Below are 72,089 nucleotides of genomic sequence, written 5' to 3' on the forward strand. Positions count from 1 at the left end.
TCGGAAATAAAGCAGGCAATTGAGGAGAACAATGACACCTTTGCCAATTTGGCATCCATCAGCCTACCAACAGTAGCCTGCCTTTTGAAGAGGCACCAGGTATCAATGAAACACATTTACCTGATGCCTTTTGAGAGAAACAATGACCGGGTGAAACAACTGAGGGCTTAGTATGCTCAGGTACAGCACTGTATACTGTATTACTGTTACTATTTGATGCATTGTCTACTTTACATGTATATTGGAACTACACTGTAAAACAAACTAACTGAAGTATATTTTTTAGAGGGTGATTGTGCTTGATGCTGATTTGAACCATCAGAAGTACTTTTTTGTTGATAAAGCGGGCTTTAACCTGGCCAAAACTCATCGCGATGGACGGTACATCATCGCCCAATGGGCCACTGTCCAAGTGCCTGAACAACGTGGAGGAAACATCTCCATGTGCACAGCTATCTCTGAAGATGGTGTGGTAGGATGTAGGCCATTACATGGCTCCTACAGCGCTGCACATCTCATTGAGTTTCTCAATGAAATTGAGCCGGCCTGTGAAGGAGAAGTGGTCACCTATGTAATTGTATGGGACAATGTCAGGTTCCACCATGCAGAGGTGGTTCAAGCTTGGTTTCAGGCCCATCCCCAATTCATGACACTCTCTACCGACCCCTACACTCTCCTTTCCTCAACCCTATTGAAGAATTGTTTTCAGCATGGAGGTGGAAGGTCTATGATTGCCAACCCCTTGAGCGTGCCACCCTCCTTCAGGCCATGGATGAGGCATGTATTGACATCAGTGTAGACCAAGGTCGAGCATGGATTCATCATGCCAAAAGATTTTTCCCAAGGTGCATGAACAATGATGAAATTCATTTTGATGTGGATGAGAAACTATGGCCAAATGCTTAAGACAGGCTTGATCCAAATTAAGTTGATGTGTGCTATATGTTATGTTTTGTTTATGTTTAGTTAATTTATTTTATTTAAATGTGTGCATTTGATTACAGAATGTATACCTATGATACAATTTATCTGAAAAACACAATTTGCCCAAATGACTGTAGAGGATGTCTTCGTGATAACAACTTGATTACACATAGGATAGATATTATGGAAATGAGAGATTCTGTAAATGTTGGGTAATGTAAATGTATTGCCTAATGTGAAAACTGTGTATTCTGTCTTTTGCAGTACTGTAACATATTACTTTCAGCACTTCTAAGGACGATTTGAAACTTGTATCTTGCATTGTTTGTTATTGTCTGCACTGGTAGTTAAAACAACTAAACTGAAAAGATATCATTATGTTGTGTTTTGGTGATTAAACCATATGTTCTCATGACACTTCACAAGAAACAAAAATTTTGAATCAATGGTTATGTGGTGAGAGATGTTTTCAATCCAAATGAATGCACAATGGCAAGTTTTGAATGAAAGACTGGTTGCATTACAAGTGTGATGAGTTTGGTGTTATGTACTAATCAATCAAATCAAATCAAATCAAATCACTTTATTGTCACACTACCATGTACACAAGTGCAACAGTAGGTGAAATTCTTGTGTGCAGTTCCGAGCAACATAGCAGTCATGACAGTGACGAGACATATACCAATTACAATAAACAACATACTTACACAAAACAATTTACATATCAAATGTACACATACTTACACAAAACAATTTACAAATCAGATGTACACATACTTACACAACACAATAATTATATACAATGCAGAATATAGAACAGAATATACAATACAATACAATAAGTGGGAGTATATGAAATATATATGAGTATATATATATATAGCAGTGGTAATGAGGAGAATATGTTGACAGTCCAGTGTGAGATTATAGCTGAATAAAGTGCAGTGCTAATTATTGATCCTGATAGATCAAGAGTTCAACAGTCTGATTGCTTGGGGGAAAAAGCTATCATGTAGTCGGCTGGTGCGGGTCCTGATGCTGCGATACCGCCTGCCTGATGGTAGCAGTGAGAACAGCCCATGACTTGGGTGACTGGAGTCTCTGATGATCCTCCGAGCTTTTTCACACACCGCCTGGTGTATATGTCCTGGAGGGAGGGAAGCTCACCTCCGATGATGTTCCTGGCAGTTCGCACCACCCTTTGCAGGGCTTTGCAGTTGTGCGCGGTGCTATTGCCGTACCAGGCGGTGATGCAGCCAGTCAGGATGCTCTCTACAGTGCTGGTGTAGAACCGTGTGAGGATGTGGTGGTTCATTCCAAACTTCCTCAGCCGTCTCAGGAAGAAGAGGCGCTGGTGAGCCTTCTTCACAACGGCCTCAGTGTGGACGGACCATGTGAGTTCCTCAGTAATGTGGACACCGAGGAACTTGAAGCTGCTGACTCTCTCCACCGGTGCTCCATTGATGGTGATGGGGCTGTGTTCTCCGTCTTTCTTCCTGAAGTCCACAACAAGCTCCTTGGTTTTACTGACGTTGAGGGAGAGGTTGTGCTCCTGACACCAGCGTGTCAGAGTGTGCACCTCCTCTCTGTAGGCTCTTTCATCATTGTCAGTGATCAGACCTACCACCGTCGTATCGTCAGCAAACTTAATGATGGCATTGGAGCTATGTGTTGCCACACAGTCATGTGTGTACAGGGAATACAGGAGTGGGCTGAGAACACAGCCCTGCGGGGCTCCAGTGTTGAGGGTCAGTGATGAGGAGGTGTTGCTGCCCATTCTAACCACCTGACGTCTGCCTGACAGGAAATCCAGGATCCAGCTGCACAGCGAGCTGTTTAAGCCCAGAGCCCGGAGTTTCTCATCAAGCTTGGAGGGCACTATGGTGTTGAATGCTGAGCTGTAGTCTACAAACAGCATTCTCACATATGTGTTCCTTTTTTCCAGGTGGGAGAGAGCAGTGTGTATTGTAGATGTAATGGCATCATCAGTGGAGCGGTTGTTGCGGTAGGCAAACTGCAATGGGTCCAAAGAGGGGGCAGAACAGAGCAGATGTGATCTCTGATTAACCTCTCGAAGCATTTGCTGATGATGGGGGTCAGAGCAACAGGACGCCAGTCATTTAAGCATGTGATTATAGCTTGCTTCGGTACAGGCACAATGGTTGATGTTTTGAAGCATGTGGGGACTACAGACAGGGAGAGGGACAGATTGAAAATGTCCGTAAAAACACCAGCCAGTTGATTCGCGCACGCTCTGATGACGCGGCCCGGAATGCCGTCTGGACCCGCGGCTTTACGGATGTTCACCCGTCGGAATGATCGGGTTACATCCACAACAGAGACGGAGAGTGAATCAACCTCTGTAGCGTCAGTCGCGAGTGCACTCTCCGCGAGGGCGGTGTTACTGTCCTCAAAACGAGCATAAAATGTATTAAGTTCGTCCGGGAGAGATGCAGCGGTGTTCATGGCGGAGACTTTATTCCGCTTGTAGTCCGTGATTGTGTTAATTCCCTGCCACATACTTCTGGAGTCAGTGGTGTTGAACTGACTTTCAAGTTTGTGCCTGTACTGGCGTTTAGCTGCACTGATAGTGTTACGGAGGGCATAACTGGCTTGTTTACGCTCCTCCGTGTTAGGAGAATTAAAGCGGAGGTCCGCGCAGTGAGTGCCGCGCGAACATCGCCGTTAACCCATGGTTTCTGGTTGGGGTATATCCGTATAGTTTTGGTCGGAACAACGTCCTCTACGCACTTCCTGATGAAACACGTTACGCTGTCAGCGTAAACCTCGATGTCGTCATCAGAGGCGGACCGGAACATCTCCCAGTCCGCGTGATCAAAACAGTCTTGTAGCGCAGAGTCTGATTGGTCCGACCAGCACTGGATCGTTCTGAGGGTGGGTGCTTCCTGTTTCAGTTTCTGCCTGTAAGCGGGCAGAAGCAGAACGGAAGAATGGTCCGATTTGCCAAATGGGGGGCGGGGGAGGGATTTGTAGCCTTCCCGGAAGGGAGAGTAACAATGATCCAAAACCCGGTCCCCTCGTGTGTTGAACTTTATGTGTTGGTGGTATTTTGGGGCGATTGCTTTGAAGTTGGCTTTGTTAAAGTCCCCGGCAACAATGAACGCAGCCTCAGGGTGCGCGGTTTCCTGCTCACTTATACACCCATACAGTTCCCTGAGTGCCCGGTCTGTGTCGGCTTGCGGGGGATGTACACAGCTGTGATGATAACCGCTGTGAATTCCCTCGGCAGCCAGAATGGTCGACACAGAAGCATGAGATATTCCAGATCAGGAGAGCAAAAGACTTGATGAAATGTACGTTCCTCTGATCACACCATGATTTGTTGATCATAAAACATACACCACCACCTCTGCTTTTACCAGAGAGGTCTTTCGCTCTGTCCGCTCGGTGCACGGAAAAGCCCGTGATTTCGATGGCCGAGTCTGGAATCTCCGTGAGACAGCCAGGTTTCTGTAAGGCACATAACGCAGCAGTCCCTCGTCTCTCGTTGGAAAGAGATCCGCGCTCTCAGCTCGCAGAGTTTGTTGTCCAGAGACTGAACATTTGCCAGTAGTATACTGGGTAGCGGGGTCGATTTGCACGACGTCTTACTCTGATGAGAACGCCGGCTCGTTTTCCTCTTTTCCTTCTGCGTTTCCGCGGCCGAGCAGCACAGACAAAGGGCTCCGCCGGCGTGTTTGTAAACAGCGGGTCGGCATTAAGGAATTTGAAGTCCGGTTTTCGATGTGTGATTGTAGAACTAATGTCCAAAAGCGTTTGTCTGTCGTAAACAATAAGGCAGACAACATCCAAGACAAAAAAACAAAGAACTGTAAACAAAACAAACAATAAACCGCAGTGTTGTAACGGAGCTCGCAACGCAGCAGCCATACTCGGCGCCATCTTGAGTCCAGGTACTATGGAGTAAGTAGCCATCTTGGTACTATGTATGAGTTGTGAGGTTTTATAACATACTTGCGATAATAGTACAAAAGAAATCAACAAAAACTGTGAGTAAATTGTCAAGACACCTTTTTTTTATTGAAACAACTCAACTCAACAAAATAAAGTTCACTTGTTACATGCATTTTTGATTAATATGAACAAGGGAGGATTCAGTAAAACTGACAAAAGTGAAAGTAAATTTTGTTGAGTGCATTAAAGGAAAAACATATCAGTACAAATCAACAAATGTAAAATATTGTGCACCGTACTGGCTGGGGTGCAATAGAGCAATAACTTTTTAAAATATATTTTCAAGAACCTTTAAACTCTCAGATGGGTCAAGCTGACCTGCTGTATTAATGGAGTATTTAATGCACATTCAGTAGTATGAGAAAATGTTCTTTATTCTCAGCCAGGTCTCAGTAGAGATGATGTTTTCAGCCAACTATAACATTCACCCCGATGCAGGCTCCAGGACTTGTAAATTAGAGTGTCCCCCATGCTTCTTTGATGAATGGGCCTTGCCAGATAATGGCAAACTCAAACCAGGCAGGCATCTGCACAGGCAGTCGCACTGCCAAGACTGTCCATAAATTTTGTCTCTCATTTTGGTGAAACCAAGGTCATGTCGTTTCTGTCTGTCCAAGCTCCATGTGAACTAAAGGAAAATAACTTATATGCTACTGTATCTGCAAAATGGGGAAGATGCGCTAATATGGTAAAGTAATCCCTGAATCATAGAAAGCAATAATGGCTAATATATATATAGCCATCTACAGTATCTCTCTCTCTCTCTCTCTCTCTCTCTCTCTCTATATATATATATACTATGTTACTGAAAGAACACTAGAGAGAAGGGACAGTGAAACATGGCATAAGGGTGAATGAGACTGAATTACAAAATATTTTTTCAGTAGGCTTACTTTAACTCAACTGGTATTGGTTTGTTTAAAAATACATAATAATAATTTTTTTCTCTTAAATCTGTCAGTTACAACTAGTAAATCTTTGGTAATAGAATCATTTTTTCAGTGTAAGCTTCCAATGAAATAATATACACTCACCTAAAGGATTATTAGGAACACCTGTTCAATTTCTCATTAATGCAATTATCTAATCAACCAATCACATGGCAGTTGCTTCAATGCATTTAGGGGTGTGGTCCTGGTCAAGACAATCTCCTGAACTCCAAACTGAATGTCAGAATGGGAAAGAAAGGTGATTTAAGCAATTTTGTGCGTGGCATGGTTGTTGGTGCCAGATGGGCCGGACTGAGTATTTCACAATTTGCTCAGTTACTGGGATTTTCACGCACAACCATTTCTAGGGTTTACAAAGAATGGTGTGAAAAGGGAAAAACATCCAGTATGCGGCAGTCCTGTGGGCGAAAATGCCTTGTTGATGCTAGAGGTCAGAGGAGAATGGGCCGACTGATTCAAGCTGATAGAAGAGCAACTTTGCCTGAAATAACCACTCGTTACAACCGAGGTATGCAGCAAAGCATTTGTGAAGCCACAACACGCACAACCTTGAGGCGGATGGGCTACAACAGCAGAAGACCCCACCGGGTACCACTCATCTCCACTACAAATAGGAAAAAGTGGCTACAATTTGCAAGAGCTCACCAAAATTGGACAGTTGAAGACTGGAAAAATGTTGCCTGGTCTGATGAGTCTCGATTTCTGTTGAGACATTCAGATGGTAGAGTCAAAATTTGGCGTATACAGAATGAGAACATGGATCCATCATGCCTTGTTACCACTGTGCAGGCTGGTGGTGGTGGTGTAATGGTGTGGGGGATGTTTTCTTGGCACACTTTAGGCCCCTTAGTGCCAATTGGGCATCGTTTAAATGTCACGGCCTACCTGAGCATTGTTTCTGACCATGTCCATCCCTTTATGGCCACCATGTACCCATCCTCTGATGGCTACTTCCAGCAGGATAATGCACCATGTCACAAAGCTCGAATCATTTCAAATTGGTTTCTTGAACATGACAATGAGTTCACTGTACTAAAATGGCCCCCACAGTCACCAGATCTCAACCCAATAGAGCATCTTTGGGATGTGGTGGAACAGGAGCTTCGTGCCCTGGATGTGCATCCCACAAATCTCCACCATCTGCAAGATGCTATCCTATCAATATGGGCCAACATTTCTAAAGAATGCTTTCAGCACCTTGTTGAATCAATGCCACGTAGAATTAAGGCAGTTCTGAAGGCGAAAGGGGGTCAAACACAGTATTAGTTTGGTGTTCCTAATAATCCTTTAGGTGAGTGTACATATTCACCACTGAAATATGACAAAATAAATCACGTCTTCCACCTTATTACAAAGGTCATAATCTTTTGTGTTGAGTGAAATAAGCTTTTACCAGTACATCACCAACCGCCTAAGGAAGCCATGTGGAACACAGTATGTTCTCTGGTCTGAATTAGTCTTGTCTGTATTTTCCTGTGACTGGTCTTTATTCAGAATGCTTACTAATATTTGTACCAGCAATTGCCTCAGTAGACTTTGGTCAACCGCATGTGTTTTGAACAAATTTTCTGATTTATTTCTGTTTTTCATCAAGCTTATCTACAAATCTCCAAGAAATTGTAGAGAAAACATATGACGTCAACAAAGTGGTCTGCCCACAATAAAACAACATCTTCATTACATGTTTCTTTATTCACAGTCCAAGTTGCTCAAAGCCTTTCTTCCTTTTTACTTCTCAATGTCCATTCAGAAGAAAGCAAAACAAGAATCAATGCATAGAATCAATCACCCACTGACAGAGACTCTGTCCTCAAGACTTTAAATTCAACTGAAAGGTGTGCCGGTTTAACCACCAGCTGATCAATGCAGCGATGAAAATCCTCTCCTAGTCTTTTTCTCTTTTAGTAAAATTCTTCATTAAAATGAGAAAAACAGCCCACTAAGAAAATATCATAAAATTAAGAAACATATTTTCAAGATTTTAGTGACAACACTATCTTGTTTTTCAAGGTTAAAAGGGTGAAAATGTATTCACCCATTAGATTTGGAGGCTTTTGACTAGGCTTACCATAGCCACATTATACATATATTTCTAGACTGTTTTTGAGACACCTTTGGAACAGTGACATAATAATATCAGTAATCGAAGTACTCATTGGCATAGAATTGGGGGATGGAGGCATCTGTCCTTGTTTATATATATATTTTTATCAGCACTGAAAATAATTTAGTATGAGATACCTTGCAGTTGTTTGTCTTAATCAGACAAAAAAATGGAAGTCTCCCCTCCGTTGCAAGAGTTGGTTTCGCCCAACTAGTGTTGCGCAATCCGGTGGTGTCATGTAATATCAGTTACTTTTCACAGTTGTTTAATATTACTAGATGAGGATTTTTTTTTAAAATGCATGTATAGATAAAGCTAAGGTGGATTTCCATTCCATCAGATTTAAAATATATATATATATATACTGTGTAAAATGGGTATAAAGCGCTCTGAGATTTAAATGCGTATGCAGTGAGGATTCTGATTTCAGGGCATCCATCGCCCCCTGCAGGAATAAAACTCTGCTTTACATGACACAGTCAGTGGCTGACAACATGTGTAATTTCAGTCTGTAGGACTGTTACCCACACAAAACTTTTGTATGAATTTAGAAAGCATGAAATATATCACATGAGTCATATGTGGAGTCAGTGAAGATTTTAAAGGTGTCCATAGAAATTATCAGTTGTTTCTTTCAGGGTGAGGAAAGCAGATGGGCATTTCAGATGAGCAGGTTAATGTTTTTCTATATATTAACCCTTTCAGAAAATTAAAATTCTTACCTGCTCATCTGAAATGCCCATCTGCTTTCCTCATCCTGAAAAAAAAAAACCAACTGATCATTTCTATGAGTCATGTTTAGATGTGTTTTTGTTCATGTTTTGATTTCATGTCTTCTGTTTTGATAAGTTTAGTTCCTGTTTCATGTCACGTGGTTCCCTTGTCATGTGATTTCATGTTTCCCTCCATGTTCATCTGTCTTGTTTTCATTGGTTTATTGTTTCATTAGTTTGTTAGTGTTCTGTTTGATCATTAGTTTATATTTCCCATGTCATGTGTTTAAGCCCTTGTGTTTACCATTGTCCTTTGTCTAGTATTAATGTCAAATTCATGTCATGTTTAAGCCTTGCCAACCAAGTTCATGTTTATGTTTATGTTTCAAGTTTATGTTATGTTTTATAAATTTTTATAGTTAGGGTTTTTAGTTTTCACATTGATTATTAAACTGCACTTGGGTTCTTCATTTCATCATCATCATCATGTCATTGCCATTGCCAGCTACAACACGTTACACTATGGACACCTTGAATCTGGAATCTTCACTGACTCAAAATGAAAATGACAAACATGCTTTTTCCCTGAATGTTGGAAATGATACACAGTGTATAAATAGTATGCAATGAATATCATTTTCTATTTATTTGTGTATTCATTTGATCTGTTATTATGCACTGTGTATTGTGTTGTAAAGTGGTTTAAAATGAGATAAAAAAGTTAGGGAGAATGTTATTCACCATTCATTTTCACTGCAATTTGTTTTCCATACACTGAAAGTGAATGGGGACTGAGACTAACATTCTGATAGAAAGTCATAAAGGTTTGGAACATTGGGCCTCATTCATGAAAATTTCGTAAATATATGAAAGAATTGGGAGTAATTTCCGCATAAAACGGAGCTTCCCAATAACTTTCCGCCAGATTCATGGATGCTTTGTATTCCACAGATTTGTTCGTACAACTTGTGTATGTTAGTGAATTGCTCTTCATTCACAATTATCATAATCCATGGCCATGAAAATGCCATATAAGGAAAGCTTCAGACTCACTAGTAAATGAGAATAGGAAGCTTTTAACATATATACTGAACTGTAATAAATATATATATATATATATATATATATATATATATATATATATATATATATATATATATATATATATATATTTTTTTTTTTAATGAAGTGCATTCACATTGTAAAATATTGATTTAGCAAACACTCACATCTAAAAAGAAATTGAGGAACTTACTGTTATCTTTGCTGTCATCAGAGGTTCTTTCGTTAAATTAAACCAAGAGGTCAATGGTTTGATATGAAGCTTTAGTGTAAAACATGTTCAGGTCATGCCGACAGCAGGATGTTCACCACCATTAACCTTCTCTGGTTCAGTTGAGCGCATCACCAGCATCATTGGAGATACTTCTCGAGTAAATCAAAGACTGTACACTTCCCTTGCAACAAGAACAATCTTCACAGAAATTGATAGAATGCCTGAAGAAGGTCTTTGAGTGATACGCTACAAGATATTGCAGATTCCCCCCTGTATTGTTTATCCACCTGCCCACGATGTGTTCTTTTATGGTTTTACCACTGACCATTCGTTAACTGAATGCGATTTATCGATGCCTATACTAAATTATGAAATAATAGAGCTTATATTCAATAATAATAATAATACAAATAATAATAATAATAAAAAACAGTCCAGCCAATCATGTTAGAGGCCATTATTATTATTATTATTATTTCTCTCAAGAAAATAAAATGCAAACCCATGCCAAGAACTTAAACTGGAAATAAGCAGAGTTGGGCAAAAAAATTTAAAAAACTATACTTTGAAAAAATTAATTCAAAATAAATGTTTCTAAATATTTTTTAAGGTTAATTTTATTAATTCAATTATAATTAATTGAATAATATAATGAATATATATTTTTTAATTGCTTATTTACTTTAACTTCTATCAAAATGTAGTCATGGCAGTTTGTCTGAATGCACAATTTACATCGTTTATTTCCTCTTTTGCTCACAAACCAGCCTGGTGCAATTGCAAAAGCCCATTGAACACTTCACCCATTTGAGAGCATGTCTTGTTTCTAGTTCTCTCTTATAGATGAGGGGGATTTTGAGGCCCTTCCATGTCTCTTGAGGTGGAGTTGAAGAAAATAAGAGGTGTCTGGTGCCATAACTTCATGAAGCTGTTTTTCAGAAACATCACGTACAACGTTTTGACGTCTACAGTATGTAGGTGGGAGCACAGAGCCTGTTTGGCACAGCAATATTATGACAAATCATTGAATAAGGAGTTTTTATCATTTGAAATATGAGAGCTATAAAAAGAGTGCATGGAAATACTGTGCATTCCACATACACGCGGTGTGTGATCAGAACATAAGTGTGCAATTTGCTGCCACCTCACTTAGCCTCTGGATCACACATCTGGAATGGATCAGGTGAGTAAGTTGAAGAAAAATTAAGAAGCACTTTAAACACAGCTGAACATTTAAGTTGAGCGGGATGTGTGAACTATTCACACTCCGGTTGCAGGAATGTAAGATGTCCGAGCATATAGTGCATATACTTAATTTCAAGCTGATATAATTCTAGAGAGATGCACAAAGAAATCCCATGCTCACATGCCGTCATTCAATCTTATTATCATTAAGCTCTTTGGCCAAGAAGCCTTTTCATCATATAAAGTGTCTGTCATTGCAGTGTTTTCAATTTGTGAAAGTCAATTTGCTTATTTAGACACACTATCAGCCTGCAGCACATAAGGCATGTATGTGTCCAAAAGCACAAGGGATTTGGTGTATTTTTAGGAGAACAAAACCAGCTACAGCCATCGCTTAGTTTATAGGTTCAAACGAGAAGTGTCTTTGATGTATTAATGAGACAGCAGGGCCATATGGGTGCCTGCAAACTTTACCTTGTCACCAACCTAACTGATCACTTCAGGCTACACAAGACTTCATTAAAAAAATTGTTCAGCAATGTTGGGGATTTGAGCCTAAATCTGCTGTCATTATACTCCAAATAACCAAATGCACAAAATCTGTATTGTAATCCCAAATTAATACTGAGCTGAGCTTGTGTTGTGCCATGTATGTCTCATCTCTTGGGAACTCAGCATTTCTTTATACTGGTATATTTGGAATAGAATACATTTTGTGCTTCACGTCTGCCCTCGTGCTGATTAAAACACAAATTAATACACACACACACACACACACACACACACACACACACACACACACACACACACACACACACACACACACACACACACACACACACACACACACACACACACACACACGTTGTGTTTCCATGTTTTATGGGGACTTTCCATAGACATAATGGTTTTTATACTGTACAAACTTTATATTCTATCCCCTAAACCTAACCCTACCCCTAAACCTAACCCTCACAGAAAACTTTCTGCATTTTTACATTTTCAAAAAACATAATTTAGTATGATTTATATGCTGTTTTCCTCATGGGGACCGACAAAATGTCCCCACAAGGTCAAAAATTTCGGATTTTACTATCCTTATGGGGACATTTGGTCCCCACAAAGTGATAAATACACGCTCACATACATACACACATTTATCGGTACACAAAGGGGAGACATTTTGAAAAACAAATTTTGCCAGTGATGTCATACAATGGCATTTCTTCAAGTTTCAAAAGGACACAATGGTATAATTCAGAAGTAGGGTTTCTTTCCATTTAAGATTGTTGTAACAATTAATACTTTGCATCAAATATAATCAGTGATGGGAGGGTTACCTATAAAATGTATGACAATCCTATAATCCTATAAAATGTATTACACAGAATACATGCTGAAAATGTTAATGTGTAATGTATTGTTAGATTACTCAAATTCAGTAACGTAATCGAAATACTTTGGATTACTTCTTCAGCACTGGCAGATTTGTTTTACTAGTTTTGACTATAAATAAGTTAATAACATAAAAAATAAGCATATAATAAACAACAGTAAGACATTAAAAATACATTGAGGATGCTTCCGCAACATTATCAATCGCAACACAGCACATTTGAATTGAAAAATATGTAGCATATATAAATGACTGACATTTAAACAAATCATCAGAAGTAAATATGATATGAATAGACGATCTACACTGTAAATGTGCAGATTCAAGCTTGAGGAGCTATTTCTACCTGATCTGACCCTGAAATTATGTTCAATGGTGTAATAGTAATTGGTATAATAATGTTTTTTACTTGAATAAAACCAGTTAATTTAGATGTTACAACATGAAGTACATTTTATATTACCTGCCCCAAAATTGTTTAGTAGGCCTACTGGATATAAGATATACAAGACAATCCATTTATTAAGAAGCTTTGGTTCCCCTTCTGTCACTCACTCGACCATGTGTCGATGTAATGACACTAGTGGTCGCTCTTGAGAGCCCCGAACACCTCCCATTCTTTGAGAAAAGGCCAATGAGATTTGGCGAGTGGAATTTGCATGCCACTCATATGGGTATAAAAGGAGCTGGAATGCCCACTCAATTCAGATTTATTCTTCAGAGCCGAGCGGTTGTACTATCAGCAAGCTGAATACTACTGCTGTTCCATTCACCTCTTAAGAAGCATATGCTGTTGGATCTTTGAAACATTTCCAGTGGCTTTCTCTCCTTCTGCAGGACGAGTGCAGATTTCGCCCTTGGGCGCTTCGACAGCGCTAAAAGAGTGCATATTCCTGCTAAAGAGTATATTTTCTCTATTAGAGCACACACATTGATGTTGAACGACTTTTTAAAGACGCGTCTTTATAAAGATGCCTTTCCATCTTTGTGTGATTCCTGGATGCGGTCGTTATCTCTCTGCTTCTGACGAAAACAGGCGCTGCCTCATGTGTCTGGGCAGCGATCACACTGAGGCAGCGTTTGTGGATGGTTCGTGTTCTCATTGCGAGAACATGACCATGACCAACGTTGCGGTCGTGTCTTTCCTTCTTCCGGGGGAAAGCCACTCTAGCCGCCCCCCGTGCTATGCCTTTTTTCCACAGGTATGAGGCCGGCCCGGCTGGCGCTGCAGGCGATTTGGGGAGTTCAATTGGCGCGGTCTCGTGGACCTTCCATTTCCCTGCACACTTGTGTGCTCCCATCCGGTTCCGAAATGAGACCAGCCCGCCTCACGGCCAGCATGACATCTCTTACTGGACCTGCAAGCAGGATGAGTCTTAGATCGCTGCATCGGAGCATGCACTGGCAATGTCGGACGCCGATGACTTGACTGGGCTGCCACCTTCGGGTCTGTCCGCCCAGTCTGATGCTGATGCAGAGCTGACCGCCATGCTTGCTCGGGCTCGTCATGGAGTTAGACTCGGTCTCAATGATAGCACGCCTCACAAGCAAGCGCGCGCAGTCAGTGTTGAACTGCTTGATATCATTCAGGCGGAGGACAGCGGTTCCACTGAAACACTTTCAGAGGCTCCTGGGGCATATGGCTTCCTCAGCGGCAGTCACGCTGCTTGGGTTGATGCATATGAGACCGCTTCAGCCATGGGTTCAGACTCAAGCCTCGAGATGTTCATGGCACTGCGGCACACATCGCGTAGCTATCACGTCGCTCTGCCACCACTTATTCAGCCCTTGGACAGACCTTGCATTTCTACGGGCAGGAGTTCCCCTACAGAAAGTATCCAGATGTGTCGTGGTCACCACAGATGCCTCCAAACTGGGCTGGGGCACCATGTGCAATGGGCACGCAGCCACCGAATCCTGGTCAGGACCGCGACTGAGTTGGCATGTCAACTGCCTAGAGTTGCTGGCTGTACTTCTCGCCCGCAGAGGCTATTGCCGTTGATCCAGGGCAACCATGTGTTGGTCTTTTGGGGTGTTGGTTACTTGCAGACTGATGCTCCTGCTATTATGCATGCAGCAACCTGCATCAGCAGTTCATGTAACAAGGTCCAGTTGTTGTGGCGTTTTTCTATAGGGACCCCTAATGTCACTACATTGACACAACGTCGAGTGAGTGACAGAAGGACCAAGTGTTTACTGTCGTAACCTCCATTCCCTGATGGAGGGAATGAGACATTTTGTCCCTCTTGCCACAACACTGTACTAGCCGCTGAAATGACCGGACCTTGTCTCGGTTTCTCAGCACAAAACCTGACCTACCCCCAGTCGAGTTCACGAAGTTGTGGACCCTGGATGTCCATCCTCCCTAGCCCTTTGGTTCGCGAACTCACCAGAGGAGATTATACGGGGTCTAACATGCCCTGTACTGGGATAGGTGCTCCACAGGTGCCGATTACTCCGGTAACCCCTGTGATGCATATTCCGCGGTATGTTCTCCCTGTCGTCGGACCCGCATCTCCCTTGGGTAGAGCTCTCTCTGCCCCGGTCGCTGTGTTTGTAGAGTTGCCCCCTCTTTTGTGGCGGGACCTACCACTTTTCTCAAAGAATGGGAGGTTATTTGGAGCTCTCAAGAGTGACCCCTAGTGTCACTACATCGATACAACGTCTCGTTCCCTCCATCAGGGAACGGAGGTTATGAAAGTAACCATGACATTTCTGGATTAATGCCACCAATAAAGGCCATTGAGACAATATTCCATTGCCAACAATAAAGGCCATTGAGACAATATTCCAATTCAATCAGTCAAGAGAATGACATTTGTGGGAACAGACAATTCCAATTAACTAATCAGAGATGAATGCAGTGTTTGGACAGAATAGATGAGAGACAAGCTCATCCAATACTCCAAGAGATGACTCTGTTGTGAATAAAAGTAAAAAGTGAAATTGTGAAAATGAGAATTAGAAGCAAACAATTATCAATGCTAATATATCTCTGTTGTTGAAATAATTCAAGATTAATGTATTATAAGAAGCATGCATGTACTAAATCTGGAGTCTTTTTCTATTTTACCATTACAAGAGACTATAATGTACTAGTCTTATTTAAAAGAAATTCAATGTTTGATTCATAGTGTTTACTACAACGTGACTTTATTACTTTACAGGCATATTCACGTTTCAAGTACATGGGCCATGCGTTTAAGATCACAGATGTGCACAGTTCACAGCTCTGGTTTTGATTAAGGTAATCCACAATTATGCCATTAGCAGGTTTAAAGGATTTGCTCAAAGTAAGGACATGCATTTTAAAGACCCATACACAAAGAAAAAAAAGAGCTTTTTCCATTCATAATGAGCTGATAAGAATAGAAACTCGATTGGCCCAAATAAACTGATGAATAAACTGTGGATACTTGCATCTCTGTCAGATTTAATGGATGTAAGGCTAACCAGAAGGTGGCACAATAAATACACCTTTCAAAAGAGATCTTCACACTCTTACACATAGTCAGAAAGAGTAATAAACTTAATCAATAAACCAGAATTAACCAGTCACTCTTAACTTTTAAAATTAGCTCTTCTAGTCATAACTGAATGTGTAACTGAAAAGAATATTTACAAGAAAAAAGCTAAGCTGTGTTTCATATGTGCACTAAGCACTTGGCCATCTAGTGAATAATTTTTTAAAGGTTATAGTATCATCTAAAATGGAACACTAATATTAATCTACTACATGGAAGCATTCACCGTTTTCACTTGAAGGAAGTAACATTTTAAACGCATGTGATGTGTTGCTGCTAGCTTTAGCATGTTAGTCAACCTCAGTCAAATACTTACATCTCAAGTAAAGTACATATTCACACAGTGAGGTATGATAGCAAAGCATTCAACTCATATTTGTAAGGTGTTGTCACAGAAGTTTCGGTTGTCACATTTGCCATTTTTGCAGCCAGGCAACCCCACCCCTTCCGCTATGTACTGTAGGTATATGCAAGGTCACTCTGATTGCAATATTCGGTAATCCACAAGGGTTCACAAACAGGGGTTCACAAAACAGATCAATATCTAATTCCTCTTTTACAACAAATCTTCACGTTCTCTTTCAGAATGTGAAAGTGGAGATTTATAGTAAAAAAGGACTTAAATATTTATCTATTTCTTCCCACGTATATGGCTTCTGAAGATATAGATTTAACCACTGGAGTCATTATGAATTATTTGTATGTCCTTTATGTGAATTTTGGAGCTTTGCAACTTGCATTGTAAGGACCAACAGAGCTGAGATATTTAAAAAAAAAATCTTTGTTTGTGTTCTGCAGAAGAAAGAAAAACATTCACATCTGGAATGGCATTAGGGTGAGTAAATGATGAAAGAATTTTCATTTTTGGGTGAACTATCCCTTTAACAGCTTAACCTGATATGTGCTCTGCCCAGGCATGTTCACATTTCTGTGAGGCAGTGAACGCTTTATTGTCATGTGCGTGAAGTAACACGATTTATTAGCCTCTTTGGGATGCTTTGATTTATAAATGGTTTACCATTGAACTTCTGGAATTGTCTGCACACCAGAGCAAAAAAAATTGGCTTAACATTTAACAAGTGCTGAAACTTAAAAAACAACAATCTGAATGTACGAAAAGTCACATTAAGTCCTCTTTGCAACCTGAACACCTTCAGAATGTATAGTCTTTGTGACACCTGCGCTAAAAAAGCTAGATGAGCACAAAGTATAGTGAAACAGAAAGCATGTGACACAAGATGCGTTTTTAAATATTGAAGTTCTTTTTAACATGACACGGTGTCTAAAAAATTTAAGTGTATCTGTCTGCATCCTGCAAGACATCAAGGAACACCCAATACATGATACGCCAACTCCAAGTAACGCTCCCCTTTGATCATGAAGGAATTCTATTGGCTAAAAAACTATTAAAATCCTATGCAATCGCTGTATGATTCATGTTGTCTTAGCTGTGTAAATATAACAAAGAATAATCATATTATTAAACAGAATATACAAATGGGAATATTTCCCTGTTCTGTCTTCTCCAGTTAGCTCACAAGCTAACCAGTTAGCTTATTAGCTTAGCATACCGCTAGCTTCTTTTACGTTTAATTTTAATGGCATTTTTCCTCACTGTTGACACCTTTTGATATGGCGGTATGACTGTATTCAATAGAACTTTAACTTGTGGTATATAAATTTTACAAACTTTATTTTTTTAAATCTTTGTGGTTGATGTTAGGTTTAGGGGTAGGTATAGGTATTTGTGTAGGGTTGCTGAGGGAATCCAAATAAACACAACAAAAACAGTGTATGAATGAGACAACCAACTGTTGCAAGACTTCAGCATTTAGTGGATATTTGAAGGGGGCGTAACTTGTAGTGGCCGTGTCTTGTAGTAGTCTTGCAGGACGCAGACAGACCCTTCTCAAAGAAATGCAGCGGTCCTGTGTGAGATACTGAATGGTCAAAGACGTTTGTCCATCATGGTTTACATTAAAAAACAACTATTAATGAGCACAGATGGACAAAAAACAAACAAACAAAAAACATGTGAACTGCCCCTAACTCGTCATATACATGATAACTGAATCCGAATCTGGCCCATATCAGAATCTGGCCCAAACCCTGACAGTGTTTTGGTACCGTTGGCCTCAGTTCAGGCATAAAAAACCTTTATTGCACATGTAGAATAACCAAATAGTGATTTTAATATGAACTGTGTAATTTCGCACCACCGAGGCCACCAAACTCTGAAAAAAAATATATATATTATTATTTCTCAACAGTTTTTCTGAACACTCTTGCCACTCTTAGTCCCCTATTGTTTGCAAAAACTAGTAAATTTACAGCTAAACAGCATATTACAGGTACTCCCGCCCCAAAGTCACATAAGTTGTTGAGCCAGAAGATGACATGCCACTCAAACTAAGGGAACAAAGTTTTGAATGCGCTACAGAGCCAGTGTTTACATTCTTCTGCGGAAATCTGGGGAAATGGCTTACTTACTGTAGGCTATAATTGTCTCCGCAATTAGAGACATTTTTTTTTTACATTGGAAAAAAATCACATGAGGATGTTGGTTCACAATATGAAAATATGTATTTATATGCATTACAGGTCTGAATTGGCTCATACTCTTAGTGCTTAGTATTGAATTCACCCTTAAACTAGAGAGAGTTTGTTTTCGGAGATCAGTGGACATCAGTGATTTGTAACAGACTGAACTGTACGATGACAGTGGAAACAGATCATGATTATCCCCTGCACTTTTTAGGTTTCAAAGACTAATTTGAGGGCTTGCTTTCAAGAAGACGTTTTTAAGTGGTTTGATAATAGTGGTGAGTGTCATTTAATTTTATATAGATCTCTGCTTGACTGTTTTATTAGTTTTAACATGATTGCATTGTAAATGTATCTATCCTCACTGTTTTTTTTTTGTGTATGTATTCCACAGTCTAAATGATTTCTGTCCATGTTACATTCATACAAACGGCCATTCAAGGGCTGATTTATTTACTATTTGTTCTTTACTAGACAAGTTACGACATATATGTCATTGACGAGTCTTCTGTGATCAAATACAGTATGTTGGTAGTTTGACTCTTTGGGTCATGAGGGAATGTTTAGGGGCGTGGCTCATGAATACTAATTAGTTTATTATTACGTTGGTTAACCTGTGCATTATTATTATTCATGAACTAGCCCAGGTCCCCAGGGAGGCTTAACCCAGACCTGGCCACAGATCACTGGGGGCATAAAGACATTTCATATTTTTTGAAAGCGTAATCTACAACCTCATTTTTTATAAACCTGCACAATGCTGACTTTAAAACATTACAGACATTACAGCTTAATTTTCTGTTACAGCATAATTTTCTGAAAAGCTGCTTTGAAACAATGTGTTTTATAGGCTACAAATACAAATTACTTGACTTAAACGGATGTCAACTATCCGTGTACATCTATAGTTGGTAGAGCGTTTGAGTGCATAAAATGTCCAACATTTCACACTCTGTTTTTGGTTGAAGAATACATCATCCAGGTACTCATAGCACTCTTTGCACTCACACTTACACTTTGCAATACTTGCATTATCGTTTGTTCTAAAAAAATGCTAAACCTTCTTTTGACACTCACTCAGTCAGTCTATTTTGAGTTTGATGTGGAGCTCCAAGCCAAAACTGCAATTAGCATTTGAACTTAACAGTTCACTTCCAGATGCTACGCAGCAGGAATGAATGTTGATCTGGAGAGTTAATGAGACAAGGACATCCCTACTTTATTGTTATGGCTCATTTAGTCCTTAGCTGCTTTAGAAATACAAAGTGCGAAATAGCCAATTTACAATAGCATGTTCCCCAAAACTGCAAAAATATGACTTAACTCAATGTAAAAGCCTTTCTTAAAGTAATTTTTAAATACTAATAAGACCCAGAGGCAGGAGCGGATTATGACTAGCAAGAGACCTGGAGACAATCTTTATTTTAGAAATGTTATAATGAGCTACAAGTCTTTTGGAATGTTCGTAATTTTGAACTTTAGATGTCAAAATGTACACACAAGCCCTTTAATCTCTCCTTTCTTTCTTTCTTATAGTTAAACCTGTAAAATCCAACTTAAAGCATTAAGACTATTTTAAACTTTCAGACTAGGTTTTGTCCGACCAACATTATAGTGTGTCTCAATAAACTTTACATATCTTGATTAATCCATGCTTTTGAACCACACATCATAAAATATCAATATTTTATTTTTCCCAACCACCTAAGCCAGGTTATTTTTTTGTAATGGATGGCAAACATGCAGTAATAGGAATGAATAGTATAATAAAATTTTTTTGTTCAATAGCCCTTTTATACAAAGAATAAAGCTTAACCATATAACATATGAAATATTAGTCAGAAAATTATATATTTTTAAAACTATTTTTCTGGAAAATAATATGAAAATGATATTTTAAGCATTTGTTGCTTGAACTAAATGAAGACAAATTTTAAAATATTAGTAATAAGATAAATGTTATTTTTAATTATACTTTATCAAAAGTAAAAATATTTCACATAAAAAAGATGAGTGCATCAAAATATGAAGGTAGCTATTTTGGAAATTATTTTACAAGGTCTTCTACTTCCAGAAGAGCATGGAAACTTTCACCAGGCTGCATTATAAGATTAAAGAGTGACTCAAAAATTGTTATTAGCAACACGAAGGCAAAAGGGTCTTATAAGAGTGCTGGGGGCCCTCAGGGATATGTTGAGGGGCCCTTGTATAAGCTGTGGGGCCCACATATTTAAGCATATACAAACATTTGCTTTCAAAATGTATGGGCCATGAGACCTTGTAGCACAGTGCCCCTGGGTACTGGCCCCATTGGACCGGTCCGTAATTCACCTTTGCAGAGGGAAAACACTGAGTGGAAGTCTAGTGAAAAATAGCAGTGGCCCATATAGCACGCCGCATACAATGTTCTGAGATCTCTTTTTATTGATTTTGTTTGTGAACAACAGATTAGGGCTGGGCGATATATTTTTTTTTTTGATAATCGCCTTAAAAAATATTGTGATATCAGATTACATTGTCAACCCCCTGCTGAGGGTCGGTGAATTGATTTTGCTTTAAAAATGTTATTAATTTATTGAAACACGAAAAACATTAACAAAAGACATGTCTAAATTCAAATTGCACTTTAAACGGAAAAGGTAATAAAATAATGATGTGATAAAAAAAAACGTATTTAACCACCTCCCCAAATCCAAACATTTACCATCTCCAACGGCTCCCTTTGCCATCACGCAAGCATCCGTCAATGACACCAGGTGGAAAATTACTAATAGCCTACAGATTAAGCACTAAAGACAATTATAAATGTAAAGATAACAATAATCAAAATAAATAAGACTAATAAATTCCCCGGACTGGCGACCTGTCCAGGGTGTCCCCCGCCTTTCGCCCAATGTTAGCTGGGATAGGCTCCAGCCCCCCGCGACCCTGTACACAGGATAAGCGTTTGACGATGGATGGATGGATGGATGAATAAATTCCCCTTGTGTTTCCAAAATAATGCTGCCAAATGTGTGTTCTTATCGAATTTGTGTTTGTATTGCGTTTTGTAATAAAGTTAATGCTGCTTTAAGAATAGAAAACAAAACTGAACGTGTCTTGCATTATTTTATGATTTAAGCACTTTCGTCTTTGTTTCATTAATACAAAGATATATATGCAGAGTTGTGTTCACAATGCATGCCAACCAAGTGGAAATAAAGCAAACTAAACTCACAGCTAATTTGCAAACAGAAAAAAAGAGTGAAAACTCTTTATATGCACTTGTTCCACATAGGCTTATGCTGCACGTCTCCGAACAAACAGCGAATCAGACACAAGCATTGACTACTTTTCTTTTGTCTGTTCTTAAAAATATAATAGTATGTTCCCCTTCTGTCGCTCTCTCCACGTTGTGTCGGAGAAGCGACACTAGGGGTCTCTCTTGAGCGCCGATATTCACCTCTGATCTATGAAAAAAGGCCAATGAGAGTTGGCAGCCAGTATTTGCATGTCCGCCCCGGACATACGGGTATTTAAGCGGCGCAAATACGGGAGTTCATTCAGAAAATTTCTTCGAGCCGATGGTCTGTCTGCAGTTTGCTGCGAGTTACACGCCACTTAAACATTCCTGTTTTCCTCTGACGATCTGCATGCTGTTGGATCTTGGCGGCGCACAACAGCGGCTTTCTCCTTCTCAGTGCACGGTGTGCATTGTTGCCCCTGAGCGCTCGACAAGCGCGAGACACGCATACACACACACTGTGTATTAAAAGAGTTTTTACTAAAGAGTAATTTTCTCTAAAAGAGCAAACACAGCGCGTTGAGCGTCCTTTTAAGGACGCGTCTTTTTCAAGATGCCTTTCCGCCCCTGTGTCGTTCCTGGATCGCGGTAGAGTGCTCTCTGCTTCAGGCGGCCACAGGCGCTGTCTCATGTGTTTGGGCCGCGATCACACCGAGCGGCGTTTGTGGATGGTTCATGTTCTCACTGCGAGAACATGACCATGACTACGTTGCGGTCGCGGCTCGCTTTCAACAGAAAGCAAGCCACCCCAGCTGCACCCTGCATTGCTCCTTCTTCCCACGGGATTAAGGGCGGTGCGGTTGGCGCTGGAGGCGATTTGAGGCGGCAGCGGGTGCAGTTTCGCCGGGTAGCCCCCGCGAACCTCCCGTTCCCGACACGCTCGCTGGTCTCCGTCCACGCTTCGCGGCGATAGCGGCTTCGCCTCATGGCCCGGCTGTCTATCCTCCGAGTCTGAAGCAGATGAGCTCGCCGCTGCATCGGAGAGTCGCGGTGTCTGATGCCGAGGACTCCCTGGACTGCCGCCCGGGCCAGCAGGCCCAGGCTGAGCCGGCAGCTCAGATGTCCGACATGCTTACCGGGCCACCTTGGCGTGGGGTTGGACTGGAACCCTCCATCCTCCCCACATCCTTCTCGGTTGGATGATTGGTTCCTGGGGGCAGCGCGCGTTCGCGGCCTCGCATCCCCGGTCCCTTTCTTCCGGAGGTGCATGATGAGCTGGCGTCTACGTGGAGAGCCCGGCTCTCCGCTCATCTAGGTGCCACCCGCTCCACTCTCTCCACCCTCGGGCGGAGGCGCCGCGAGTGCGGCAGCGATTCCCCAGGTTGATAGGGCAGTTGCGCAACATCTATGCCCGGTAGCCCTACCTCCTGGCGGGGTCGCCCGTACTCCCATCCAAGCCCTGTAGGACAACATCCTCGCTAACGCGAAGGCCTACACTCACGGCTGGGCGCGCTGCCTCCGCCCTGCATGCGATGGCCCTCCTGCAAGTCCACCAGGCCAAAGCTCTCAGAAACATGCACGGGGTGGACCTGATCCTGATGTGCTGCAGGAACTGCGCTCAGCGACCGACCTCGCCCTGAGAGCGATGAAGGCCACAGCGCAGGCACTCGGACAGGCGATGGCCACCCTAGTGGTCCAGGAACGCCATCTTTGGCTCAACCTGGTCGAGATGCGTGAGGCTGACAAAAACCGCTTCCTGGGCGCACCTGTCTCCCAGATTGGCCTTTTCGGTGACACCGTCGAGGACTTCGCCCAACAGTTCTCCGCGGTGAAGAAGCAGGCGGAGGCCATTTCAGCACATCATGCCCGCCGCAGACCTGCCGCTCACGGGCCCTGCCCTGTCTGCCCGCCGAGGCGTCCCCTCGCGAGGAAACCAGCTCCTGCTCCGCCTCAACCCGGGCCCAGCTCTCAGCCCCAGCGTCGAGCACTCCGCAGGCGGCGCATGCCCCTGTCTCCACGAACCCCCTCCAGGACCGGAAGGCTCCCAAGCGTTCCTGAGACAGCCGACCCAGAGCCGAAGGCGTTAGCTCCAGAGGTGGTAAGACCGCTCCGTCCCCGGTGGAGGGCGGGAGGAGAATCCTTTGTTTTTCATTTGCCACACCCCTGATGGGGGCTGTGGTACCCACATTCTCAATAAAGAGCTATTTCCTTTGCCTCTGGGTCACCTGGCCAGCAAATGCCGTTTTCCGCGGCAATGTGCTTTCAGATCACAACAGTCCGGTACACGGACGCGGCGATCCGCCTTCCGCCTGCCCACGACTGTCCCCGGCCGGCCGGTTCAGGCGAGTCCAGAGGGCGCCAACATCAGACCTCCTCCTCAGTCAAGAACCCGCCCCCTGCGGTGCGCGGAGCAAGGTAAGTGCTTTGAGTCTATTCTCAGCACCTCAGCCTCAGGCCGCAGCGAAGCCGCCCGATGCTGCATTACCTGTTCCGCCCGCTCGCGAGGCCCGCCGGGTACGTCCAAAATACTCGTCCCTTTGGTGCCCCTAAGCGCCAGAGCTGGGAAGCATGGCTTTCGCTTCCCAACGCATCACGCTGGCTGCACGGACCATTCGACTTCGATTCACGCAATTCAGTTTGCCCGGCTCCGCCCCCTTCAGGAAGCGTCCGCTTTCCGCAGTACACGGCGAGCACGCCAGTTCCTGTGCCGCGAAATCGCGACCCTCTTAGCCAAGAGCGCGGTAGAGCCCGTCCCTCCAACCGAAATGAGGAAGGGTTTCTACAGCCCTTACTTCATTGTACCCAAGAAAGGCGGCTTACGACCAATCCTGGACTTGCGAGTTTTCAATCGGGCCTTGTTAAAACTCCCGTTCAAAATGCTTACGCAGAGAAATATTCTGGCTGGCGTTCAGCATCTAGATTGGTTCACAGCGGTGGACCTGAAGGGCGCGTACTTCCACGTCTCAATTCTGCCCGCGACACCGACCCTTCCTACGGTTGGCGTTCGAAGGCCAGGCGTTTCAGTACAAAGTCCTCCCCTTCGGCCTGTCTCTGTCCCTTGCGTCTTCCACGAAAGTCGCAGAAGCGGCCCTTGCCTCGCTACGGTAGCCGGCATCCGCATTCTCAACTACCTCGGCGACTGGCTCATCCTAGCACACTCTCGAGAGTTACTATGCACACACAGAGACCAGGTGCTCCGGCACCTCAGCCGCTGGGGCTTCAGGTCAACTGGGAAAAGAGCAAGCTCACTCCGGTTCAGAGCATATCTTTTCTCGGGTTGGAGTTAGACTCAGTCTCAATGACAGCACGTCTCCGCGGCGAGCATGCTCAGTCGGTGCTGGACTGCCTCGCTTCCTTCAAGCCAGGCACAGTGGTCCCTCTAAAACTTTTCCAGAGGCTCCTGGGGCATATGGCGTCCTCCGCGCGGTCGCGCCGCTGGGGTTGATGCATATGAGACCACTCCAGCACTGGCTCCAGACTTCGAGTCCCGAGACAGGCATGGCACCGCGGCACGCATCGGGTAAGGATCACCCCGCCTGCCTCAAAACACTCCGACCCTGGACAGACCTCAGCTTTTTACGGGCAGGAGTGCCCCTGCAGCAGGTGTCCTGACGCGTCCTGGTCACAACCGGCGCCTCCGGTCGGGTGGGGTGCCGTGTGCAGCGGAGCACGCAGCAGCGGGCCGTTGGAAAGAGGCCCCGCTGCATTGGCACATCAATTGCCTGGAGTTGCTGACCGTCCTTCTTGCTCTCAGGAAGTTCCTCCCGTTAGTTCGGGACAAACATGTCCTCGTGAGATCGGACAGCACCACGGTGGTGGCGTACATAAATCGCCAAGGCGGCATACGCTCCGCCACATGTCACAACTTCGCCCGCCGTCTCCTCCTATGGAGCCAGCAGCGACTCAAGTCTGCGTGCCACTCACATCCCGGCAAGCTCAACGTCGTGGCGGACGCGCTATCACGACAACACCTGCCCGGCGGGAGTGGAGGCTTCACCCCAGTCGGTCCAGCTGATTTGGGAGCGGCTTTGGCAAGGCCCAGGTAGACCTGTTCAGCGCCCAGGAAACCTCCCACTGCCCTAACTCTGGTATGCCCTAACAGAGGCTCCCCTCGGGACAGGCAGCTGGCACACAGCTGGCCCTCGGGGCTGCGCAAGTACGCATTTCCCCAGTGAGCCTTCTTGCACGGTGCTGTGCAAGGTCAGGGAGGACGAGGAGCAAGTCACGTTGGTGGCCCCCTACTGGCCCACTTCGGACTTGGTTCTCGGAACTCAGGCTCCTCGCGACAGCTCCTCCTTGGCGAATTCTCCTGAGAAAGGACCTCCTCTCTCAGGGGCCGGGGCACGCTCTGGCACCCTCGCCCAGACCTCTGGAACCTCCACGTCTGGTCCCTGGATGGGGCAGCGGAAGAGCTAGCCGGCTTACCGGCGACCGTTGTGAATACCATCAACCAAGCCAGAGCTCCCTCTACCAGGCACCTTTACGCCCTAAAGTGGCGCTTGTTAGATTGGTGTTCTTCGAGGCGAAGACCCACAGAGATGTGCGATTAGGTCAGTGCTTCTGTTCCTACAGGAGAGGCTGGACAGGAGGCTGTCCCGTCCACCCTCAAGGTGTATGTTGCCGCTATCGCCGCCCACCACGATCCTGTAGGCGGCAAGTCTTTGGGTAAGCACGACCTGATCCTCAGGTTCCTGAGAGCGCCCAGAGGTTGAATCCCTCCCGGCCAGGCCTAGTTCCCTCCTGGGATCTCTCGGTAGTCTTGGCAGGACTCCAGAGACCTCCCTTCGAGGCTTCGAATCAGTTGGACTCAGGGCCCTCTCTCTTAAGGCGGCCCTGCTGATCGCGCTTCGCCTCCATTAAGAGGGTCGGGGACCTGCAAGCGTTCTCTGTCAGCGACACTTGCCTGGAGTTCGGTCCGGCAGATACGTCTGTGATCCTAAGACCGTGACCGGGCTATGTGCCCAAGGTTCCTACCACACCATTCGAGATCAGGTAGTGAACCTGCAAGCGCTTCCCGGGAGGAGGCAGACCCAGCCCTTTCGTTGCTGTGTCCAGTCGCGCCCTGCGCATTTACCTGGACCGCACACAGAGCACCAGGCGCTCTGAGCAGCTCTTTGTCTGCTTTGGAGTGCGGCAGAAAGGGAATGCCGTCTCCAAACAGAGGCTCGCCCACTGGGTTGTCGATGCCATCACACTGGCTTATCACACCCAGGCCGTGCCCCTACCCGTGCGGGTCGAGCTCACTCAACAAGGGGTGTTGCGTCCTCGTGGGCACTGGCCAAGGGCACCTCCCTAGCAGACATCTGTAGAGCCGCGGGTTGGGCAACACCCAACACCTTCGTGAGGTTTTACAACCTCCGCGTTGAGTCGGTTACGTCTCGTGTTTTCTCAGGTCGAGCCCGTGGGAACTTCGGTAACACGTGAACCGACCGGCGGGTGGATCAGCTTGCGCCCAGCGCCCTTTCCTGATGTCAAGGTAAAGTAGTGCGCCTTCTTCCCAGAGCGCCCCACTCCGAGTCGGGCCCCTGGTTGATTCCTACCCAGCCCTCCGGGTCCAGCGGTTCAGCGGAGGAACTCGCCGACCCAAGCCACTGCGGGTACCCTGATGGCTACCCTGTACTGGTATAGGTGCTCCACAGGTAAAGTAGAAGGCCTCCTGTCGCGGGCGCCCCTGTGTGTATTTCCACGGTTCTGTCCCCTTACGAGCGGACCACCGTGTCTCCTTTAGGCAGTTACAGCTGCCCGGTCACCGTGCTGTAGCAACTCCCCCTTCGAGGCTGGGATCTACCACCGCACCATACTTTCCACACGAGCCCTAAGGCGGCCGTGTGACGTGTCTACCACTTTTCCTCCCCAAGAAAAAGGGCAGGTGTGGTCTCCGCGAGGGTCTGGGTAAGACCCCTTCCCTATATGCGTGTAAGGGCCCCGGCCGTGATTGCTCTATCGCGAGAAACATAGAGAGAAAAGAGGCCCAGCCAGGCTGGCCCGTTCCCATGTTGGCAAACATCGCCTTGTTCCCCTCCCAGGGTAACTAGAAGGATCCCGATGTTCAGTATGGGGCATTGGGGAAGTGTACGTGCAGCCGGGTACAGGCGATGCGTGGCACTGGATGAATCCCTGCCCGCCTCTGTATCGGCAGTTCACGTACACGGTTCAGCACATGGCAAGATTGGAATGGGTCCCCTAGTGTCGCTTCTCTGACACAACGTGGAGAGAGCGACAGAAGGGAACGTTTGGTTACGTATGTAACCTCCGTTCCCCAAGGGAGGGAACGACACGTTGTGTCTTTCCTCCGCCATGTCACTGAACCGAGCCACTGTTGTGGCCGGACCATTTCCGGCTCCTCAGAAAAATCCTGAATGAACTCCCGTATTTGCGCCGCTTAAATACCCGTATGTCCGGGGGCGGGACATGCAAATACTGGCTGCCAACTCTCATTGGCCTTTTTTCATAGATCAGAGGTGAATATCGGCGCTCAAGAGAGACCCCTAGTGTCGCTTCTCCGACACAACGTGTCGTTCCCTCCCTCGGGGAACGGAGGTTACATACGTAACCAAACGTTTCTTCAAGCATGTGACTTTGTGTGAAACAGCATTTCTTGTCATGTGTCACTCCGAGACATCTTTAGGTTGCCAGCCTGTTGTGGGTAGATGAGCAAAATTACCCGTGCATGAATGAGGAGCTTGCAGACTTGATTCAGCCTCATCGCTTTTTTGGGTCAACCCAGGCCATTGTTTAATATATTTGCCGACTTCCCAGATCCATGGTTTTGCCGTTTCCTGATATTGTCGATCATCGTCTGTTCGCAATCGGCATCGGGAGCTTTGTAAGTCATTGTCGATATACGATTACATCGGCCTGCCCTACAACAGATATTAATTTAACACATGCAATTTTTCAAAACATTCTCTTGGAGAAACAAACAGAATACACAGAAAACAAACAAGACTTTAGTACAAGCCTGTGTCAGGTGCTGCTCTTACTCACCATAGCATCTGCCAAAGTGAAAGTTTGAAACCATAAGACAAGGCTAGAAAACCTGTTGCTTCTTACACGTCTTATTGATTTAAAAAACAAACAACAAAAAAAAAAAACATTTTATATCACACTAAATCTGTTGAAAGGTATATTTATGGAGCAAGATTGTACAGGTTGTTTCAGATGGTTTCAATTCATCAGCTGGATCATACATCTGTTCCTACTTCAGACCATGAAAAAATAAATAATTAAAAAAATATGTTTATTTTGGATTACTTTTTCAACAGCCTCTACAGTTCTAACAAGTTGTCAAATATGTCCAATGACCAGCTGTGTTTGTGTATTTTGCACATGGTGAAATCCTAAGGGCAAGCAAAGGGATTCATCGACTATTGACTGATACTAATCAAACATATTGGTCAGACAGACTTTGCCAGTGTCTCACATTATGACATAGGCAAAAGCCTTCTTTTCATTATAATTTTTAAACATCATCACAATGAGGAATAAGGAAATATCCAATGTGATCACCACACACATTTAAATTGCCAAATCAGATAAACAATGAAATAATAGTTCAACATACTCATTCACCAAGAGATATTCATAATCAGTTCAGCAGCTATGTAGATGCTAAAACTTTCTACTGATTTCCATTTAAAAGCTAAATTATAATCTTGTTACTCAATGAACAAACCCAAGATAACACACTTCATGACAAGATAATGCATTATGACCAATCTACACATACATTTCAATCAGTATTTGTTCAGCATTGTTGACAAACAAATTCGTTTTTTTGTATTTATATTTTTTTCTCTGATCTTTGAGAAAAAGCCAATGAAAATTGTTGAGTGGAATTTCAATGCAACTCCCCTGGACATACAGGTATATAAGGAGCTGGAAAACAACCACTCATTCAGACTTCTTCAGAGCCGAGCGGTTGTATTCACTAAGCTGAATTACTCTGCCGAGTCATTCATCTCTGAGTCCAGTGAAGCTGTTGGATTTACGGTGCATCACTGTGGCTTCTCCCCCTCTTGCACCAGTGGAGTGTAGAGAACGTCCCTGGGTGCTTCAGCAGCCTAAAAGAGTATATTCTTCCTCTAAAAGAGTATATTTCCCTTCTAAAAGAGTGGCACTAAAGTAGAGTGTTTTTTTAAAGATGCTTTTTCCGTTTGTGTATATTTCCTGGTTGCGATCATTACCTCTCCGCTTCCCATTGCCACTCTCACTGCCTTACTTGTTGGACGCTGCCCACACGGGGACAGCGTTCGTGGACGGGTCATTTCCTCACTGCGAGAGCATGATTATGGCAATATTGCGGTCATGGCTTTCCCCAGGCAACGCCCCCAGTGGCTCCCCGCCATGGTCCTTCTACCTACGGGTTTGAGGCTGTGTCGGTTAGCACTGGGAGTGATTTGGGGATTTCAATGGGAACCGTTATGCCGGGAAACCCCCCTCGGACCTCCCATTCCCCAGCACGCTCCTTTTCCAAATCAAGTCAAGTATTTGTATAGCGCCTTTCACAATACATATCGTTTCAAAGCAGCTTTACAGAAGATCAGGCATTAACAGACAATAAAACTGTAATGTCTATAATGTCAATGAATCATCATTGTGTAATTAGATAAAATACGATTGTTAATCGTGTTTAAAAATAAGTAATTAAATAATAACTGTATTAATAACCCCAGTGAGCAAGCTGAACGCGACTGTGGCAAGGAACACAAAACTCCATATTATGTTCATTAATGGAGAAAAATAACCTTGGGAGAAACCAGACTCACTGTGGCGGCCAGTTCCCTTCTGGCTAACATCATGAATATAATGTAAATATTACTTATGCATAGTTAGTCATGGTTTAAAATGATTAAACTAAGTAAGTGTTAAGGGTCAGTGTTTAAACATCGATTTAGTTTGAACTGTAAGATTAATGACTGATGTCTTTGAAGTCCATCCTGGATTTCCACAGCGAGTTCTGCGATGGGACCGCCGGCTCGTCTCGGAACGAGTCCGCGATCTCGTTTGCGGCTCGCGAAGTGGATGAGCTTTTTATTACAGCATCGGAGAGTAGGCTGGTTCAGTCTGATGCCATGCGCAGCTGACGTCCATGCTTGCCTGGGCAGCTGCGAGCATTGGGTTGGAGTGGAATACTCCGCTTCCCCCTGAACCCTCACAGCTTGATGATTGGTCCCGGGGCCACGAGCGCCGCTCACAGCCACGCCCCACCCCCTACCTTTCTTCCCAGAAGTGCATGATGAGCTCACGTGATCGCGGTGAGTACCTTTTACTGCCCGGACCCGATACGTGGGCTCATCCACTCTCAATACCCTCGACGGTGGGGCGGCCAGGGGATGCTTGGTGACTCCTCAGGTGGTTAAGGCGAACAAGGGTAGTTATGTCCCGAGATTGATGCGGGAGCTGCGCTCGGTGACCGATCTCGCCCACCGAGTGACAAAGGTCACGCCGTGGTCTCTTTGGCAGGCGATGTCCACTCTGGTGGTCCAGGTGCACCACCTTTAGCACAACCTGTTCGAGTCAAGGGTGTGATTTCTTGACACCCCTGTCTCCAGGTTGGCCTATTTGGCGACAACATAGAGGATTTTGCCTAGCAATCCTCAGTGGTCAAAAAGTCTACTCATCACCAAGGGCATCCCCTTGCAGCAGCAACACTGGCTCCGCCACAGTCCGCCCCAGTAGGCTGGCCTAGGCGTGGAGCCACCTGCAGAAAGCAGATGCCACCCATCTCACAGCTGGTCACCAAGAACCTAAGAAAGGCTTCAAAGCACCCCAGTCCAGGAAGTTGGAGACCTGCTGCACAGGAGCTGGTAAGAGCACCACTCCTTCCCCCGGTGGAGGGCCGGCATTGAGGCACCATTTCTCTCTGGCAGGTTCGGTGCCCCAGAGGTGGGTTCCCGCCCCCGCATGCCCAGCTGTGCTACAAATCCATCCCCGATGTGATGACCTCCACAGGTCACGAGGACAGACATCTTCCTCTCCCATCCCAGGGTGCTCCGGGAGTGGTCATAAGGAGCCAGGTAAGTGCTTTGATGCACCTGCCGGTACGTCCGACACGATTGTTCCCTTGGTCCCCCTCGCGCAGAGCTTGGGGGCATGGCTCGTGCTCCCTAACCCATCGTTGTGGCCGATATAGCCGCCTCCTGGGCTCTGACCAACGGCGCCTCTCTAGCAGACATTTGTAGAGCAGCGGGCTGGGCTAACACCTTTGCGAAGTTCTACAACCACCGGGTTGAGCCGGTATCATCCCGTGTGTTGTCAGGTTCAAACAGGTAAGTCTTGGGACAGCTTGCTGGGTGTACCGCTTGTGTATAGTGCCTTTCCCCTCCCTTGAGGTGAAGATGTGTGCTCTTTCTCCCAGTCGCATTCACAGAAGTGTGGACCCTGGATGTCCATCCTCCTTAGCCCTGTGGCTGGTGAATTTTCAGAGAAACTCGCCGCTGGCCCAGTACGTGTGTCAATTAGGCCCTGTACTGGGGTATGTGCTCCACATGCGTTGGTTATCCCGTTGATAACCCCGTTTGATGTATTTTCCGCAAAAGGCCTCTCTGTCCCCGGTCACCGTGTTTGTAGTAACTCCTCCCCCTTTGGGTAGGATCTACCATGGGGCCCTTTCACATGACGTGCTTCCGACTGGACTTGGTAAGACCATGTGACGTATTCCCACTCTAAAGCCACCCCTCTCCATGTGGGGTGAGCGACCCCTAGTGTCACTACATCGAACAACATCTAGTGAGTGACAGATAGGGAACTCAGCTTTTCTTTTAGACATTAACTTAGCATTTTTAATGATCCAAACACTTATTAAACTTTTAAAAGGTTCTTGTGTGCTTAAGAAGGGAGATTTGTATTGTTTAATAGTTTAACTACACTTTTGGAAGCATTAAATGGGATTGCAGTACAGTCCATTCTAAGCAAAACACATTTAGGAAATATTACCCCAATGTTCCTTGTTCCATTGATTTTGTCCAAAGCAGTGAAACATGATATTCATTGCTAAGAAGAAAAATAGTGGGAGCATTAGAGAAGTGCTTTATTTGGCAGTAAAATCAAGAAAGATGAACCTACAGATAATAATGATATAACAAGCATTACAAGGCATATCCTAACTTAAATGAATTATTAGCCAATTTACATTTATATGAATTAATTTAGCTTTTATCCAAAGTGATCAGTTCTAAGTAAAGACCTGAAGTTAGAAATAAATTAAAATGTTTTTTGTTTCTATCTAATGGTCCCCACACAGATCAATGAATTCTGTAATTAATCTTTTAAAAACACACTGAATAGGTTTGGATAACATTTGTCTTGATTCTGGTAAGGGCAGACGCTTTATACATATTCCGTATAATCAAATTCAACCCCCTTAGAGATGTTGGCATTGATTAAATAATTACAGTGAATATTTTTAGTTGAGATTAAGTTTTAAGATTTTAGAATGTGCATATAATTTTGAAATATTCTTGCTCAAACTCCACAGCTGATTTTGCAAGTTAACAGTGCTGAATTTTTAACTTAAAAGCAAAACGTCCATTAAAATTACAATTGAGTTGTAAAACTAGACAAATGCATGCAAACAAATGCTAAGAGGTGCAATGGAGAGGTAAGCGGAATGAATAAGAACCAGTTTCTCACAATCACTTTCATTCTACACCGATGAACTCATTAGCCTCATAATGTAAAAAGCACAGCATTTGATACTGGCAAGGATGAGAGGAGAAGGAGTGAAAAAGAGGACATTTCAATTGATCAATACCTTTAACAGACCCAGAACATCTGTGGAGTGGAATTAAATAAAATTAATACTAATAAATTAATAATAATAGTCAAATATGATGAGTCAGACTTTTATTACATGATATGAGCTTGGAGATTGTGCGCATGGACAAGAAAACTTGATGACATATCAAATATTTAACGCCGCAGTTTTAATATGAATTTGTGCAACATTTAAATTTTATGTTTGAAATTTAAAATGTAATGTTTCTCCTTGGGCCAATAAAAAGAGCAGGTCTACATGATGTTCTGTGAAGTAAAAAAGAGTGCAATCTTCATCAGTGTATAAAAATCAAGTCAAAAGAGTTGTGAGTTTTAACACTGAATCTTTTGAGAAATAATTAATTTGGGCTATATTGATATATTGGCTATATTAATGCCAAAAAAACATGTAAGACTGCATTGACAGTGGGTAAGAACTAATGCTGCATGCTATCCTAACATAAAAGTAACTACAAAAATGTTTAACATAATAATAAAAAAATATATATATATAGTCTTCATTTGCTATCACAGAAAAGCTGTCTATGCTCCAACAAAGTGCTTGCAAAGTACATGAGTTGTCTATCAGGACATTTGAGTATGTATCCAACAAGATATTATGCTCAAATAACTTAGCCTTTTCTTTTACTAGTTCATTTTAAATGATCCAAACCCTTTTTACACTTTTCTAAGTTTCTTGTGGGCTTAAAAAGGGAGATTTTTATTGTTTAAATAACTACACATTTGGAAGCATTAAATGTGATTGCAGAACAGTCCATTCTAAGCAAAACACATTTAGGAAATATTACCCAAAAATTCCTTGTTCCTTTGATTTTGTCCAAAGCAGTGAAACATGATATACATTGCTAAGAAGAAAATTTGTGGAAGCATTAGAGAAGTGCTTTATTTGGCAAAGTCTTTGATAATTCCAATATTTCACTACAATAAAATTAAAAGAAGATGAACCTACAGATAATATTGACATAACAAGCATTACAATGCATATCCTAGCTTTCCTAAATGAATTAATTGACAATTTACATTTATATTTATATTTATTCATTTAGCTTTTATCCAACGTGATCAGTTCTCATTAAAGACCTGAAGTTAGAAATAAATTAAAATGTTTTTGATACTCGCTGATACTGTGTCCTATACCTGATTTCTATCAGCAGTTTATTTAAATGTTATCATAAAAATTATGTTTCAATAAATAAATGAATTAAAACTTTAATCAAATGAAAGTATAATAATTAATTTTCAACATGAAATTCTATAATTTTTTTCAAATGAAGTGATTTTATACAGAACCTCACAACATATTCCTAAATACAACGTTGGAGTTGTGAGATATTGCTTAAATATAATACAATTACTATTGATTTATTATTATTATTATTAGTAGTATAACAGTGAATTGTACATAACTATATAGTAGTGATCTATTTCTGTCAAACATTTTTCATTTAACTTGAGCTTTTATTTTGGCAGAGCTTTTACGTTAAAGTGTTTCTGTGTCGTTAGACGAAGGAGCTATAATGTATAATGAAAAGCAGGTCGCTACGTGAATCACAGTAATTATTAAACCCCAAAAGGCTACTATCTAAACAAATAAATATTTAGCCTGTATATGACTAGTGCTAAAAAGTTAATTTGCACTTTGCCTGCTGTCATCTGCTACAAACAGAGTATGCAATGCTCATAAATGTGTTCCATTTATGAACCAAGGATCTCTTAAAGGTATGAACAGCTTGTGTCTCTATGCCTGCACAACACCGGCTCCACATATTCACAAGCTCTCACATTTAAAATGCTACACATGCAAACAATCTGTTTATTTAATTAAAGTGCAGTTTTAGCTGTTAAATAATCTCACTAGGACATGACGTGATTTTAATCTGTGCATTGAATGTTTGCGTAATGACATTTGTAATTCAGATGGCATCGGTTTTTGGCATCGGAACATTTTTACGAGTATCGGTACATGACTGCGGTATTGTAACCGATTCCAATACCAGTATCGGTATCGGTGCATCCCTAGATTGGATAACATTTGGATTGATTCTTGTATGGCCAGACACTTTATACATATTCTGTATGATCAATTTCAACCCCCTTAGAGATTTAGGCATTGATTAAATCATTACAGTGAATATTTTTTTGTTGAGATTAGGTTTCAAGATTTTACAATGTGCAGATAATTTAGAAATATTCTTGCGCAAACTCTACAGCAAATTATTACAAACAACTTGAGTGATTGTGGCTCAGTTGGTACCAAAGCCATGCCAGTGAAGCATGTCTTAAATCTGTCTGGTACAAGTAATAACACATTTGAAGCCACAGCATTTCGCCTACATCAGCTCAGCTGGCCATTAATGTGTGGGAGATCGAGAGCCAAGAACACTGTGGTCTGGCCATAAATCATCTCGTTATAATTGCTCTGAAATACTCTTGACTGTCAATTCCAGAGGCAAACGGTCATTTTAAAAGCACACGATCTCAGGGAAAGTGTATATTTAAAATGAGCTATTTTCAGACTGAATGTGGGATTGCATTCAAGAAAATGATTTGAAAGTGCATGCACCTTTTCTTTTGACTTTCTGGCATTGCGTCTTTCATGCTGTTTTTACTTTGCTCTATAAATATCAATCCCAAACTGTCTTCCGGCACACCTGACAAGCGTAAAGATTCTCTGCCTGAACCCCAAGAAAAAAAAAAACCAGTGTGATCTGGATGTTTAAATGGGCCATCCTTTGCATTTGGTCATAATGTGCTTGATGATTCTAAACGTTGCGAGATTAACTGTTAGCAGTCGGGTTCATCTGTTCATCAGTTTACCAATGACTCTTTATATGTAGTGCTGTCCACATTAGATTTATCTTGGATGAACACATTTTACATATCATTTAAGCTTGCTGTACATTCAAGGTTTGCATTCCATTAGCCCCTAGATATTCCTTGGAAATTAAACCTTGACCATGGCAGTGCTAGCACCATGATTTATCAATTGAGCTGAACATGTTTTTCAGGCTTTAGAATGTTCTTACTGGGAATTATATTATAAAATAATTTGTTATTATCCAAAAAAAAACATTTTGGAGGCTTCTACAAATAGACAGGAAGTACACCAGTTCAGTATTGAAATGCAGGCATTATACTTAGTTGAAATGCACATTTTAAACATTTTATAACTATTGAATTATTATTTTGGAATTATGTCATGGTTGACCCTGTGGTAAAATAAATAAACTCATAAAACATAGTCCTGGAAAACGTTTGGTTACGTATGTAACCTTCGTTCCCCGAGGGAGGGAACGACACGTTGTGTCGGAGAAGCGACACTAGGGGTCTCTCTTGAGCGCCGATATTCACCTCTGATCTATTGAAAAGGGCCAATTGGAGTTGGCAGTCAGTATTTGCATACCCCGCCCCCGGACATACGGGTATTTAAGCGGGGCAAATACGGGAGTTCATTCAGGATTTTTCTGAGGAGCCAGAAATGGTCCGGCCACAACAGTGACTCGGTTCAGCGACATGGCGGAGGAAAGACACAACGTGTCGTTCCCTCCCTCGGGGAACGGAGGTTACATACGTAACCAGACGTTCCCCTTCTGTCGCTCTCTCCACGTTGTGTCGGAGAAGCGACACTAGGGGACCCATTCCAATCTTGCCATGTGCTGAACCGTGTACGTGAACTGCCGATACAGAGACGGGCAGGGATTCATCCAGTGCCACGCATCGTCTGTACCCGGCTGCACGTACCCTTCCCCAATGCCCCATACGAACATCAGGATCCTTCTAGTTACCCTGGGAGGGGAACAATGCGATGTTTGCCAACATGGGAACAGGCCAGCCTGGCTGGGCCTCTTTTCTCTCTATGTTTCTCGCATAGAGCAATCACGGCCGGGGCCCTTACACGCATATAGGGAAGGGGGTCTTACCCAGACCCTGCGGAGACCACACCTGCCCTTTTTCTTGGGGAGGAAAAGTGGTAGACACGTCACACGGCCGTCTTAGGGCTCGTGTGGAAAGTATGGTGCGGTGGTAGATCCCAGCCTCAAAGGGGGGAGTTGCTACAGCACGGCGACCGGGGCAGCTGTAACTGCCTAAGGGAGACACGGGGATCCGCTCGTAAGGGGACAGAACCGTGGAAATACACACAGGGGGCGTCCGCACAGGAGGCCTTCTATTTTACCTGTGGAGCACCTATACCAGTACAGGGTAGCCATCAGGATACCGCAGTGGCTTGGGTCGGCGAGTTCCTCCACTGAACCGCGGACCCGGAGGGCTGGGGAGGAACCGACCAGGGTCCCGACTCGGAGTGGGGCGCCCTGGGAAAAAGGCGCACTACTTAACCTTGACGTCAGGAAAAGGGGCGCTGGGCGCAAAGCGATCCACCCGGCTGGTCGGTCTATGTGTTACCGAGTTCTACGGGCTCGGACCTGAGAAAACACGAGACGCAACCGACTCAACGCGGAGGTTGTAAAACCTCGCGAAGGTGTTGGGTGTTGCCCAACCCGCGGCTCTACAGATGTCTGCTAGGGAGGCGCCCTTGGCCAGTGCCCACGAGGACACAACACCTCTTGTTGAGTGAGCTCGGACCTGCAAGGGTAGGGGCACGGCCTGGGTGTGATAAGCCAGTGTGATGGCGTCGACAACCCAGTGGGCGAGCCTCTGTTTGGAGACGGCATTCCCTTTCTGCCGTCCCCCAAAGCAGACAAAGAGCTGCTCAGAGCGTCTGATGCTCCGTGTGCGGTCCAGGTAAATGCGCAGGGCGCGCACTGGACACAGCAACGAAAGGGCTGGGTCTGCCTCCTCCCGGGGCAGCGCTTGCAGGTTCACTACCTGATCTCAGAATGGTGTGGTAGGAACCTTGGGCACATAGCCCGGTCGCGGTCTTAGGATCACAGACGTATCTGCCGGACCGAACACCAGGCAAGTGTCGCTGACAGAGAACGCTTGCAGGTCCCCGACCCTCTTGATAGAGGCGAGCGCGATCAGCAGGGCCGTCTTAAGAGAGAGGGCCCTGAGTCCAATTGATTCAAGCGGCTCGAAGGGGGGTCTCTGGAGTCCTGCCAAGACTACCGAGAGACCCCAGGAGGAAACTAGGCCTGGCCGGGAGAGATTTAACCTCCGGGCGCCTTTCAGGAACCTGAGGATCAGGTCGTGCTTGCCCAAAGACTTGCCGTCTACAAGATCGTGGTGGGCGGCAATGGCGGCAACATACACCTTGAGGGTGGACAGGGACAGCCTCCTGTCCAGCCTCTCCTGTAGGAATAGGAGCACAGACTTGATAGCGCACCTCTGCGGGTCTTCAGTTCAGGAAGAACACCAATCTGCGAACAAGCGCCACTTTAGGGCGTAAGGGTGCCTGGTAGAAGGGGCTCTAGCTTGGTTGATTGTATTCACAACGGTCGGCGGTAAGCTGGCTAGCTCTTCCGCGTCCCGTCCAGGGACCAGACGTGGAGGTTCCAGAGGTCTGGGCGCGGGTGCCAGAGCGTGCCCCGTCCCTGAGAGAGGAGGTCCTTTCTCAGGGGAATTCGCCAGGGAGGAGCTGTCGCGAGGAGCCTGAGTTCCGAGAACCAAGTCCGAGTGGGCCAGTAGGGGGCCACTCGCGTGACTTGCTCCTCGTCCTCCCTGACCTTGCACAACACCGGTGCAAGAAGGCTCACTGGGGGAAATGCGTACTTGCGCAGCCCCGAGGGCCAGCTGTGTGCCAGCGCGTCTGTCCCGAGGGGAGCCTCTGTTTAGGGCGTACCAGAGCGGGCAGTGGGAGGTTTCCTGGGAGGCGAACAGGTCTACCTGGGCCTTGCCAAACCGTTCCCAAATCAGCTGGACCGACTGGGGGTGAAGCCTCCACTCCCCGCCGGGCAGGCGTTGTCGTGATAGCGCGTCCGCTATGACGTTGAGCTTGCCAGGGATGTGAGTGGCACGCAGCAACTTGAGTCAGCGGGCGAGTTGTGACATGTGGCGGGAGCGTACACCGCCTTGACGATTTATGTACGCCACCACCGTGGTGCTGTCCGATCTCACGAGGACATGTTTGTCCCGAACTAACGGGAGGAACTTCCTGAGAGCAAGAAGGACGGTCAGCAACTCCAGCCTTTCCAACGGCCCGCTGCTGCGTGCCCGCTGCACACGGCACCCCACCCGGACCGGGAGGCGTCGGTTGTGACCAGGACGCGTCGGGACACCTGCTGCCTGTAAAAAGCAGAGGTCTGTCCAGGGTCGGAGTGTTTTGAGGCAGGCGGGGGTGATCCTTACCTGATGCATGCCGCGGTGCCATGCTTGTCTCGGGACTCGAGTCTGAAGCCAGTGCTGGAGTGGTCTCATATGCATCAACCCCAGCGGCGCGACCGCCACGGAGGACGCCATATGCCCCAGGAGCCTCTGGAAAAGTTTTAGAGGGACCGCTGTGCCTGGCTTGAAGGAAGCGAGGCAGTCCAGCACCGACTGAGCACGCTCGCTCGTGAGACGTGCTGTCATTGAGACTGCGTCTAACTCCAACCCGAGAAAAGAGATGCTCTGAACCGAGTGAGCTTGCTCTTTTCCCAGTTGACCTGACGCCCTAAGCGGCTGAGGTGCCGGAGCACCTGGTCTCTGCGGATGCCGGCTACTCGTAGCGGGGCAAGGGCCGCCTCTGCGATCTTCGTGAAGATCGCGAGGGACAGAGACAGGCGAAGGGGAGGACTTTGTACTGAAACGCCTGGCCGTCGAGCGCAAACCGTAAGAAGGGTCGGTGTCGTGGCAGAATTGAGGCGTGGAAGTACGCGTCCTTCAGGTCTACCGCTGCGAACCAATCTAGATGCTGAATGCCAGCCAGAATATTTCTCTGCGTGAGCATCTTGAACAGGAGTTTTAACAAGGCCCGATTGAAAACTTCGCAAGTCCAGGATTGGTCAGTAAGCCGCCGCCTTTCTTGGGTACAACGAGTAAGGGCTGTAGAAACCCTTCCTCATTTCGGTTGGAGGGACGGGCTCTACCGCGCCCTTGGCTAAGAGGGTCGTGATTTCCGCGGACGCCCCTGAAGGGGGGCGGGAGCCGGGCAAACTGAATTGCGTAACCGAGTCGAATGGTCTGGTGCAGCCAGCGTGATGCGTTGGGAAGCGAAAGCCACGCTTCCCAGCTCTACGCTAGGGGCACCAAAGGGACGAGTATTTTGGGCGTACCGGCGGGGCCTCGCAGCGAGGCGGAACAGGTAATGCAGCGTCGGGCGGCTCGTTGCGGCCTGAGGCTGAGGTGCTGAGAATAGACTCAAAGCACTTACCTTGCTCCACGCACCCGGCAGGGGCGGGTTCGTGACTGAGGAGGAAGTCTGATGCTGGCGTCCTCTGGACTCGTCTGAACCGGCCGGCCGAGGGACAGTCGTGGGCAGGCGGAAGGCGGGATCGCTAGCGTCCGGTGTACGGGACTGTCGTAATCTGAAAGCAGATTGCCATGAGAGCGGCATTTGCGGGCCAGGTGACCCAGAGGCAAAGGAAATAGCTCTATTATTGAGAATGTGGAAAATGTAAAAACAAAGGATTCTCCTCCTGGCCCTCCACCGGGAGCGGAGAGGTCTTACCACCTCGGAGCTAACGTCTCTGGGTTGGTCGTCTCAGGAGCGCCTGGGAGCCTTCCGGGTCCTCGAGGGGGTCCGTGAGGCGAGGCGTCCTCTTTCTGCGGGGAGCTCAGCGGGGCTGAGAGCTAGGCCCGCTCTCGTTCAGTTGAGGCGGAGCACCACTTCCTTTCTTCCTTGAAAGCCACAGGAGGACACCCTCGGCGAGCAGACAGGGCATGGCCCCTGGCGGCAGGTTCTGCGGTGGGGCAGGGCGTGTGACCTGGCCTCCGTCTGTTTCTTCACCACTGAGGACTGCTGGGTGGAGTCGGTCAGGTGGTGTCACCGAATGGAGCTGGGAGACTGGAGAGTTTTGAGAAAGCGTGCTTTGTCTACCTCCTGTACTACTGACCAGATCCAGTCCATTTGTTATGTTTCTGGACCACGAGGGTGGACATCAGCCTGTCGAGTGCAGTTCCTGCAGCACGTCAAGAACAGGAGTACCCAAGTGCAAATCTTGAAGTGCCTTGGCCCGGTGGACTTGCAGGGAGGGGCCATGGCATGCAGGGGAGTGGTCTGGGACCGTTCTACGCCGAGGGTAGTGAGAGCGGAGGAGGGAGGGAGCTTGGCTCGCTCAGCTCGTCGTGCACGTCCGGGAAGGAACGGGGAGCGGCTGTGGGCGGCGCACCAGCCCGTGAATCATCAAGCCGGGGAAGCATAAGCGGATCTCCGTGCGTCAGGCTCAGACTGGGCAAGCAGACCCGTGAGGTGGCGGCCCAGGCGAGTTATCCGCATCCGATGCCGCTGTGGCGCTCTCCGATGCAGCGGTGATGTCGTCATCCAATGTCCGGGAGCTCCAGGGACCGGGCGGCCGGCCGTTAGGCGGACCGCGCTTATCCGAGCTTCGTGAGGGAGCAAGCAAGCGTGCGGGCGGGGGGTTTCGGCGGTTTTACCCGGCGAACGCAACCCGCCATTATCCGGGATCATCTTCATCGCTCGCGGCACCTGCGTCAATCCCGTAGGAAGGAGGCGAGGCGGAGGCGGCTGAAGTGGCTTTCTTCCTCACAAGAAAGCAGAGATCGCAACGCTGCTGCAGCTATGTTCTCAGGCTGAAAACATAACCCATTGGAGAGCATGCTCATCCCGAGCCCGGACGGAAAACAGCAAGCGTGCCGGGAGGCGGGGGGTTTCAAGGGGTTCACCCGGCGAAACGCAGCCCGTCATTGACCCCAGATCGTTTTCATCGCCGCGGCGCCTGCCTCAATCCCGTGGGAAGGAGGCGAGGCTGAGGCGGCTGAAGCGTCTCTCTCACTACAAGAGAAAGCCTACGACCGCAATGCTGTCATGGCTATGTTTTCATACTGAAAACATAGACCATTCATAAAAACGCTGCCTGCGTGTTTACGCAACCCAGGTACGCCAGGCGGTTTTATGACCGTCAGAGGTGGGGAGAAATCACCGCCTCCAAAAACTACACAGAGGCGGAAAGGCATCTTCAGAAAGACGCGTCCTGAAAAGGACGTTCAACGCCGCTGTGTTTGCTCTTTAGAGAAATTTACTCTTTTAAGGAAAATAACTCTTTTAATATACACAGTGTGTATGTGTGTCTGCGCTGTCGAGCGCTCAGGGACAACAATGCACGCCGTGCAAAGTGAAGGAGAAAGCCGCTGTTGTGCGCCGTCAAGATCCAACAGCATGCAGATCGTCAGAGGAAACAGGAACGTTTTATAGTGGTGTGTAAACTCGCAGCAACTGCAGACAGACCATCGGCTCGAAGAAATTTTCTGAATGAACTCCCGTATTTGCCCGGCTTAAATACCCGTATGTCCGGGCAGGGTATGCAAATACTGACTGCCAACTCCCATTGGCCCTTTTCAATAGATCAGAGGTGAATATCGGCGCTCAAGAGAGACCCCTAGTGTCGCTTCTCCGACACAACGTGGAGAGAGCGACAGAAGGGGAACTGCCTTTTTCTCCTTCTTCAGGTAGGTCAAAAAAATATTTTTTTGTTGAGAAAGAAAGAATCTTTAAAATCTTTAGTTCACCACCCCTTTGCATGTCTCTGTTTATGATCAATGGAGCCTCACTGATACTTGATTGTTGTCTACGCCTACATTAGGTTGGCACACAATCATGTTAGCTGTTGTTTTATGCTCCACCAGCTAGAATAGATCATCCTTTTGCACAAAAGCCAGGCAGTTCCTCAGCTTTATGGCACTGATTTTCAGGGACTCCAAATTGCCATGCTTGTTAGTGCTCTATAAAAAATTTCTGTGGATCTGATTGAAGACCTGAGAAGAACTGCCAAGAGAGAGAGAGAGAGAGCAAAGGTACATAATGATTGAACGGCCACCATTGTCTGAGAAACTGTTTTTTTTTTTCAAAGCTTCTAGCACAAGTATTTTCTGTACTAGGGATCCTGAAACCTAAAGTATACTTCTGCTTGTAACGTATCTGGCAGAGTAACAGGCAGACAAAAACTATGAAGTGTGAAAACCCAAGTGCAGTTTATTTACAACGTGAAATCCAAAACCGTAAAATCAAAATGAAAAAAAAAAAAACCAGACATAAACGACTTGAATTGACATGAAAGAACAGAGACGCAATGTTACACCAACAATACTTGACAAAAGACATTTAAAGTGACATTTCCCCCCACTAGGGGTGGCTCCCGACGCCCTAGAACAAAATAAGATCCTTCAGGGAGATGGGTGGGGAGGGGAATCTTGGAAAACACAGGGGACCAGACAGGGCTGGAGACCATGGTGGGACCTGTGACTCAGGAAACCAGGGAGGAGCCAGTGGCGGGTCTGGCAAGGCAGGATGTGGAACGTGGCCTGGCGAGGCAGTACGTGGAGGCAGAGACCCAGGGGGCACAGAGGTGACTCAGGAAACCAGGGAGAAGCTGGTGGCGGGTCTGGCGAGGCTGGACGTTGAACGTGGCCTAGCGAGGCAGGAGGTGGAGGCAGAGACCCAGGTGGTACAGAGACTTGACATGGCAGGGTGGCCGTGGTGACTTGACATGGCAGGTGTAGTCATGGAAGGTGGAGCAGTGAGAGGCTCAAAGGGCTAGGGTGGAGTCTGAGGCATGGAGCACCAATGCCACACCGGAGGCTCGGAGGACCAAGGCGGAGCCAGTGGGGCTGAGGACCAAGGCGGAGCCGTAGGGATGGAGTGCCAAGGCATAGCCAGAGGATTGGAGAGCCAAGGTGCAACTGGAGGATCAGAGAGTGACCGACAGACCAAGGAGGAGCTGGAGGGACGAGGAACCCCGGTGAAGCCGATAGTCTGTAGGACCATGGTGGAGCCGAGGGAATTTAAAGCCGACTTGATGTCGAGGTATCGGAGGGCCAAGGCGGAGTCCAGGGCTCAGAGGTCCTAGGCGGAGTCGGAAGGTCAGAAGCTCCCCTTGTCTGAGATGTCAGAGGAGTTGATGGTCGAGCCGGTGACTTGGGGGGAACTGGCTGATCAGGAGGAGGAGGCTGAAGAGTACTCAGGGTCAATGTTCCCTCTAAGCTGCGCGCGCGCGCGTGGCCGCGCAGGCCAGTCGAAGTTGCCGCGCAATAGATTTTTCAGACCGCGCACATTTTTTTTTTTCAGACCACACAAACCAAACGATTTTTTTTTCAGGGGTTAAACATCTGAGCATCAAAGGTGATGCAGGCTAGGTAATAAACATTTAAAATACTGACCTGTGACTGACAACCAAGCCGGATACGTTAGAATGTTTACATACGTATCCTAGGCTACTCTTGGCATGCTCCAGCCCCCAACAGTTATACAGTATACCATGGCAAAGAGAAAGGCAGAGCTGGTGCCCCAGAAAAAGGTTTGCCTAACGTTCAAACATGAGTGGTTAGATGAAATAGTCCAAACTGACACAAAAGATGGTCCAGGTAGGATAAAACTTTCAGACATATTTACATATGAAGAAAAGAGTGGCGTGATCTGCAAATTCTGCTCGGAGGCAAAAGCGAAAGGAGAGTTCACTCGGGGGAAACACTGGTCCGAGTGGAAGCTTGATTACCTAAAACGTCATCTGACACAGAAAGTTCATGTAGACGCATTGAAAACATTAAGACTTCGACTTGAGACGAATTCAGAGAGCACGATCCGACCCTGAAAAAATAAAAATATTGATCGACAATGTGATGCTAGCAATTAACACCAACATGTCCATGTTATCAGTTCAGGATATACACGATCACATGGCAAAATACGTCGACCTACCTCAGAGTTGGAGAAGCAAAAATTATGCTTTTGAATTTGTGAAATGTATCAACTCAGTTGTTGTGCAGACTGAGATGATAAGCAGCATAAGAAATGCTCGTGTCCACACACTAATTGTGGATGAAAGTACCGATATCTCAGTGCATAAGATGCTTGTGCTTTACATTAAGTTTCGGGAGCAAACTGATTTCAGTTACAAGACAGTTTTTGCTGGAAACATTCAGCTTTCAGGATGCACTGCAGAAAACATTCTTGATGCCATTACCAAGTTCTACGCAGACCATGCGCTAGACATGAACAAAATGGTCATGTTTACTTCAGATGGTGCTTCTGTCATGTTAGGCAGACATAAAGGAGTGGCTGCTTTACTGAAGCGTCAAGTACCGCACCTGACTGAGCAACACTGCGTGGCCCATAGCGAGGACTTAAAAATTGATGACGCATGGAAAGATGTCCCTATAATGAAAGAGGTAGAAACGCTACTCCGGACAGTATACTCCATGTTTAGCAGATCATCTGTGAAGAAAGCTAAATTCACAGAGATGGCAGAGGTTTTGGAAGTGGATTCGCTGTCTTTTAGGCCTTTTTTTGCGAAATTTCAGTGCGTTGACCGAATACTGTGCCAAAGAAGCTGACTCTGACCCCATTGCGAAATACTGTCATAGAAAACTGACCGACACCACGTACAAATTTGCAATCACTGTGCTAGCAGAAGTGCTTGAGGAACTCGCTCAGCTGTGCACCTGTTTACAGCGCAGTAACCTTACGGCCGTGGATGGGCACTGCATTGCAGAGCGAAAATACAGAAACTACGTGCGCAGTATTTAGGAGAGCGTGTTCACTGGGGCAAACGAGCGCTCACAGTTTTGGAACGTGAGAGTGCAGTGAACACAAGGGACATTATTCTGTTTGTCCGTAAAGTTTGTGAGCACTTGGATGCCCGCTTCCCTGAAAATGAGCTCAAAGAGTGGGCTGCCTTTGAGCCGGGCACGTTGAATCATGCAGTTGGTGAATTTGATCATGGGCTGAATGACGTGACCAGTCTGGCGAAGAAGTTCGAAGCGCTTTTGGAGGAAGCAGACGATGCGGTCACGGGGCGCATTTGTCAACAATACAACGAATTCAAGTTCATGGTTAATGAAAAAAGGAAAATCGGACTGCTCAGATCATTTTCTGAGATTGTAACCTGGTCGCTGAAAAGTGAGCATTTTACAGATCTGGTTCAACTTCTTGACATTTGCGGCACATTCCAGGCATCCAGCGCTGACTGTGAACGCGGTTTCAGTCTAGTGAATGCCATTAAGACAAAATCGCGCAACCGCCTTGAAGTTTTCCATTTGGACCAACTGATGAGAATTAAATCAAGGCAAAAAGAGAGTCCTATAGACCTTGACAAGGTCTACAACTACTGGAAAGAGGACAAAGACAGACGAGAGAAGATTTGAGGTAGAAATTTATTTCCAATATTTTAATTAGACCTACTAGGCCTTATATAGATCAAAGTGACCTTGATTACTGCAACAACATTTTGTCATGCGTTTAGTCATTACATCATGTAGGTTAATTCTGTTTTAATATATTTGCAGTTGTTAAATGTAATCATGATGATTTTGTGTTTTTAAGATAAATTATGTTTCTCTTTTGGTTAACCTGTTTTTCAGATGCTGTTCTTTGGAGAGATGTGTTTTCGGCCTGCAGACAAGATGAGCCACATAGCCAGATAGGACTATCATCCTCAATTAAATTCAAATTATATGTTTTGTAACCTAATTTGTTGCACTAGTTTGTTGCAGTTATTAAATTGTTTATAGGTAACCTTTAGGAAAAATTACACTATGTCAATTTAATAGGCCTATAATTAATGTTAAGCACTGCATTAGCATTTTTTCTTTCAATGAAGTTCCACTTAAATTTTGTACCTGTTGAGAAATGACTAAACATCTTGGATACTTATAATGATATATATATATATATATCATTATCAGTCATAACCAGTTAACCAGTCATAATAACCTTTCTAAACCTTATTGAAACCTTAGTTATCAAACAAAGATCCTTTAAGTTTAACTAAACTGACTGGTAAAACACCATCATTAAAATGTTCCCAAAGTCCAACCATTATAAAAGGATATTGAATAAATATCAACCTTGTAGACATATTGATGCATTTGCTGTCATCTCTTTGAATCCCCTATGGCTAACGCAGGCTCGTGGTAATTTTCAGCACAACGGCAGGTCGTGTGGTTGCGAATTGCTCACAGTACTGAAATGTGCGCTCAGAAAAAAAAAAAATTGCTCAGTGCTGAAAAAAATTAGAGGAAACTTTGCTCAGGGTGGGCACAAAGGCGGGAACCAACTCCAGGTTCAGTGAGATATGGCTCTGGGACGGACAAGGCTTGCAACTCTGGCTCCGGGAAGGATGAGGCTTGCAACACTGGCTTGTTGGCCATGGCAGGCGTGGGCGTTAGCTCGTTGGCCGTGGCAGGTGAGGGTGTTGGCTCATTTGCCATAGCAGGCATGCCTGGACTGTGGAGCAGAGGCAGGCCTGTAACATGACACTGAAGCTAGGCTGTGAAATGGCATGCAGCAGACTCAGGCGTGGCTGTAACATAGCATGGAGCAGACTCAGAATGGCTGTGACATGGCATGGACCAGGCTGAGGCGTGTCTGTGACATGGCATGGAGTAGACTCAGATGTGGCTGCGACATAGTATGGAGCAGACTCATGAACCGGGGCAGAAGTTGTCTCTGCGACCATGACGTGCGACTCTGGCTCGGTGACTATGACGTGGGACCCTGGCTCAGCGACCATGACGTGGGACCCTTGCTCTGCGACCATGACGTGACACTCTGGCTCGGCGACCATGATATGGGACCCTGGCTCGGCGACCATGCTTTGGGACCCTGGCTCGGCAACCATGTCTTAGGACCCTGGCTCGACGACCATGATGTGGGACCCTGACTCAGCAGCCTTGATGTGAGGCTCTGGTTTGGCAACCTTGATGGAGAATTGAATCTGGCACGGCAACCTTGATGATGGACTGTGTTGTGGTGATTATGACAGTGGGTTCTGGTGTGGCGGGTGCTGTGTAATTGCTGAATTTCGAATCTGCAATTCAAAGAGTAAGCGAAGAACTTCTCATCATAAGAGCATAGTCAATGTAGTCTATGAGAATCCCTGGGACACTGCCTTCAGGCATCAGGTAATTAAAAAAACTGTTAATCCATGTCCTTGTGAAAATCCAAGTGCAGTTTATTTACAACGTGAGATCCAAAATGGTAAATCCAAAGTAAAAACTAAACATAAACAACTTGACTAGACTTGACTTGACATGAAAGAACAATGACACAACGTTACACAAACAATATTTGACAAAAGACAATGGCAAACATGAGGGCTTAAATACATGGACATGGACAAACACATGACAAAAACAACCAATAACAAGACTAAACTAATAACAAGATAACAAGACTTTTAAAACATGAACCTAAAGACAAGATAAGACAAGACTAATAAACAAGATACTCAAACAATGAACAAATGAAAACAAGACACATGAACAGGGGAAACACATGACAAGATCGCATGAGAGAACAGGAAATCACATGACATGAACACATGACTATAAAACAGGAACTAAACTAAAAAATAAAAGACATGAACACACAGCATGAACAAAAACACATTTAAACGTGATACAGGTCAGGTGCTCTGCAGGAGACACTGATGTAAACAGAGATGGTGCGCAACGGCTAAACCAGTCCGTGTAGCGAATGATCATTGACGACTGACAGGGGGCCATGTGAAACAATTAGCCCTATCTACAACCTACATAGGCTGCTGTCTTTTAAGGCAGCATAATAACTAAAATAAAACCTCATAAGTGACTGATTTGGAATGCTACATAAGCTATGTTTCTGTCACGAGTGTATACAAGTTGCGATTTTAATTTATGCGAAAAAACATAATATCGCGAAAACAATGTGCGTATAAAGCTGTGTTTCCATCCCATGTGTTCAAAAGAACAAAATTGTCCCTTCCGGAAAAATTTTAGCCACTGTAACTCTTATATTAATAAAATACTTGCAGTTTAGAGCACGCAGACAGAACGATCTAGAAGAACTTGTCTCATGTCTGGGAGCGACAGCGCTTCACACAGTTCTGGGAGCACTATGTGTTCCTCCTTTCTTATGTCTTTGCCGTGTGGATCTATAATATATTTTTCAAAAGTGTCAATAAACCTTTTCTTACATTTCAGTTCAAGTTTGGATTTTCAGTACATCGTTCTTTCAGAATGACCAGAGCAACATTTATTATGCGATGATTGGTCCTCTGGTTAGACCAGACTTTTTTGATGTCCATCTTGTATTCCTAATAGGTTCAATAGGAGTTTATTCTGTAAATGTGTTTCCATAATAGTTTATGCGCATTTCTTCTTATCGAATAAAACATTTATCTGCCACAAGCAAGTATATATTTTTTGTTTTTATGCACATTTTGGAGATTTTATTTAGCATCTTGGTGTTCCCATCCAACAGTTTTTATGCAATATCCCAAAATGCGCACACAAATACGTCTTTAAATTTTATTCACATAAAGACCACCCAATCAATTTATTAAAAACGTGAAAACCAAAAAACCCTAACTACAAACGAGAAACATAAACATGAACTTGATTTGACCTAAAACTTGACTTGACATGAACACGTTACCAAACACACAATACCTAACAAGGGACAATAGAAAACATGAGGACTTAGACATGGGAGAACATAAAACAATGAACCAATGAAGACACATGAACATGGAGGGAAACAGTACATTACATGACCAGGAACAGATGACATGAAACAGGAACTAAACTTTTCAAAATAAAAGACATGTAAAACATGAATCAACAAAATACACATGACATTTATATCACATTCTGATTGATTGTTTGATGCCTTTGCACTGATACGAATAAGATTACATTTGTAAGTGTTTCGTGTTTTTCTTTTGAAATTTAATAGCACATCACTCAGTGATGCACAGAGCACCTGTTTCAAATCGTCTGTGAATAGCACATGTAATGTTTTAGTGTCCTTTGAGAGACAATACTTAATAGTTTGAAAAATGGAAAGGAAAAATGTCTGTTTCTGAATATCGCAATGCCGTTTTTTGGTCCGTTCTGCATAATGCGGCGACTCGTTGTTGCTTATCGTGGCCAATTCGGCACATTTCTCGGTCGAATCGCCGGCCCTCTCGGTTCTCCCGATAGACATTCCGACCCTGATTGGCCCAAAAGTGCGTTGGCACACCGGGAAAATGCAAGGTATGCCAGATTAACATTCCAGCCCTGGGTGCGCAATTACAAAAGACCCTGATGTTCTTGATGAGATCACACTGAAAGGTGTTCTTTGTACATATTTCTGAAAGGAATCTTAAATGATTCTTTGATTCATATCACTAAACACTGACGTGCAAACAACTGGGGCAGCAGGGGCGCAACCCTTTCGTTCACAAATCTAAAGGTGCCCTTTTGGTTGTCAAGAAAAAGGGGAGAAATTTTAATTATTAAATTAAAATAGTTAAATAAAACAAAATTAAAATCTTGTCATAATCTTACAATAACAGTAATAATGTGTGTGGCATGGGGGGCGTGGTCATGTGTCGGTCTCCCGTGTTTTGGCACCACTGTGAACTGGTTTGATTGGAGCGATGGAGGAGTCAGGAGACAATGGGCAGGTTCAAGTTTAGACCTTTTTATTGCTCGTGCTTTCTCACACACAGAATCGACATGACCGTCGATCACAATTACACCTCCCACAAAGGTATATATAAATTTATAGAGCAAGAGCAAGATCAAGACGCACTCTCCTGTCTGTCGTGCTTTCTGGAAATTCTCTCTCTCGCTCTCGACATTTGGCGTCCCTTAAATGTCTCTCTCCGTATCACTATAACAAGACACAGGTGTTAGAGGTAATTACAAACCAGGTGACAAGCCTTACCGCTCTCTCTCTCCCGCAGACCGACACATGACCACGCCCCCCATGCCACAATGTGTTATGAGATTTCCTTGTAAATCGCAGGTGTATTAAAGAAAATCAAGCTGAGGTGCCTTTAAGAGTGTGCACTACATCAGATCGGGGGCGGATACCAATCGCAAGTGATCCTTCCTATTCTCTATACTCACTCCGAACTGCAGAGCCCTTGAAGTGAATACTTTGAAGGAAACATGTCATTACTGTATGAATGCACCCTTCACTAACAGTCTTGTGGAAAGGCCCTCTGCGAAAATATAAATTTTCTCTCTTTCGTTTTGAATAAGCTTTCAAGTGGCATCCCCTCCCTCAGGAGTGCCCTTCAAGAAAGCAAAAAAGCCAGTTTTGAATTCACCCCGGAGCATCGAAGTGCTGTTACCTCAGACAAGTAACAGGTCAGATAAAAAGTTCACTCCATTTATTGTGCTTCAAGTTCATCAAAAGAATAATATACCACTACTGTAGACAGATTTATTAATCATGGTGGGAGTGGTTTTATCGATTTCAGTGATATTAATTAAATTAGTCTTCTATATAATATTGACATCAACTGAAGGAGCTATCTGGTTCAGCCAAAGCCAGTTTGGTATTGTTGAAACTAATAAGCCATTAGACTTAACACTTTCAGAAAAATACCTTTAGGCTACCACAGTACCGCCGCGTCCTATACGCATATTACGCAGTCTGCATAGGGCACCAACTCCCTAGGGGGGCACCATCATACCCTAAGGGGGTACCAGAAACTCCACAGGCTTACTCACATGTTATATGTTATTCAAGGACCCAGTAGAATTTGCGGAACACAGTCGATCGCCTCGTGCTCACACATTCTCATCGCGCCTTCGCACTGTGCACCATGTTACCAGGGTAATGCCATGGTACTGAATAATTGATCATGTTCATATTTCATGATACTCCAAGGTACTTTAAAAAATACCATGCTTTTACTATGACACATGTCAAAAACATGGGGTTATCACAGACCATGTGAGAAAATAAATAAATAAACAAATGTATTACCATGGTGCTTTTTGTGAGAAATATAAGAGAATAGGCTATTATTTGTGATAAAGGAAAAATTTAAAACATTATGTATAGTATACAAGAAATTGGTTATGTATTTATAATTACTACTCATTAAAAAAAAAAAAAACTGTTATGAGCACCATGGCATAAAAGTGGCATTATGCCTCAATAATTCGCTGCAACTATAATACTAGAAGAACGTGCAAAATGATTGACAGGCAGAAAGTGTCATTGTCCGTGGACCACAGGCACATTTTTGTTTGCTGTTGATTCTAGAGTTGTCACAGAGACTGGTGAGATATCTCAGCACACTTATTTCATCAATATCTTTCAGGGAGTAGAAAACATTTTTCCATTTCTTCCCATGAAAAAATCACTTACAGCAACTTTAACCAAAACTATCTATGTTTGTATATACACTGTGCTGTGTGTAAACCTCACTCTTCTGGCTTTAAGAGATCCACTAGCAACTGAGGCTAGAGGCCATGTCTTTTATAGCCTCCTTGCTAGTGTGTCCGACTCCCATGCCAGGGATTGCCTGTTCAAATCCCACTCGGGGCGGGACAAATAGGACTGGTGACACATGTACCGTGACTCGGATGGGAGTGAGGTTTAGGGGGGTGAGTGTAATGATAGCCAGCTGGTACATGATAGCTGTGCAGTGTGTAAACCTCACTCTCCTGGCCTTAAGAGATGCACTAGCAACTGAGGGTAAAGGCCATGGCTTTATAGCCTCCTTGTTAGTGTGTCCGACTCCCTTCGAACCCCGCTCTGGCAGGTCGAGTAGGACCGGTGACATATGTGTTTTCAGTTTAGTATTTATGTGGAAATCCTCTGTTCCTTTATAACAGATAAACTATTAATTAACTGCCAGGGGCCTCTAAAGCCTCTGACCAGAGACCACTGAACACCAGGGTCCATGACAAATACAGCATAAGCTGACCACTATGGCCCCTAGCCACCTTACCGCATACAGTATGAGCTCTCTCCAGAAACCAGGGACTTTACGGGACCATGATCTGATCCTGAATAAAGTTATTTCCAATGCTGTCGACTTTGTTAAAAAGTTTATATACAAGACACTGAGATGCAGGGGACATTTCCTGTGATATAATATTTACGAGCCAAAAAGCTCTTAGTGATGAGTGTGAAAGACAGTTTGGAAAACAAGAAGCAGAGCATCGCCCGATCAATTCGCTACAGCTATGCTCTATACACAATAACGTGCAGTGTCTGAGTACTTTTCTCAAAAAGTACAAATTACTAATTGTCTAAAGTAGTAAGCAAATTTATTTTTTAATAACTTTGGTGAAAATTACTCACATTACAACTTTACTTTTAGTTACTTTGTAAAACACTTTTCATGAAAAAACTGTTCTGCTAAATGAGTTCAAAATAATGTCCATATTTCTTAGCTGTGTTGGAAATGCTATGGATGAAAGGGAAACTAAGATTGTGAACACAGCAGGCTATATGTAAATATTAGTGGGACTTCTGAATTGATGCTGTTTTTGGAAACTTTCAAAGAGTTCAGTACATGTTCTTTACTTAATGAAATATATGTATTTTTAGTATGTATTATGTCAAATGTATGTAAAGTATGTAAAATGATTTTGACTATGCATTATGAAATATAATATTATTCATATTTTTAACATGTAAATTCAACATAATGTTTTACTTATCACAGTATACTGTATTGTTTTGAGACAGATATCAATAAATTAATAATTATACATAATCATTTGTAAACAATTAATAGCTGTTTCTGTTTGAAAAAAAAAATACTGTTTGTACTGTCTTTCTCCCTTTGTTTGTGGTGCTTTCTGTGTCTTTAATGTGGTTTTGTCATGTGTAGTGCTGGGCAGATTACTTCTGAATTGTTGTTGGGTACTGATTACAAATGACATGACAGAAATCGCAATCAGTAACATAATATTCCAGATTACATTTTTGGTGTAATCTAATCATATAACTTTTGGATTACTTTTGGATTACCTCCAACCTATCTTTTTTATTTGATGTCATGATTTGATGCATTTCTTATAGTAGTTTATAGAAATATTGACATGGATGCATTAAACAAGCGTGGTCATGCACTTTCACCATCCTTGTGTGGTAAGAGCTCAGACCAGTTATATTTGGGAATCAAAAATGCATTTTGAAGCCGAATACAAAAGCAATTCACAAAACGAAAACTATTTTTATGCCACTAATGCAATTGGATTAAATAGTGAATATGAAATTATGTGTATTTAGCCATTTTGATTTGTTTGATAGACAAAACCCTTCCAAACACATAGTGACACATGGTTAAATTACATATAGAGTGATAATTCAAATAATACTTTAAATGTGTTCATCAGGCATTAAGAAAGTTATGAAAACTTGCAAACATATTTGAAATTAAATCTGTTGCAGTTGACAGGATATTAACCTTTGTATCTAAACCTTTGGAGTTTACACTGCACAGTGATATTTTTCCCCGTGTCACTTTCAATTTGAAATGATCTCTGTACATCCAATGTTCAAACGCTGATTTAGACAGCTCCATCTTCACCTAGCTAATGACGAGTATCAGATCTGTGTGAAATTTGACAACACTACCCCTCTCCCTTTCTTTCACACTCGACACTCGAGTGTAAAACATTTAAAGATAAAAAAAATCAATTTAATGAACAATTTACTGCCATTGCCTAATTAACATGTAATCATGTAATCCATAAGAAAGTAACTGTAGTTCGATTACTTTGTAAAAATGATTTGGTTTTTAAATCTGATTACATGTAATCAGTCATTAACAGCACTGGTCATGTGACTGTGATGTAGGCACACTCTCTGCTTGTCCTTTAAAAATAACACAGTGAATGCATTACAACAGCAATTGATAAACTTCCATTGGGTTTGTTGAAGGAGACACAACATGCTAAGGCGAGTCAGCTGGTAAGTGAACTGAAGGCAGTGATATTCTTGACTGGTCATATGAGTTACAATGTGGCAAACACATGTTGGCAGTTTCAATGTTCTGGACACATTGTTTCCAGCATGATCAATCCTCAGCTTGAAGCAGCGGGAAGGGTTTCAAAGAAAATAATTCCCATAACATTCTTGAGTTCCACGTACATTTATTCGCATGGCAAGGCAAGATTTTATTTGAATGTTCTCAGTAGATTTTTTGAGCAGTAAGACAAATTGCTTAAATTGATCATTTGTAATAAAACAGTGTTGTCTTTTAGACTGATCTGCTGATTGCAGCATTGGTTCTGTTCAGCTTTAGCTAAAGTACTTAAAATCATTCAAGCTTAAAGCAATAGTCCACACAAAAATTTTAAAACTGGCATTATTTTCTCACCATCTTGTTGTTCCAAACCCTTGGTTATGTTTCTGTGGAACACAAAATTAGACATCAAGAGGAATGAGAGATTTGTTCTTTTTCTCTATACAATGAAAGTGAATGGTGACTGAGGCTAACATTCTGCCTAATATCCCCTTTTGGAAGACAGAAAGTCACACAGCTTGAGTAAATGATGACATAACTTCCTAAAAACAAATTGTGACCTATCCCTTAACCAATCAGACATGCTACTCCTAGAACATACACAGACATGCTAAGTTAAGAATTTGGACATGCTGCTGCTGCATGATAGATGGCGGCACGGCAGTAGAACGCCGCGGCCGCTCAGGATCCAAAATGGTGGTATTATTGTTTCTTAGCCCTATTTGCCCACATGGACATCGGAGCAACCGTGTTTGTGTCTACAATATAGAAATCATGCAACAACTAAGCTGCATGATGATCTGCTGGAGAAGCTACATGATCTCGGCTTGCTGCGGGGACCTGGCCTATAGTCCTCGGCATCGCCTGATGCCGGTGGCTGGGGAGGGGTTGTTGTAAGGAGTGTGTGAGGAAGCGGAAGTGCGGCAAGGGGGGGGGGGGGGCTCTCCTGTTTATCCTGGTCTCAAATATCTGCTCCCTGAACAATAAATCTGACTCCAGCAGACTACGCGGCATGAGTTTAGAGACTGATGAGTCTTTGTTTTCATGGAGACGTGACTCAGCGACAGAGTTCCGGATGCTTCCATTCAGCTAGATGGGCTCTCCTCGTTTCATGCTGACAAGTCAAGTCATGTCATTTTTATTTGTATAGCGCCTTTCAAAACACACATACCGTAATTTCCGGACTATAAGCCGCAACTTTTTTCCCACACTTTGAACCTCGCGGCTTATACAATGACGCAGCTAATATATGGATTTTTCCCGCTTTCAAATGTTATATATATATATATATATATATATATATATATATATATATATATATATATATTAAAAAAAAACATTCTGTGACGTGCTCAGTTTTTTGGCCGTGAAGCTTTCATTAGACCAATGAAATTGCCGAACGGGTTAAGGTCAAAACAACTTTTTTGTTTACTGTTTAGATTAAATGGAGCGCTCAAACTTCCCATCATTCTGATTACGGTAGTAATTTTGTCACCCTCACCATGGCAAAGACATGGAGAAACGCATATGATGCTGCTTTCAAGTTGAAGGCGATTGATCTGGCTGCTGCACGGGAGCTTGGTCTTAACGAGTCGATGATAAGACGTTGGAAACAGCAGCGTGAGGATTTGACTCAGTGCAAAAAGACAACTAAATCTGAGGCTATTCAACTCCGACACCGAAGGAGATGACTTCAGTGGTTTCAGTGCACAGAACGAGGAAGATAGTGACCAATGACTTTCTTGGTAGGCTACTATTTACTGCAAATGTTTTATTACAAGCCGTGTGTGGCAGCGGGGGCATGGTCAAGCGCCCGTCCGGGAGAGAAAAGCTGTAAGGGCGCTTACACCTGCGCTAAATTATGTCTAACACCGGTGTCTAATTTCAAGTGCCCTGCTTCACATGTCCTTCTTGGGAAAACTGTCACACGGGCACCAGTGTGACAGTTTTCAGCAGGGCACTTGACGTTCCAGGTAAGGCTTTTAATGGCCACAGTAATGTTTACAATCAATTTTATAAAGTTTCTCAATTCTTCTATGCGCCAACACTAGACTGACGTGTGTCACTCTCTCAGCTCTGTGGCTGCTGCCTTTTATGCCGCTCTCCCCATGCTTACTGAAATTAGACACCGGTGTTAGACATAATTTAGCTCAGGTGTAAGCGCCCTTACCGCTTTTCTCTCCGGACGGGCGCTTCACCACGCCCCGCTGCCACACCGTGTTTCGTTAAAGCCTATTTATTTTTGTTACAAGCCGTGTTTCGTTAAAGCCTGAGTAAAGTTCATTTGTTTCAATGTACCGGTAGGCACCTGCGGCTTATAGACAGGTGCGGCTTATTTATGTTCAAAATAATATTTTATTTAAAAATCAGTGGGTGCGGCTTTTATTCGGGTGCGCTCAATAGTCCGGAAATTACGGTAGTTTCAAAGCAGCTTTACAGAAGATCATGCATTAACAGAAGATAAAACTGTAATGTTTCTAATATTTTAGAGTCATCATTGTGTAGTTTTATAAAATATGAGTGTGAAATGTGTTTAAAAATAAGTAATTAAATAATAAATGTATTTATAACCCCAGTGAGCAAGCCAAAGGTGACTGTGGCAAGAAACTCCATAAGATGTTGGTTAATGGTGAAAAATAACCTTGGGAGAAACCAGACTCACTGTTGGGGCCAGTTCCCCTCTGGTTAACATCATGAATATAATGCCAATATTACTTATGTATAGTGCAAGTCATGGTATAAAATTATTAAACTAAGTAAGTGTTAAGGGCCAGTGTTTAAACAAAGATTTTGTATGAAATGTAAGATTAATGACTAATAACTAATCCATCCTGGATTAACTGCAGAATATCACATTGATGCAATTGTCTTTGTTAGTTGGCTGATGAAGGGTTTTGTTGGCAATTAATTGATAGTCTATTTGTTCCATTTAAAAAGTGTAGTTCATCATTATAATGAGGTGATGCAGGCAGAGATCAGTGAGGTGCATCGCAGTTCAACCTGGCCGGTAATTTCAGTGAAGTCTATCCTAAATCCAAGTTTCAGGCAATGGCATATGAAGTATCCCATGTCTTATGGTTGGAGTTGGTATCAGTTCATCCTCTGAAGTCCATTGTAATAGACTGAAGTATACTGAAGTGATGTTTGGCTGCTATTAGTCATCAACACACAGTGACATGTAGCAGTGGAGTCCAACATGAAGCAGGAATGCAGTTGGATCCAGCCAGGTGACCTCAGGATAGGAGTCCCGAGGTTGAGACAGGGAAATTTTTTTTTAATAATATTAACATAGATGCCATTCTATTTATTGCAGAGTTATAGATCATGAGTGACGGACATGCAGTTCTGTGAGGTAAGGCATGTGGTGGTGGCTTATGTGTTTACATCAACATGGAATGGTACAAGTACTTCGTGCTAGTTTCTAGTTACTGCTCATTGCTGGTGGAGTTTGTGACCGTTAGATGCAGACCATTTTATTTACCACGGGAATTTCACAACTGTCCACATAATTGGAGAGTACATTCCCCCAGTGTTAATGCTAATGGGGCGCTCTGTGAACTTTATGGGGCTATTAGCCAACTGCAGAATGCTCACCCTGACAGACTGTTTAGTGTCGCCGGAGATTTCAACTATGCAAATCTCAAGTCAGTGCTCCCTAAATTCCATCAGCATGTGAAATTTGCAACGAGAGGGGCGAACGTGCTTGATCTTGTTTACACAAACATCCCGGCACAGCTCTGCCCCACCTCAGCTACTCAGACCACATCTCTGTTATGCTAATACCAGCATACAGACCGCTAGTCAGATGCTCCAAACTGGTTCTGAAACAGGTGAAATCTTGGCCAGAAGGAGCCATCTCTGCCCTTTAGGACTGTTTTGAGCACACTGACAGGCACATGTTCAGGAAGGCTTCCACCGATGGTGATTCGGTAAGGAATACACGGCATCAGTGACCAGCTACATCAGCAAGGGCATCGATGACTCCACTTTATCCAAGACCATCACCACACACTCCAACCTGAAGCTGTGGATGACTGTGGAAGTGTGTGCTCTGCTGAGAACCCAAGACTCTGCCTTCAGAGTAGGTGACAAGGCGGCCCTAAGCACAGCGAGTGCCAAACTGTCCCGGGCCATCAGAGATGCAAAGCTGGAGCCATTCCGGATCTTTAGCAGCATCTCTACCACCAACCACACTGAGCACTGGGGCCCCCAGGGCTGTGTGCTCAGTCCACTGCTGCTCACTCTGCTGACTCACGTCTGTGCAGCAATGCACAGCTTGAATCACATCATCAATTTCGCTGATGACACGACCATGGTGGGTCTCATCAACAAGAACGAAGAGTCAGCATACAGAGAGGAAGTGGAGCGGCTAACAGACTGGTGCATAGCCAGCAACCTGTCTCTGAACATGGACAAAACAAAAGAGATGGTTGTTGACTTCAGGAGAACACGGAGCAACCACTCTCTACTGAACATCGACAGCTCCTCTGTGGAGATCGTCAAGAGCACCAAATTCCTTTGTTCACCTGGTGGAGAACCTCACACTGAACCCTCAACACCAGCTCCATAACCAAGAAAGACCAGCAGTGTCTCTACTTTCTGCAGAGGCTGAGAAAAGCCCATCTCCCACCGCACATCCTCACCACATTCTACAGAGGGACTATCGAAATCATTCTGAGAAGTTGCATCACTGTCTGGTTTGGAAATTGCACCGTTTCGGATCACAAGACCCTGCAGAGGATAGTGAGGAAAGCTGAGAAGATCATCGGGTCTCTCTTCCCTCCATCATGGAGATGTCCACCACATGCAGCATTCGCAAAGCCACCAGCATTATGGATGACCCCACACACCTCTCACACAAACTCTTCACCCTCCTGCCATCTGGCAAAAGGTACCGAAGCACACGGCCAGAAGTTTCTTCCCCCAAGCCATCAGACTCCTCAAAACTCAGAGACTGGACTAACACACACACACACAAACAACTGAACACCATCCGACTCCCCTTGCAATTTGCACATTTAGCAATTATTGAACCGTCTTGTACTGTTTGCACACATGCACTTTATGTGTATAGTAATGTGTAGGTCTTATTTACTTCTTTGTAGTCTCACGTAGATCTGTGTTTGTTTTATGTTGTTTCTATGTTGTTTTATGTAACACCATGGTCCTGGAGGAACATTGTTTAATTTCACTGTGTACTGTACTAGCTTTATATGGTAGAAATGACAATAAAAGCCACTTGACTTGACTTGAATTGGAAAAACACAAGACATGCTGCATCAAGCATGTATGAAGTCTTGCTGAAAAATGAGACATAAATGCAATCCCCTAAAAAGCAGGGAAGATGCACAAATGTATAACAGAAAACACAACCCACCGAACAAGCAGATCTACCGCCAAGACTTGTGTACTTCTGCTGACCTGAAGAGCCATGTGCACTGAGTTTATGCTAGCTAGGTATGCCTAGGCTTTCTTGGCCGAAAGGTTTGAACGGTTAGTGACCTGACTCAATGTGTACCTAGATCAGGAAAACCCAGAGCTTATTTATCGAGTAACGAGTGACTAGCTATGTATGGATTTCTTAAAAAATTACCTAAGATATTGAATTTGTGCTAGGGTCTAATTTGACTACAGCTTACCTTGATTAAGGTGTGCTTTTATGAGTCACGACCAAAGCAGACCTTACCAGGCAAGCTGTTAGAAGACAAAACCCCGGCAACCACCTGAGCAAATAGCCTTTTCAGAGAAAACTCTCGCTGTGCACTGCAGTGAAACTGGTTAACTTGCAAACTGAGCTCATTTAAATGTTAGACAAAGAGAGAGTTTGGACGTTGATTGGCTACCCAATTACACATCAAAGGTCCTATCAGCTTACACCATGTGAGCCCACTAACTTGAAATATCACATGTAAGCGAGCTGATTGGCTAACAGAAAACAATTTCAAAGAACTTATGAGCTTGCACCATTCAGAGTTGCATGCCTGAACTTAGTCATATGTTAAAATATTTATGTTCAAAATTTGATTACATAGGCATATACAATTTTATTTAACACATCTATTCAAAATTAAAATCTCACAAACTAATCTTGCAAATAGGTATCTCAATAACACATACTTTAACCAGTATGACTTTCTTTCTCTTTCTTTCTTTCTTTCTTTTCATGGAACGCATAAAGAGATATTAAGCAGAATGTTAGCCTCAGTGACTGTTTACTTTTATTGTATTTTTTATGGGGACTGAGGCTATTCTGCCAATATTCTGGTCAATATATAATGACACAATTTTCTTTTTGGGGTGAATTATCCCTTTTAAGAACTATCCCTTTTTTAAATTTCTGAACACTATGATCCTCAATCTTTGACGTTCAAGTGACACTATATATACAGTCCATACTGAGCTGTTATTAAAATTAAGCACAGCACAAAAACCTCTGGAAAAGAAACGTGAAATACAGAAAATAATATGAAATAGAGAAAATAAATATTTTATCAATCTCTAGCATTTCTAAGCAGCTCCCTTGGAGTCCCACTCTTCAGAATTAGATGATGGTCATGTTCTTTTTGGAAGAGGATTAACATTTCTGCAAATGCTGCAGACCCCCTGTGAGCGATGGACCCAATGGCAGACAATGTATGAGCTGTTGAGGGATTAGGATGTCTGCATCACACCCTGTTTATAACACCCTGCCTTTCAGCTGAAGTGTGCAGAAATGCCAAATCAGTCAAGATGGAATGCTGCCCAGCCATAAGCGAGCTGTAGGATAAGGTCAAACTCCTGGTGCCAGGCTGTATCGCATTCTGCAGCCTTGAAAGACTGCTTTGGTTTTATACTAGTGCTGATTTGATTTTCAGACAGCTTGTCTCTGATTTATACTTCATGCTGTTGCCATTGTCGGTTTCTTGGTGTGAAAGGAGAGAAGGATTAATAGGCTTTAATTTCCATTATATTTGAATGATGCTATTGTAATCGAGTAAGAAAGTTTATCATCACAACTAAAGTAGCCTATACATAGAAACCAGATTGATTTGTAAATGTAAAATGATAACTGTATGAAAACTGAATTTAAGAATTCCTAAATTTATAGCATTTTTCCCCCATCGTAGTGCTTTGTTTCGTCTGATATATTACAATGCTGAAAAGACCTCATATGGAGATGAGGAGAAAAAGAAATCAAACATATTAATGCCTTCTTATAATATAAATTATTCTGTCTTTCATCACTAACAGATGTACAAAAAGTGTGTGTCAATGACTACCATTTGCAGAAAAATACACAAGCACAACTTCAGAACATCACATCGCAAGATGCAGATGCAAGGAGCACAAAGAACAGAAGTTCACAGTTTGTCAATGTGCTAAAGTGAAACCTAATGTTCTCTTACGAGAGGTTCTCTCGTATTGCGTAAGCTAGCTTACGCTACGGGAAAGATTCATCTTTTCTGAGATATTGAAGCCAAAAAATTATCCTTAATTTTGTATCATTTGTCAACGCAGTGCAGCAACTGCAGACCTTGAGCGGGCTAGCTAGCGAGCTCATTGGTTGCTCTGCGGCAACTGCTGCAGCCTATAGACGAACTTGGGCGAACTCGCGTCCAATGAGAGGCATCCGCGCGCTTACTGCATCAAAGCCCGCCAAAATGGGCGTGGCTAGAGTGCATATAAGCGTAGTTTATAGGCTGGAACACTGATTTTCATCTCTTCAGCGAAGCTCTTCGCATCTCTGAACTGGAAGCCGCGTCGCCATTCGAGGGGTATCTAGCAAGCTTGGACAGCGCTCGAAGAAGCCGGCCGTCTCCGCCAACTTCAGCCATCCTGCGAGCTACGCCATCCGGCGACGTATCCTGTTTTAGAGCAAGCTAGTTCTTAACGAACTTCACAAAAGAGTAACAAGCGTCTTTTTTAAGATGCCTCGCACCACTTGCGCTTCATGCCGCACCCCTCTCAGCGCCGGAGACCGCCACATCATCTGCGCTCTCTGCCTGGGACTGGGGCATGCAGAGCTCGCCCTCGCTGAAGGCGGATGCGACCTCTGCGAGGAGCTTCCGATGTCGACCCTGCGGGCTCGACTCGAGCGCTCAGAACCGAAGCCGCCGCGCCGCCTTCCGTTCCGCCGCGCAGGAAAAAGCGCCGCTCCCAAAGGCTGCCAGAACCGGTGATAGAAGCGACTGCCTCGCCGGAGCCTCTCCCTCGAGCATCGCTCTCACCCTCCCCGCTCCCTCGAGCATCGCTCTCCCTCGAGCATCGCTCTCACCTTGCCGCTCAGTGGCCGCACTGTGGCCATCTTGGAGGACGAGGCGGAGGATAAGGGCTGTTCCATCATGGCTTCGGACAGCGAGGAGTGGTCAGGCTCCCATGCCTCCTCCTCAGCCCAGGAATCCAGCAGGACCCGCGCCGGAGTCGAAGGGGAACTAACACGCCTCCTCACACAGGCCGTCGACGGCCTCGGGCTCGAGAGGTCACCGCCCCCTGAGCAGGCTCCCAACAGACTCGACGGCTGCTTTCTTCAGAGCCGTCGCCGCGCAACACCCGCGGCCCGCGTCCCTTCCTGCCGGAACTCCACACTGAGCTGAAAGGAACGTGCCTTTCTCGGCCAGGATCCGTTCCCACGTCTCCACCCCTCTCGCTTCGGTGGACGGCGCCACCGAGAAGGGCTACTCCTCCATCCCCCCGGTCGAGGATTCGGTAGCAGCACACCTTTGCCCGCCCTCCGCGAGATGGCGGTCTAAGCCAGTGCTCCCGTCTAAGGCCTGCAGAGCGACTTCCGCCTATGTTGGCCGCGCCTATTCCGCCGCCGGCCAAGCCGCATCTGCTCTGCACTCCATGGCCGTCTTACAGATCCTCCAAGCGGACCTTCTTCGGGAGTGGGATGAGAAAGGCAGGCACCCAGAGGCTGTTACAGATCTAAGAAGCGCGACGGACCTCGCCCTTCGTGCCACCAAAGCTGTAGCCCAAGCTCTAGGGAAGTGCATGGCCTCGCTGACTGTGACCGAGAGACACCTGTGGCTAACGCTAGCCGACATGGGAGAAGCAGAGCGCTCCACGTTCCTCAACGCACCGCTCTCTCCGACCGGTCTCTTCGGCTCCGCGGTGAGTGGCAGTGTTGACCACTTTTCAGAAGTCCAGAAAGCCACCCAAGCCATGAACCTCTTCCTGCCGCGTTGCGCTAGCTCCTCTGCAGGCCGCCCACGTGACCAGCCTCCTGCACGAGCCTCTTCACAGCGCCCAGCTCAACAAAGTCAGACTTCTCAGCATCGACAGGGCGGCCGCCCTCGATCGCGCTCAGACAGCCACCCCCCGCGGGCCTCGGTCTAAGGTTGCGCTGAAACCTGAGCAACCGAAGTCGTCCTAGCCTTGTTGAAAAAACTACGGCTCAGTCCCGCCGCGGCCGGACCACCATCAAAGCTTCGCCCCCTGTCAGTCCCCCTCTCTCAGGCTACTACAGTGGTGGATTCAGCAGCCAACAAGCCGGTGATACTGCCCGCTTGCTCTGCACTCAAACGCCGTTTTCACGGCGACCAAAGAAATCTTGTAAAGAGCAAACATGCCTTATGTGTAGAAAATGTGCCCACAATCCAGTGTTCACCCCTACACACAAGCATTACACTTCCCGTGTTCCTATCAGAGCCCACTCACATAAAGCGGACACAGCCAGCTCGAGTGTTAGAGTCAATAAACGCGCCCACGAATCCATGTGCGCGCCCCTTCTCTGGCCGCTCTGTCACACGACCAGCCTTATGTGTAGAAAATGTGCCCACAATCCAGTGTTCACCTCTACACACAAGCATTACACTTCCCGTGTCCCGATCAGTGCCCACTCACATAAAGCGGACACAGCCCGCTCGAGTGTTAGAGTCAATAAATGCGCTCACGAATACGTGCGCGCGCCCATTCTCTGCCTGCTCTGTCACACGGCCAGCAAACACTTCTCTGTATGTAAGTCCCGTGCCCGTGACTATGCTCGCGCATCACTTAACAGATGTGACTCTTTCCCCATTCACCTCAATCTGGAAGTCACTCACAGAGCAGCCTGTCCCTGCTGTCTGTGAGCAGTCATGCATAAGCACAGTAAGCGCGCTCACACATTCTGTTCAGCGGGCTGTGTGCAGCAATCAGGGCGATTTGGCCATTCACCCTCTAGCGTTACACTTCAAAGCGTGGGAATCTATCCCAGGGATATCCAAATGGGTGTTAAGCACAATAAAACAGGGCTATTTGCTACAGTTCGATCGCCGCCTTCCCCGCTTCAGAGCGCGGCTCGAAACTACTGTGAACACGGAAGCAGCCTGCATGCTTCGTTCAGAAATAGCCTTCGCTGAGCGAGTTGGGGTTTTACAGCCGTTATTTTCTTGTTCCCAAGAAAGACAGCGGCCTCAGACCAATATTAGATCTCAAGGGTTTGAACAAGGTGCTTGCAAAAAGACCGTTCAAAATGCTTACAATCAGGAAACTCCTCGCGCATACGCGCCAGGGGGACTGGTTTATCTCTCTCGATCTGAAAGATGCCTACTTTCAGATTCAGATAAATCCCCATCACAGGCCATTCTTGAGATTCAGCCTTGACGGCCAGGTTTATCAATACACCGTACTTCCTTTCGGCCTGTCTTTAGCACCCGTACTTTCACGAAGTGCATGGATGCGGCGCTTGCACCCCTGCGTGAGTCAGGGCTTGCGAATTCTGAACTATTTGGATGACTGGCTGATTATGGCACAGTCACATACGGAGCTTCTGTCTCACAGAACAGTTCTCCTCAGCCATCTGAACAGTTTGGGTCTTGCAGGCAATTGGACCAAGAGCTCACTACAGCCCAGTCAGGCAATTTCCTTCCTTGGAATAGAACTAGACTCCGTGGCAATGACGGCTCGCTTATCTACACAGCGCGCGCGTGTTCAGCGACTAGCCGCGTCCTTTCAGATGAACAGCCTCACGCCTCTGAAAAAATTTCAGAGAGTGCTAGGTTACATGGCCTCAGCCGCAGCAGTACTTCAGCTGGGTTTACTGCGCATGCGCCCGCTTCAGCATTGGCTAAACACCCACGCGTCTCGCCGGGCTTGGGCCACAGGCCGCCAGCCGATCAAGGTGACTCAGACCTGTATTTCAGCTCTGCAGCCCTGGACAGTGGCCGAGTGGTATCAGCGGGGAGTGACGATGGGAGCTGTATCTCGCCGAAAAGTCATCTCGACAGACGCGCCCAACACGGGTTGGCGCGCGGTCTGTGAGGGCTCTCCGGTTTTTGGCCTATGGTCAGTTCAGGAAAAGCTCCTTCACATAAATTGTCTGGAAATGATAGCGGTCAAGTACGCGCTTGTGCGCTTTCTCCCGGTCATTCAAGGTCACCACGTCCTGGTCCGTTCGGACAACAGATCTGTGGTATCCTACCTAAACCGTCAGGGCGGTGTCAGATCCAGGAACCTCTTCCATCTGACGAAACGCATACTGAGTTGGTCCCAGTGCCACCTGCGCTCGCTGAGGGCGACGCACGTGCCAGGCCACCTGAACGACGGCCCAGACAGACTGTCCAGAGACAATATTCCTCCAGGGGAATGGTCCCTGCACGCTCAAACAGTCCAGAAGTTATGGCGCATATTCGGCAGAGCAGAGATAGACCTCTTTGCGTCAGAAGAGAACTCTCACTGCCCAATATTTTTCTCGAAAAGCGAGGACGTGCTGGCCCAGGACTGGCCCAACCGCCGCTTTACGCCTTCCCTCCTGTCTCGCTATTGCCACAGGTAATGCAGAGGATCAGGGAAACGCGTCACTCGGTGCTCCTCATAGCCCCGCGTTGGGAGAATCAGACATGGTTCCCGGAGCTTACGCAGCTGTCACTGACAGCGCCGTGGCCCACCCCAGTGAGAGCAGATCTCCTCTCTCAAGCTCGTGGCACGATCTGGCATCCCCACCCAGAGCGCTGGGCACTGCATGCGTGGGTGATCAACGTCTACCCGTCGCTCTGCCAGAAGGGGTAATAAACACCATCATACACGCTAGAGCCCCTTCCACGAGAAGACTCTATGCGTCAAAATGGTCTGTGTTTTCAAAATGGTGCACCGACAGAGACCTGGACCCACGGACATGTGGGGTGTCGTCGCTGCTCGTGTTTTTACAAGAGCTGCTGGATAAGGGCAGATCCCCATCCACGCTCAAAGTGTATGTGGCGGCCGTCGCGGCGTTCGCTGAACCCCTGCACGGCCAGTCACTGGGAAAAACGAGCTGGTCATCCGCTTCCTCAAGGGAGCTAGAAGGATGAACCCCACGCGCACCCCATCGGTTCCTATCTGGGATCTTTCTATAGTTCTCGAAACTATGAAAGCCCCCCCTTTCGAACCGCTTCAATCCGTGGATTTGAAATACCTTTCACTCAAAACCGTTTTTCTGACTGCCCTGTCATCAGTCAAACGGGTGGGAGACCTTCACGCGCTGTCTGTCAGCGCTGCGTGTCTTGAGTTCAGACCAAGTGACTCCAAGGTTATTTTAAAGCCTAGACACGGCTATGTTCCCAAGGTGATCGGTACTCCTTTCAGAGCACAGGTCATTTCCCTATCGGCACTGCCAGCATCCGATAGCGAACGCGACGCCAATCTCATTTGCCCAGTCAGAGCACTGAGATTGTATACTGCGCGCTCCGCCTCTTTCAGACGCTCTGAGCAGCTTTTCGTTTCGTTCGGAGGGCGCACCAAAGGTCTCGCCGCCTCGAAACAGACACTGTCTAGATGGATAGTGGACGCTATTGCTGCCGCATACGCGTCAAAAGACCTGCCATGCCCGTTGGGCATTAGGGCTCACTCCACTAGAGGCATGGCCTCATCGTGGGCATGGTCCAGCGGGATTTCCATTCACGACATATGCGTGGCAGCGGGCTGGGCTTCCCCTCCACCTTTGTCAGATTTTACAATCTGGAAGTGCCCGCCCTGCAGGCAAAACTACTAGCGGTTTAATACGCTACAGCTCCCCTGGTGAGCTGCACTGATGGGACTCATTCCACACAGACCGGCACCGCCGCTCTGTCGTTCCCTTCCCACTATGTGCTTATGTATTACACACACACTGGTCCGCACTCTTGCCGGCCAAATATTATTTCCCCACTCACAAGGGCTCCCCAGGGTCCCCCCACCCCCGGGGCTCATGCAGTGGATGCTTGGCGCGCACGGCGTTGACAATGGGTTCCCGTAGCGTAAGCTAGCTTCCGTTCGGCCTTCCGTTCGTAAGCTACGCAATACGAGAGAACCTCTTGTAAGAGAACGAATCGGTTACCTAACGTAACCTCGGTTCTCTCTAGATGAGGGAACGAGTATTGCGTAGCCGGCCGTGCTCTCGCCACGAGCGACTTTCGCTTCATTCAATGAAAACCAGGTTTCCAGCCTACGAACTACGCTTATATGCACTCTAGCCACGCCCATTTTGGCGGGCTTTGATGCAGTAGCGCGCGGACGCTCTCTCATTGGACGCGAGTTCGCCCAAGTTCGATCTATAGGCTGCAGCAGTTGCCGCAGAGCAACCAATGAGCTCGCTAGCTAGCCCGCTCAAGGTCTGCAGTTGCTGCACTGCGTTGACAAATGATACAAAATTAAGGATAATTTTTTGGCTTCAATATCTCAGAAAAGATGAATCTTTCCCGTAGCGTAAGCTAGCTTACGCAATACTCGTTCCCTCATCTAGAGAGAACCGAGGTTACGTTAGGTAACCGATTCGTATGGATGAGACAAGCTTTTACAAGAGCAAAAAGAGAGGGTTGTGGTGAATATACAAAACAATTATCCACATCACTGAATATTCGCACAAAGAGACACAAATTATTTTTTCATTTGGGCAGTCATGACGGCAAGTTAACAGTTTACAGTTCATTAACAGTTCGATTGTTTATGGAAGCCGTAGGCTGAATTCCTCATTGTACTGAAACAGCTCCAAATATATCTATAACCCCATGTGTACTCCATTCAGCAGTCACAAACAGACACACTGCAAAGTAAACCATACATTTTTGCTTATAAAATGCTAAGAGATGATCCTTGAGCCACGGATGAGTTAAGTGCCACTGAGTAAAGCAATTCACCCCAGGTTGCTACAGGGAGCTTTAAACCAATTACCTAATGTGAATGAAGCTAAACATAAATGGGATGGCAAGATACCCATGCAATATGTGCTACTATTGTATTGTATTGTATTGTATTCTTAAATCACCTAATTTCATGTGAATTAAGCTAAATACAAGGGAAGGCAAGATTCCCATGCAATTTGTACTATTATTCAAATAGAATAGAATAGAATAATAATACAGATTGCATGGGTATCTTGCCCTCCCTTGTATTTGCAGCTTTATTCACAGAACTGATTTAAGAATATAATAGAAATGTATTAGAATGCAATCTGTACTATCAATCTTCTTAAATCAGTTACCTAATTACATATGAATTAAACTAAAAATACACGGAAGCACAATTTCCCATTTAATTTGTACAATCATTCTATTCTATTCTATTCTTAATTTGCCTAATTATATGTGCATAATATTACAAATACAAGGGAAGGCATGATTCCCATGTAATTGGTACAATTATTCTATTCTATTTTATTTTATTCTTAAATCAATTGCGTAATTACCTGTGAATGAAGCTACAAATACAAGGAAGGTCAAGATACTCATGCAATCTCTACTATTATTCTATTCTATTCTATTCTATTCTATTCTATTCTATTCTATTCTTAATTAAATTACCTAATAACATATGAATAAAGCTACAAATACAAGGGAGTGCAAGATCCCCATGTAATTTTTACTATCATTCTATTCTATTCTATTCTATTCTATTCTATTCTATTCTATTCTATTCTATTCTTAAATCATCCAATTAAATGCGATTAAAGCTACAAATACAAGGGAAGGCAAGATCCCCATGTAATTTGTACTATTATTCTATTCTGTCCAGTATATTCTATTCTATTCTATTCTTAAATCCTCTAATTACATGCGATTAAAGCTACAAATACAAGGGAAGGCAATATTCCCATGTAATTTGTACTATTGTTCTATTTTATTCTTATAACAATTATCTAATTACCTGTGAATGAAGCTACAAATACAAGGTAGAGCTAGTTCATCATGCAAAAACATACATACCGTAATTTTGAGAAGCATTATATTTTGTACACATTGCATATATAATGTGTGATTCTATGGTGGATTTAACCCACTGAGCAAAGTGACACAGATTTGTTTCAACATGGTATTTGTTTAGTTTCATGCCTCAAAATGTTCTCTCGACAGACACTGTGAATTTCTAATAGTCCTCTCTTATTCAAACTAGACATGTTTAAGTCATTAACCAATGACAATTTTCCTTTATTTCAAGTCTTCAGGTCTATTATTCTTTTCCTTGTTTTAGTCAAAGGATTATTATGATGTTTTTGATTATGATGCTGTGATAGATTTGAAGACCATCCATATGTTTCGTTTCAACATTCACACACTGCCGTTCTGAATAGTCAAATGCTAGAGTCATAAACCTATCATTAAACATCATTAATCTCCAGGTCTCTCATTAAACTGGCCCTTCTACATTATATCATGGAGGTATTACAACAACCTTAACTACCATTGGCTGATAGACTTCTGTAAAAATGATTACCTTAATAAAGTCTATTTTATAATATTTGCATGCACAATAATCTTATATCTGACACTGAGAAGACTTTCTGGCTTCTTTTAAGTGCTCCCTTGGGGAAGTTTATTGGTAGGCTAAGTGATGTGTGGCACTACCATTTGGAGAAGGACCACAGTGATGCTGTTTAATGCTGAGTAAATATGGGCTTTTAACTGTGTTCAACTCGTCTCATCAAATTTTATGTTAAAGCCCATTACATTGTCTTATCTAAACTTGCCTTCTCCACTACATTTTCTATACCATTTTTTTTGCTGAAAATATAAGAATAATAGTGCAATGTCACTAAATGCTGTAGTGCCTCCAGAGACTGAATACAGCTGAATGCATCTGCAATTACCAAATTTACAGAATGTGCTGTAAATTTAATTAATGATCACAGCAAAGCTTGTAAAATGTAATGTCCAAGAACATTGTTTATGGGTATTTCACTTTAACTTTTAATAGTAATGATGGTGGGAGATGGGAACATTATTTGATTTGAGATGGAAAGTCTGAAGAATCCTGCTGATACTTGCACTACAGTTTAACAATGCAGTTTCAGTTTACAGCAATAATAAAAACAAACAAACAAATATATATATGTGAGATTGCTTTCACAATAAATTTAGTTGAAAAGTGAATAATGTCTTCAATCTATCCATTGTTGCTAAAGCAGTAAGCAGTTGTTCCATGTACGATCAACAAACCAGACCTGAGCAACTGCACAAACTTGTGATCAATCTTTATTTGTGAGCAGCACGGAAAGATTAAAACATTTGAATAATAAAAAAATAAATAAAAAAATAAATAAATTAGGGCTGCCGATTAACGCGTTAATTCAGTGCGATTAATTTTACAAAGATTAACGCGTAAATTTTTTTACGTAATTAATCGCAATGCCCACGGACCATAATAAGGAAGAATCCTAAGAAATGCAAGCTTGTAGTACCACCTGTTTACTCCAGAGGGCAATAAGTGAAATTTCATCTGTATGAGCAATGCACAGTTTATACAGTGAAGAAAACAGTTCAGTAGGCAGAACATCAGAAACACTCGAAGGA

The sequence above is a fragment of the Xyrauchen texanus genome, chromosome 15 (genome assembly GCF_025860055.1).
Source record: "Xyrauchen texanus isolate HMW12.3.18 chromosome 15, RBS_HiC_50CHRs, whole genome shotgun sequence".
Taxonomy (NCBI): Eukaryota; Metazoa; Chordata; class Actinopteri; order Cypriniformes; family Catostomidae; genus Xyrauchen; species Xyrauchen texanus.